The sequence below is a fragment of the Rattus norvegicus genome, chromosome 6 (genome assembly GCF_036323735.1).
Source record: "Rattus norvegicus strain BN/NHsdMcwi chromosome 6, GRCr8, whole genome shotgun sequence".
NCBI lineage: Eukaryota > Metazoa > Chordata > Mammalia > Rodentia > Muridae > Rattus > Rattus norvegicus.
The window spans coordinates 79678983-79730242 of record NC_086024.1 but is presented as its reverse complement, the minus strand read 5'-3'; the positions used below and the strand labels follow the sequence as shown (position 1 = coordinate 79730242).

At 42.5% G+C, this 51260-nt stretch overlaps 1 long non-coding RNA gene across 23 annotated transcripts; it reads left to right on the top strand.

Moving 5' to 3' along the window:
* The first annotated feature begins 818 nt into the window (after positions 1-818).
* Positions 819-40890, top strand: LOC100911923 (uncharacterized). 23 transcript variants are annotated; one of them, XR_010052244.1, is made up of 12 exons: positions 819-1582; positions 17493-17619; positions 21924-21997; positions 22440-22635; positions 28474-28604; positions 29418-29604; positions 30775-30860; positions 35970-36053; positions 37544-37695; positions 37925-38121; positions 39282-39376; positions 40324-40890. It is a non-coding gene; the product is annotated as an uncharacterized LOC100911923 (long non-coding RNA). The 23 variants fall into 23 exon arrangements; XR_005505948.2 differs by lacking the exon at positions 28474-28604 and having other exon boundaries at positions 30771-30860; XR_010052245.1 differs by lacking the exon at positions 30775-30860.
* The last annotated feature ends 10370 nt before the right edge of the window (positions 40891-51260 follow it).

Genomic DNA, 51260 nt, shown 5'->3' with positions numbered 1-51260 from the left:
GCAGGCTGAGGTTGTTCACGGGATGCAGGTGCTGTTCAACTTCTAAGTGCGGGCTGAGTTTAATTCAACCCCCTTGGCCAGCACAGGCCCAGACAGGGCCTGGCTCTTTCTAGTCACCAAGTTGCCCTGACTCCCTGCCTTCTAGCAGAATAACAATTCGGGGGCAATGTAGCGCTTGCCTTATCTTCTTTGGGCTAGTTGGAGTTTCAGAGCAAATACATTCTTCTCTAGCCGGCTTAGCTTAAAGTCTGTTTACTTGTCCCCAGGATAGGTGAATATTCAGAGGGCTCTGGGAATGAGACCCAACAAACTGGACTTTGGTCCTCTCTTGCCACCAATCACTCTGATTCCTCCAGCTCCTACCTAGGGGAATGTGTCAGCTATAGAAGCAATCTTGGCATGCAGACTGGGGCATATCTCTTTAGGAAACTAGGTGCTGGGCTCAAAGTGAGCTGGGTTTAAGGTTTTAGTCCCCACAGTTTGGGGACACAAGCCATTCACACAGCCTGCAACTGGGTCAGCACCTAGGAGGCTTTCAAAAACTGGGGCTCAGATTTGTTCTGACCTCCAAGTAAAAGAAATAAACATTCTAGAGATGCCCTGACACTGAGATGGTGGAAGAGGGGAAGTTTCCTCAGTGAGCTGTAGAACAAATGCCCTAGAAACTGCCCCCTGACAAGTATCCCACTCAACTCCAGGCCGCGATGGTTCAGGCAGTGGGGGGATTTTGCAGACAGCATCCTCCTCTTTGCTCCTCTCCCCCACCCCACCCCAACCCCGCCGTGTAAACACGAGGACTTTCTCGAGAGCCCTGGAGAGCCGCTCTAGTGGCTTCGGGGCCTGAAACCCCAGGCTTGGCTTGTTTGATGTTTAGCATCCCAAAGCGGCTCCCCACCCCCGCCCCAGCCTGGGAACCCCGAGCTCCGGGGCCGAAGAGAAGGGGAAGCAGTTCTCTCAGCTGGAGGGCGGTGGATTGGCTGGGCTTAGAGAAGTGGCGAAAACTACAGGACTCCCCGCCCTGAGCAGGGGAGAAAGGGATCCCGGAATGATGCGGTCATCCATGAGGATATAGCTGGAGTCCTAAAGGCCAAGAGGCAGACGGGGAAAGAAATGTCACAATTTGGGGGAATACACTGGAGATAGGGGCCAGGTCGGTGGAAATAGCTTGGGGCCACCGCGAAAACAAGGTAAGCGGTGTCTGGGTCCAGTTAGTGAGCATCGAGAACGGCGTCCACGACTGCAGGGCTATCAGGGCCTCGAGGAGACAGCGCTCCGTGCCACTGCTTAGTGCTTGGCCTTTCATAGGGACGAACCTGCTTAGGAGTCTTCCAAGAGATTTTTAAATCCTCCGAGTCTGGACCTGGAAGCTCCATTGGCGACGTTTGGATCTGGCTTCGTAGTCTTTGATTTCGAAAGCCCAGGAAGATTCGCAGACTTTCAAGGCCGCACACACCGCATTGCCGGGAGTCTGGGCGGCGGTGAGGACTGAGAAGCTGTCTCAAGACCTGAGTCTCTTCTCAGGCGATCCCAGATAAGAGGAGAGAGAGAGAGCTTTTCTGACTTCCAACTCATTAGGGACCAGGTAAGGTCAATGCTTTCTCTATTATGTCTTTTTCTTAAAAGCGGGTCAATTTAAGATAAGGGAGGGGGGAAATGCTGAATCTGTGTGAACCGTGCTGATACAGGCTGACCCCTTTTCTGAGTGAAAGTAAGCCAGGCAGACGTTCATTTTCTATAAACAAGGAGTTGGGGGACGCTGCCTTGAATCCTGATCCGACTTCTCCAATGTGCTAGCATAGCTTCTCCTCCTTCCCATCCCTCCCCAGTTATTAGTGTGAGGCAGGGTGAGCAGACGGTTTCATTTAGGGGGGAAGCCCATCATGATTCTCTTCTGTTTGGAAGCTTGTTTCAAACGAAAAGACTCAGCCTAAGGATATTCGGAAGGGATGGGAATGGTGCTTGCCTTGCTCACCCTGTACCCAGATGCCTGAAGTCACCTTCATCTGGTCCATGCTACCTTACTGGCTTTACTGTAGGGTTGTGTTCCTGGGGCTTCAGCTCTCCTTCAGTGACGCCCAGTTTGGGACCCTGCCTCAACAAAAAGTTTCCTGGTGTCTCTTCAAGTGAGTGGCTTTTGAAAGGTGTGGTCTTTCTCCAGTCACCTTCTCAGTGTCTCAAGGGATTGGTATGGAAGAAGTATGCATTTTATTGAGGGGCTGACTCAAGGATGGCATGAGCCCTCACCCCAACCACACACAGTTGCGTGTCTGAACTTTCTTTGATAATGATGTCTTAAAGGAGTGAAGGAAGAGCTAGGTCAGTGGGATAGCACAGTTCTTGCCACATCTTGAAACCACAGCTGATTCTTGGCGGCTACATTTCTTTTTCTAATGCCAACTTGGAGAATATCTAGGCGCACCCCTGGTCTCTGTCCCTCTCATTTGATAAGTTCCCATTTTATTTCTGCTTTTTAGACATTTATGCCCTCTACTGTTGTGACTTCTTGCACAATTTTGGGTAACATTTCCTATTAATGTTTTTTGGTTGGGGGTAGGAGTTTTCAACATAAGTTTATTGCTGCTGTGCCATGCCTGGAAGATAAAAAAAACATAAACACAAACACTGTCAGTGTTAGGACTTAGTAAATGACCTCTTTCCTCTGATTGGATAGTCAGCATCTGTTTCTACCTACTCTGTAGGTAGGCATAGATGTGGGTATAAAAATGAAAATGAATTTTTATATATGTATGTATGGTTTTATGTACCTATTCAAAAGATTTTTCTAAATACAAAATTCAAGTACAGAACTGGATGTTACAGAACATATTAGTTAGATCAAAGAAAGTTGAATGTATCTGTTACCTCAAGACATCAAATGAAATTGAGTTTCTCTTAAAGATAAACAAAAAAAATTCTTATTTTTTTGCCTATTTTAAGTTGGGATGTTTATTTCTTGTCATGTGAAACTCTAGGAGATATGCTTGGAGACATTAACATCATTTATCATCAAGGTGCCTGGGACATATCTGTGCACAAGACATCTCGGTATTCTCTTACTGAACTGGTTATATCTACTCACAGATGAGGATACCACCACTTAGCTAAGAAAACTAAACAAGATGGAAAAGAGAACATTTCTGGGTTTTATTGCTATCAAATGGTCTCTTTGTGCTGGTCTCACCACAGTAGTAGAAATACGGTTGCCTGCCTGCCCTGCTGTTGGCAAAGAGTGAACAGGGCCAACTCTGCCTACCCTCACCTCCCATGTTCTAGGAAATCTTGTCTTTGGTAGTTAGCACTCAGTTATCAGGAGCAGAGGCCGTTGGTGGAGTGTCTCATTTCTAGGACTTTGGGTGATTGCTGCTAAAATTTTATTTCCGAACTGTGAGAAATGATCCTGCACATAATGAGAAGCAACCCTTGGGCGTCCTCCCCATGCCACTTACTGTGTCTGAAATGATTTTGTGAGAAATCATCCCCAAAAACCATCTTCTTTTCAATTTCTACTTCTCAAAGGTGTTGCTTGAGGTTTCCAAAGGGCTGGAGAAACAGGTTTATTTGGTCTGCATGCTACTGATTTACCTGATCTCACTGGTACATACACTGCACACTGGGATGGAAATCTGAGAATTGCCTTAACAATCCTCTGAGCTAGTCGCTTATTATGCCCTAACTCAAGATACCCCAGACAATATTTACTGAGCTGACTATCCTGCCTAACCCAGAAAGTTGTTAGAGCCCCCATAGAACCAGGTTTCTAAACAGGCTTGCAGAGGCAGGCTACTTCAGAGGATTAATTGTCTCTCCAGACCTGGCCACTCCTTGGTGCCTCAAGGTCTGCAGGCCTGGGGGCGGCGGGGGTGGGGATAGAGGGGGTGGGAGGCCAGAATACTGGAAGCTTATTTCATCTTGTGACTTTGCTGGAGAAAAAAAGAAGTAGCCCTAGTCAAAAGCACATATCCCTGCCTCTGGCCAGCCAGCCAGAAGTTGTAGCTAGTTAGTTAGCACTAGCAACATAGGCATCAGTACTTCTCCCTTAGTTGCTGCTCCCTGGCTGCAATGCTAGGCTAGGATAGGTGCAGTTGATTTTGAAAGTTCTGCCTTATACCATATCCACATTTGATAGATCAGGTAAAGCTTGGACAACCATAGAGTCCATCTGCTTCATACTGAGATCAAATAGAAAAAAAAAATCCATTGGAAATGCTTAACGACAACAGGAAGCTCACTCTTTCATAGCCTATCATGCAGCACTAGGTGGGGATAAAGAGAAAACATCTGCTATCTGTGGTATTATCCAGCCACCTTAATATTAACCTTCCTGTAGGAAATGTTTCTAACAAGGACAACGAACGCCACAGCGACACAAAATTAATTTTGTCTCTTAAATCTTGGCATGGCTCACCACTCAGATTCTATGGGTTGTGTGACTATTGACAGGTGGGGTTTTTTTTTCCCCCTTCCTGGAAAAGCCAGGAAAGAGGAGAGAGGACTGGAAAGAAGCTAGGCAGAGAGGTGAGAAGAGCAGTGCCTGGCAAAAGCATGTGCTTCTGTCCCTAGTTGTGACATCTGAGAGGTGCTACATACAGTGAGTGGGCCCAAGTGTTATGGTGAAGTGGATCAATGCTGGGTGGGGGGGTGTGTGCTTTAAGGGTTAATAATGGTGGGGCTGGTCTGGGGATGGCTGGGAGGAGCTGCGGGGTATGGTGTGTGAGCTTTGGACCATAACACAATGGTAACGTAATTCTGTGGCTGAAATGCGTTCAAATGGCAAGAAGTTGCAAAACAGATAGGTCTTCCAGAGAAGAGAGGGCACTGGTTACAGAGGCCTGCAGCCATCATCCCCTTTTTCAATCCATTTTAAACAAGAGGATCTAGGGAGTGATTCTGATTCAATACACATAATCAGTTTGCAAGTCTTATTTCCATTTGAAAACAGGGCCATTTGCAATCATAAGAGCCGGACACGGAGTGCATTAAGAGCAGATGATGGGTGACAGAAACTGTAGGCAAGGACTAAATATTTTCTTCTAGTCTCAGACCTGTGCATCTGTAGTCCCAGTGTGTCACCTGTGAGGCGTGTGTGTTTCTAGTCCCAGTGGAACATGAATGAAACATTCATGTTGGATATATAACTGACTTGCTTAAAATTCGGGATTCTATGATCAGGAAGGGAAAAATAAATGGCCAGAAAGATTCTATGTTAATCGTGTTCCTCCTTGCTGATTGTCTTTAAAAAGGTGTTGATAGAACTAAAGTTCATGCTCTTGAGCCATGCAGCCCTCTACTAACCACAGACTCGGGACATAGGTGCAAAGCCTGGAAGAAAACTCGGGGACAACTTGGTGACCTTGCAATCCCACAGCTCAAGACCTGGGAGCCCTCTGCGGCCTGGTGGCTCCAAATTGGTTGTCGGGTCTCATTGAAAAAAAGTATGGAATCTTGAAATCTTAGAGCTGTTTTCACGATCTTTCATTCAGAACCAAGACAACAGCCTCAGCTTCATACCGACAACCCCCCAGCCAATCCCCTCTCCTTACCCAACTCCTGCCCGAGGCTTCACCCGAAGCCGCTGCCGAGGCACCTAGCCCACAGACTCACTTCTCTGATTCCCAGCCCACACTGGCCCCACCCCAGCGGGTGACGGTCCATCCAGCTGTGAGTCTCAATTTTGTTGCTTGGGTGCAAGGCGACTCCAGTATACCCCTTCTGAGAGCCTATAGAAACCACATACGCACCCCTGGTGTGGGCAAGAGTAGAAGCTCTGATTCTGAACCCCAGAACGTATAAATATTAATTCTGAATATTGATACAAGAGTTTAACCTGAAAGAATTAAACAGCAGCAGCAACAACAACAACAAACAACAACAACAAAACTAAGAAAACCCAAACTCGGTGGTGCAGGGGTGGGCGGTGGGGAGGGGAGTAGAGGATGGGGTGGAGAGGAGGCTCAGCGGTTAACAGCACTAGCTGTTCTCCCAGAAGACCCAGGTTCAATTCCCAGCACCCACATGGCAGCTCATGCCTGTCACTTTAGTTTCAGGAAATCCAGTTCTCTCACACAGACATAGTTGCAGGCAAAACACCAGTGCATATAAAATAAAATTAATAAATCATTAAAACTTTAAAAAAGAAAAGAAAAGAAAAGAAAATCCAAACCAAAGGATACCACAGCTGTTCGATGGGGGAGAAAAGACAGTTCAGCGTCTTCTCAGATAACAGTACCTATCTTTCCAGCAGTCTGAAACTCTAGTAATGGAATGTACCTCATTTTAATTTCAAATGAAAATAAATTGTGAATCTCAGATTGGTGTTTCTTAAACAAGTGTAGTTTTAGAATTCTTTGTAAAGTGTTTCCTTTCTGGGAAGATCTCAGGAGAACCAATAGAAGGAGTAGCAATAGGGGAGGGTTTCTGTTTTGCTCAATTTTCTGCAAAAACTCTTCTAAAATCAGAAACGAAAAGACCCCAGTACTCTCCTTAACAGACACCAAAGACAAGGACCACAAGAATCGAAAGACACCACCACCTTCCTACCCCTGCCATCATCCCCAGAGCTCTCTGTTTTCTCCCCAGAACCTAGCCTACGGATACAATTGTTTAGGGGCACAGTCCACTTTGGGAGGAGGGGTGAGGAGAAATAAGGCCTGTTCAGCTGTTCAGCGGAAGGCTTCAGACTCCCCACTTCTGCAACGTGGGAGGGCAGAGATCCTACAACTGGGAAGAGGTGAGTATGAAGCTGAGGTCAGCAGAACCCAGACTAGTTTGTTTGTTTGTTTGTTTGTTTGTTTGTTTGTGGCCTGGGACAGAGTGGAGAGTGGGTTTGGCTGGGTAGTACATAGGAACGGTAACACAGAGCCACAGAGAGTCAGAGCAAGCTCCTGGGCCAGGAAGCTGCAGCTCTGCAATGGCTTCAGGAGCTCACAACAGCTACTCTGGAAATGGAGGCTGATTTGTGCTTATCCCTTTTTTTTTTTGAATAAAAAATACCAGCATCAGGATTTCTGGGCCAAGTCTTTAGATGCAGACCTTGAGGGCAGAAGTCCTGGCCTGCCTTCCCCAGGAGTCCCAAAGACCACCTGCAAGCCAACTTAATTCTGAGTCTGATGTGACTTTACTGTCACTTCTCCCCCATCCCCTTTACTCTCCATTTCTCCATTCCAGTGCCTGTTTTACTTGTGTTTTTATCCAATTCCAGACTCAGAGCTGCAGTCTTATTTTGTAGGCAATTCGGTGCCATTTTCTTAATGCCACCACTAAAAGGAAAAGCAGATAAAGTGGATGGGGTAAACTGTAAAGAATAAAAGCCAGGAAGGTCTACACAGAAGGGCATTTGGGGAGGAAGGAGACCAAAGAGTGGCCAATGTCTGCCTGTCGGGGCACGCAAGAAACAAGGGAAAGCCAAGAGAACCATCTAAAGAAATCCCATTAATACTAGTAATGGGAGAGGGAGGAAAACAGCCCCTGTGCCAGGATAGCGTCAAGTGGAGGTGGTGGCACGTCTGTCTGGAATAGTCTTGGAGCAATTCTAGAAGATACTACCAGGACTCAAGAATAGGAACCGTCTTGGACAAGAATAGGACAAATCAAAGAGCCCCCGGTTTTAGCCCCAAGCCCACCCTTTAGTCCATCTTGCTAATCCCACTTGACAACACTGTCCTCCAAGGAGGTACAATTTAGTGCGAGCCTGGAAGCAAAGGATGCAGTGATGGGGAGAGATGACAGTAGATTCCTTCTAAAAAAATTTTTTTAAATAAAAAATGAGAAAGAAAATGGCTTCTGGAAACTTCTGTGGAAAGCAAACAAACTTTCTTGGAAACATGTCCCATTACACCCCTCCCAAGTTGGGAGGCGTGCTTTTGAACAGACATGAACCCTTTTAGTTCCTTCAAGCATGGCTTGGGGGAACTGTCTCATGAAGGGCGGCCCAGCTGTGTAGGAACAGGGTGGAGAGATCGCCTGGGTCTGAGACTGGGTCTCAGCTCATAGCCCTCACTTTGGAGTCCTAAGTTTTCCAAGATGGAAGGCCTTGATCCTCTGAGGCGGTGTTTTGGCAGAGGCAGACCCCCACCCCAAAACAAAACAGTTAACCAAACAATAATGACAACAAAAATTGCGGGCTGGGGCCAGCTGGCTCCGCGGGGTGCACATAGTCTTTGAGCCCAGAGACTGTTCCGGGCTTACTGGGAGGGTTCTTCCAGCTATAAGAAAGTCCCCACCCCACTTCGGCCCCCTTAGGGGGCATCTTTGGAGCGCTGGGGCACCCGGACCCTTTCTATTTTAAGGGTCACACACGCTGTGAAGTATTTTAGCTGCATCGCAACCTTTTAAATACCCCAGCATGACACTGCCTGCCTGAATAAGGACCTCATTTGGGTGGTGACCGGCCGAAGTGCTCATTTGAGACGCTTGGGCGGCTGTGAAGCACCGGCTCGCTCTGCGCCGGCGGGGCCAGCAGGGTGAGGTTTCCGGGAGGGAATCGCTGCGGTGCGGGCCGATCTGGGAAGGAGGAAGGAGGGATGTAGTTCAGGCCGCCGGCGGTCGGCGCCCTTTGCTCAGCTCCAGTGGCCGGAGGTCTTGCGCCTCCGGAACGCGGGCCGGGGCAGCTCTGCCGTCGGGCTTTTCCGTGGAAGAACCAGGCTCTGCGGAAACTCCACCCGACCGAAGCGCTGCCTCCCCTGTTCCTAGTCTTTGATAATTTTGGAAGCAGAGATTTGCTTCCGAAATCTTTGGGGCGAATTTGTTTCATCTTTCCTAAATTCAGAAAGGGAGTCTTCAAAAGTCTTAATGTGTTTGTTTATTTATTTCTAGCGTTCGAATGAATGCGAAGCCACGGAGCGAATCCTGTCACTCACTTGGGGTTAGCGTCTCCCGATATTTCACACGGAAAACAAAACTTGGGTCTCTCTTATTTGTAGTTGTCCTTAACCTCTCCAGCAACTGCTGTAGATGCTGCTCTGCCCATTCTCTAATAGATTTTACCAGGGACGGGTGACAGAGAACTGATTTCTTTTCTATTAGGGTTTAGCACATCTTTGTTGAAGGCCTGTAGAACGACCAGGGATTAGATTTGCATCTCTTAGACGCCCTGTGTGGTCTTTGTGCGAAGCTTGTAACTGTTAAAAATGACTTGTTAGGAAGCGTGTGGGCTCTCAGCGCTCTCCTTTTGACAGAAGGATTGAGAAATTCAGATTGGCCCTGTAGGATTTAGCCTGCAGATTCCACCTGAACCTTAAGCAATTAGACCTTAATCTCACTGCAATCATATTTGAGTTAGGATTTGTTGCACTTTGTTTACTTCAATTAAAAGCAGTGGAATAATTTTTTTTTCAGCGTCTAAAGTGAAATCTTCAGGAATAATACCTTAGGACTTCTTAGAAACGGTTTTGGTGGCGATGGGGGATTTTCTTGTGAGCTTTCTTCCTGGCCCTCTTGCCCGTCCCCTCCCCCATTTAAATTATTCTTCTCCTGTTCCTCGCTGTAGCTGCGATCATCTTGATCATCTTTCCGGGGGTTGAATTCAGGACAGCATCCAGAGGATCCCAGCAGAGAGGGGCGCCCTAGCCCGGAGAGCACGCGGGGGTGGGGTGGGGGGTGGGGGTAGTCCCAACCAGGCGCCTATTCCCAGCTCCATGTGGAGTTTCTTCGTTGTTGCGCGCCCGAAGGCTGCTGCCTGCGTGGACTCTGGCAGTGGACACCCACCCGGCACCGCGCGGGTCCTTTTGCGATGGAACTGTCAGCGTAGCACAGGACGGTGGAGGACCGGTTCTCACAGAGCCTGGCGGGACTCTGCCTTCAGGCTCCCCGCGGGTCGGATGGGGTGGGGGCAATCCTTTCTGGTTGGGATTTGGGTTTAGTTTAGGGCCTAAGGCTGGGTTGCCCACAGAGTTAACCAGCACCGGGTCTTCCTTAGCCAGGTCCTTTTCTATATCAGTACCCGCCAGGCTGGGTTCTGCCCTCGGTCTCCCTAAAGCCAACTATTCTCATACGCGGAGCTAGCCTCTCTGTTCTGATAGCCACCCTCCAGAGGTTCAAAGCCAGGCCTGTCTTGGTGATGCCTGCAACCAGGCTGAGGGGGCTGGCCACTCAACCTTGCGGATCTTAGGCTGCTCCAAGGGGGTAGCCTGTAGTTATGGTCAAGTCAGCAAAAAACGGGATCTGTGGGGAGTTTATTAGCTTCATTGTTTAATCTAATAAAACCGCCACTTTGATTTGCTCAGAATATTTCTTTACTTGGGGGGGCTAGCAAGGACGCGGGGTTACAGTTTCTTCTTCCACTTTGATTCACAACTTAGCGGTCTTAGTTCATTTGATTCTCTTTTCTAAATTACTTTTCCCAGCTAATACTAAAGACAGCCAACACAGAAAGTAAAGGCGAGGACTTCTAACAAGGAGGACTTCAATACCGTTTATTTTTGATGTGAAAGAGGACCGCGCCACTTTTAAAGGCTACTCTTTAACTTTTAAATGGTTCTTTCGTTACTACTGGCTAAGGGAGGAGATCTTATTTTTTTTCCTTTGTTTTTGAGTCCATCAGAACTAAGAGAGAAAGCTAACTGCAACCGTGACTGAAATTCTTTAAGCGAGGAGGAGGTACTTGCTGATACTAAGTACTAGGTACAAAGTGCAAAGCACTGGTTTAGGAAGCAATGCTTTAAGACAATTGTTATTGCTAGTTACTATGAACGCCATTACCAATGTTTAGGCATCCAAAAAAAAAATGATTCAGGAAACTTTTTTCTGAGCTTGTATGTGGAAAACAGAATGTAGTTTAAAGGGAAGAGAGGAATGGCACAAGGTTGTAGTGATAGTCTGTCTGATATCTACCAAGAGAAATCTTGATGAACTCCTGAGTGAGGACTCCAGCTTTAAACCCGCTCTGTGTGTAGTTTAGTGCACACTTTCATCTGTGAATAGGATCTGTATCAAAACCCTAGTGTGACCATGACAATTGGGTAATCACACACAAGGCATCTTTGCTAATGGAGAGATTCTGTAAATGCGTTTCTAGTGAATACAGAGATAACAGTCACAGTGAAAGGGTCAGGTGCCACAAATCATAGATTACTCTGCCAAGGGTTGCCAGCCATCTGAGGTTTGGAAGGACATTAACTGCCTTTGCATTCTCAGAATACTCTCCTCCGTTGGTGATTTTGCTTACTTGACCCTACTTCTGTTATTAAAAAGCTGGCAGGCACAATCAAGGGCGAGCAGGTCGGCTACCTACCCTCTGGCAGCTCTCCAATAGTCCCATTTAGCTGCCAGGAGACAGACAGAGGAGTGAGTCATCACTCCTCTGTAATCCTGGAATCCTGAAGTAGCATCTAGAAGGTACCAGGAAAACTTTAGTGGTGGTTCACGGGTCCCCCATTCAGCTCTGAGTCTGTATCTTCCACCTCAAATTCGGAACAGAATCCTGGGGGAATTCATTCCTGGGAAGGTCAGGGAGAAAAATGACTTAGATGAAGAAATTCTTAAACAGTTCCTTGAGAAAAGTAAGTTATGTCTTTCTAGAGGGCCTCAGTTTTGGAAAGCCCTGTAGGAATAGGATTCTGGTTACTGACAGGAGCAGAATTCCCCCTTGTAATACCACAGAGAAAATCAAGGGCTGTCAATAAAATTTGGAGGAGAGCTACTTCATGTCAGTTGAACAAATTTCTGGCTTATAGCATTTGCTTTAATAAAGGTTTTTTTCCCCCTAAATCCATTAGAGATTAGGCACTAAACTTTCAGAGAAATGGGAATTTGGGATTGTACCATTTTTTTTTCCTACCTCAGGTTTAAACAAGCTAGTATTTGGCAGACCAGAGGTGTTGTGAAATCAATATATATATATATATATATATATATATATATATATATATATATATATATATATATCAGTGTTCAGTACAGGAGGCTACAACATGTAGGAGTGCACCCAGAGAAAGTTCTACAGGTGAAAAATGGCTGTGCAGGTCTGGAAAGTGGTTTGGGGACCTAAAATTAGGTATTATCACCAAAGGAAAAGCTATAACTTACTTGTAGGCACCAAGACAATTCCATGGGCTTCAGTGAACTTTTCTCCAAGGTACATGCAGGCATGAGAGAGCTTTTAACCCTTTTGAACAGAAAAGAAAGGCACAGTTCACTAAAGTGTGAGTATTCATGAGAGCTAGCAAAATATATCCCTAAAAGAACATTCCTAATACTCTAAGGGGGTCTCTAGATGTAAAATGTAAAAAAAAAATTAAAAATTAAAAACCTCCAAATTTAATTTTCCAAAATTATATTATCACACTAGTATATTCTTTTTTTTTTTTTTTTCCGGAGCTGGGGACCGAACCCAGGGCCTTGTGCTTGCTAGGCAAGTGCTCTACCACTGAGCTAAACCCCCAACCCTCACACTAGTATATTCTTAAAGAGCAGAGACAGACATTAGTCACCCACATTACCAAAGGGGGAAAATATTTTAAAACCAGATGACAGATATGTGCTTTGTAATTTAAATGATACTCAACGATTAACAACATTCCATGTTCGTTAAGCAAAAAGAAGAGAGAATGTCTGTAAAAGGAATAAAACAGACTCTTCTTGAACAAATATGCCTGACCCCCCCCCCCATTTTACTAGATGATAATACTAATCTTTACTGGCTCTTTTGCTGAGAGTCACTTTAATGTAACGAATTCGTTTTAGACCCTTAGCAAAGCAGAGGCTGAAGTCCTTTTGTGTCTTCGGGAGGAACTTTCAGGTGACCCCGCCTAAGTTGGAGATTGTGTCTTTTCTGCTTATTAAGGTATGAAGCGGACACTTGTTCAGGAACATCTTCCGGCTTCCCTAACGCCCTGACAGATAAGGTTTTCTTTCAAGATAACAGAGAGCAAAAGGCAAGAAGGAAACTCAGCCTGTGAGACTTAGGCGGTCACATTCTGTACCCACAAATTAAAAGTGATAAAACAACCAGACGTAATTTTTGTTTATGTGTTTGCTGTTGGTCCCTCAGATAGTGCCTGATACACAGTTGAGCAGTTTCTTATTCAATTCGTGAAATATCCTGATTATTTCCCTTGTAATTCTTTTCTTTTCCTCCTCCTCCCTCCTCTTCCTCTTCTCTCTTCCTCCTTCCTCCTCCTCCACCTCTTTCTCATCTTTCTTATTTTTATTTTTATTTTGAGACAGGATCTCAGTACATAGCCCTGGCTATCCTCAAACTCACTATGTATATCAGGTGGATCTCAAAGTCACAGAGATCCTCCTGCCTCTGCTTCACGCGTGTGGGGACTAAGGGCATGCATCTCCACGCTGGGCTGTGGTATTTTCTTCTTTCAATCTTAACGGAACAAATAAAGTTTTAGGTAGTTTTGATAAACAAACAAGCAAAGGTGACAAGAGAAAAGGCCCTTCTGTTGCCAGTTGGTGAGAGAGAAATCCGGTGTTTTCCCAGTTGAACTGTGAATGGCACAGTACTGATTTGCTTGAAACAAACAAAAAAATTCCAGATGTAGCACAGCAAGGGTTTTAAAAAGAAACAACTTGGAAAACCTTAATCTTTTATTACATTTTATATGTAAACTCACTTCAGAACATTCATCATGTAAGACTTTACCATCCTAAAGAATGCCCTTCTTCTGAAGCAATGAAGCTCATTAACACTCATCAGATTTGGAAACTTATTGGTATGGCCTTATCAACCAGAAAAAAAAAAAAACATTTAAATCAAGTGCTGGTTGCTATTCACAGTCCTGCATGGGGCTGTTTTTAGGAAGGTGGCCCAGTGACCACAGTGACACACTGAACTGTGCCTCCAATCCCCGTCCCCACACGAGTGTTCTTCACAGCTTAGTGTGTAGCTCGGGGCACAGGGGAGCCGGTAGAGTGAATGGGGAAGATCCTGAGTTTAGAAGGTGGCCTTAGGCCTGTGCCTTCTCTTAGCCCAATGAGCTATCGGACAGCCTCTTCATTTGATTTGGTGGCCTGGCTCAAGATTATTTACAACTTTGAAGGGTGAATATGAGGGTGTCATTTCAAGTGGAAAATATGTCTATGTACGAAGGACATCCCTAGACCACCCCCCCAAGCAGCCTCTCATAGCAGACGTTTGGATCTGAGCAGTGTTTCCTCACCAAGGACAATACTGGAAAGAGGCAAACTGTGGTAGTGATAGTCCCCCAGAAGAATGAAATCTTACCTCTACGTTCCACTCGGTTTAAGCAGACTCCTCTCTTAGAGCACTCCACGTACGGGTGCTGTTGATATCTAAATAAGCTTTTACAGACTGCACAGATTGCAGGTAGGTCCTAGGAAGACATGGAAGTGCTGGTACCGTTGTGTACTCTCGGCACTTGGGAGGTTGAGGAAGGAGGACTAGCAGTTAGTTCAAGGTAAGCTTCAGCAACATCGTGAGTTCAAGGCCAGGGCTACAAGACTCTTGTTTTTAAAACCAACCAACCAAAATTAAAACATAAACAGAGCCACTAAAAGAAATCTCTTTACTAATGTCTAGAAAAACCAGTGGCCTTTAAAAAAAAAATTCAAGAATTTAACTCATTCACATGAAGGAAGGCATTGGTATTTGCAAACCTGGTATCAAAGTCAATTCACTACCATGGGAGAATGACTCAAGAGTTCTACTTGGGAGAAGTGGTAGGTAAAGTCTCAGATACCCTGCTGTTGATACATCCAGACTAGAGGTTAAAATAGGTAGGGATTCTAAGACTGAGATGTCATCATAAGAAAACACAGAAGTCTAGGTATCCACTCATTTATTCAGTCAACAAACATTAATCGAATGCTTACACGGTCAAGGTGCCGAACACAGAAAGATAGATCTTTGATCTCAAAGACACTGTGTGGGCAATATAGGAGAACAACTGAGTGGGTGTGTATGTCTGTAATGGAAAACTGTAGTTTCAGAAAGAAGGCTTTGGGAGCCAACTGACTTGTCTACTCATTTAATGGTTTAGTCTTTGGAAGACTTTGGGGGAGTTGCTGTATTTATCTGAGCCAACATTGGATCCCCCTAATGTTTACCTCCTACTTAATCTTAGTGCCTCTTATTTACTTAATTTTGTTTTTTTAAGCAGTTTTAAAAAGGATAGAAGCTTTTCAGAGATTACCCCTTAAGGTGCCATTTAGGTACAATGCCATTTTTATTCCTCCACGCTTAACTCACTTCGTTCAGGTAGGATCCTGGTTGCTCTGGGACAGTGGACTCCCTGCTCCCACGGACGACACTGTATCCACCGATGAACAAACACAGAAGCAGCATTTAGTCACGTTCTACGTCTGCTCAGCTAAATGGACAATTTATGCTCTAATATTTTGGTCCAAAGTGATTCTGCTTGAGTCAGGTCTCAGAAAGGGTAGTATCACACAAAAATTATAGCCCTTACAATGGCAAAAAGAACGCTGCTTCTAATGATATCTCCTCATTTTAACGAGTGTATGTCTTTGGAAACTTCCTGCTGCGTAATGCCTTTCCCGCCTCCCGTTTAAAAGGCTGTTTACCTTAGTCATATATCCCCTAGCCCTCTTGGAGCTTCGTGGGGTTTGTACTTATAAAACATTGCAGCAGACCCTTTACCATACTTTGGAGACATGGCCAGGGCAAATAAAAATAAATCTTTAATGCAGGACATGTGTGAAGTTGATGAAAATTCATGACTTCTCTCTATCAGGGCTGTTTCAACTTAAGTCATCAGAGAAAGGTGAATGCAAAGAATCCCATTTAATATTTTAATTCTGGAATCTTTCCCTTTGCAAAGAATCCATGCAAGTCCTATGTTTTGGCTCTGCTCTGCTTAGTTAGTCTGATGAAAGAAGTAAAGGGAAAATAGCAGTTCACGATTGTTTTTTTAGAACTTCCCACTTATACCAATGCCCAGATATACAACCTTTAAAGAGGAGTTGAAATGTGGTTTGAGAATATAGTCACCAAATGCAAACTGCAAAATACACTCCAAAGACCACGTGAGTGAGTACCGTTAGCACTTATGACTTTTTTTTTAAGGTGTGGAAATGTCTTCAAATTTACCTTCTAAAATAGAAAATAAAATATTCGAGAAACTCTTAGGAAATAAAAAAGCCGAAGACTGCAGATATAGTGATCAGCTGTTATTAAGTAAAAATCTATTGAAAGCCAAATAAAAGGCATTGTGTGGTGAGTCCCCGGCTAAAACTGAGAAAACAAGGAACATCACAGTTAATTAGAACCAATCAACGGGATGCCTTGCAACACCGTTCACACCAGTGCACCATCTGATCTCCACAGACTACATTTCCCACAGTTTTGTAGCAAGAAGGATGGGGGAAAACATTTGATTTACTACACTCCAGGACACAGTTGAATTTCACTTTCTTTTACTTCTTTTAAAGTAACTGTTAGTGGAAACAAGATCTTGAGAGAAAAAAATCCCACAAATATCATCTTATGTGTGCTTTAGGGTGATCTGACTTAAATTTTGTTTTAATTTTGTATGTATTTGTGCAGGAGAAAAATACCCATTTTAAAAATAAAATTTAGATCATAAATTTGAGTTATTAAATACTCTTTGTATAAGTATTGGAGTTGAAAGAACTGGGCCTCTCTCGAGCCACTTGGATGCAGGGATATTATGAATGATTAATACATTGCACACAAGTATCATGTTACATCTATTCTTGTATTAACACAGGGCTGAACTAAGTCAACCATGCAACATCCACATTGCACGTATCTTACAAAGAACACACAGGACTGAACACTAACCCCGTTTTCACAACTCCTTCAGTGCCTGCTTCTACCCAGAGCACATTAAGTTTAAGTTGACTTACTATTCTCAGGGGAAAAAAAAATCACCAGGGTAAAATACTACTTTGAGCCTCTTTTCATGAAGTTCACAGTGTGTTTATTGTAAGCAATATTTGCTCTCTTTTTCCTTTTAAAATTTTTGCCATGTGGCCCACATCAAAAGAAAAGTTACCTGTGTTTCTGCTATTATTGTTAATCATTCAGCAGGAAAGGTAGGGTGTGGTCAGCCGCCAAGGTGCGTCTAAAAATGGCATACAAAAAATATCCACACTTTTTGACAACAGTTTGCTGTCAAGTTGTGCCTCCTTTAACAAGCTAGTTTGCGAATGGCTAGCAGACACCCTTTGGGGGAGGCAAAAGTAGCCATAAAACTGGTGCTGTCTGTATAAATGAGCTGTCCTAGGTAGGTGTGCACGGGTCTTTGCAAATGCTCTCAGACTGCAGTCATCTCCTGGTGGATGGAGACGTGCTTTGGAGAAGAGCTGGAGCTGTGTGGTGTGCGCTGTTTAGCGTTTGTTTATTTTGCTCTGGTCTGCACATTTCCTCCTGCAGCATACAACTCTCCTCCTCTATCTCACATCCCCATCTCAAAAAGTAAAATGAGGAAGACCTTTGCTAACTATTCCCTTTCCTGAGAACCTATATGCCTGTAGAAAGAAAGCAAGTTTAGAAAGTCCTCTTCTCTCTAGCACTAAATGGTCCCTTTCTCCTCTTTGCACAGATTTGCTCTCCAGCACAGCAAAAGGGTCTGCCTGTGACCCTCACCGAACTCACTCTTCACTGCTTTATAGAGACCATCAGACTCAGGACAAATATTCTAGTTTGGATGCGCAATTAATAATAAGAAGGTACGTTGGGATGTGACTTCCTCTTCCCACTAAGCACACAGTCACTGTTGCTGTGTCTGTCCGCCAGGGATGGCTGCAAATGCTGTTCCCACACAAACTGCTTTCTGTGACTGTGAGACCACACTTTAACTTGTAGGACTTGGGATAACCATGATCTAAAACGTGCATCATAAAAACTCCTGCTTATCTCTTTTTTTTAAAAAAAAATTCAGTATTTCTTAAAGCAAACAATTTAAGTAGAAAAGTCATTTGATGAAAGTAATTGGTTCAGCTGAGACCAGGCTCACATTCTTCTGCCAGAGAATGATTCAGTGGCGACTCTAACCTCAGCGGTATTCATTAGACACAATTCTCATCCAGCTTTAAGTCCTGGGGTGGGCGGAGGGGGGAGTGGATTCGTTTAAAAATAATTTTAAAGAAGTAAGCACATGCAAGGGTAGGGTGAAATAAAAATGTCTATCACATTGACTTTATGTAATTTGGTTCCTCAAAAAGTTTTCTCAAGGGGCAGGAGTGTCCTGTATTTCATATCAGGACAAGGATGCCATTTAAACTGGAGAAATAAAGGAAAAGAAGTTTGCTTAGCAGATGGTAGGTTAACTGAGCCATAAAAATGATCCGGATTACAATATTGGGAGAGAACCTAAAATTTCATGAACTTTAGAACTCACGTTATACAAGTCTTTATAAATGGCGCCTTTGGAAATATAGTAAAGCTATTACCAGCAACTTCTGGGATTCACAACTCCAGGAGCACAGTATTTTTATTTAAGTGTTTCTTTGGCTTTCTTAGCTGGGGGAATTAGGAAAAATTACATACTTTCAGGTTGCCTCCAGGCAGTGGTCTTATATAGATCGTATGTCTTTAAAAGAAAAGCTTATAAACAGATTAATTAGCATCTATATTGTTATAATTACTATTGTTTGATATGGTAAATAGTCAACTGGTATAAAACAGATATTAAAAAGTGCAGATTCTTAGCACTATCACAAAATATTCTTTAAATAGTTCAGCAATTAATTAGAAAGCCCCTTGTACACAATTCATTAATATTCAGTCCTCTCTGTTCAGATGAATTTAAATTTTAAAGATCAGCAAATGATTTTAGCTACACAGTATGTCAAGGTGAAGATGGTCTGTGGCAAGCTAGCTGAGTTCATGACATTTAACACTACTTTTAGTAGTTATGGTTTAGATGCAACGCTATTGTCGATTTGTAAAGTTGCAAACATTTTTATGGAAACATGCCAGCATTGAAAACAATATCATGGTGCTGATAAATACTCACTTTCTTTATTACTTTATCTTACACACTTTTTAATCTCCTTTAAGGCTTAATTATGTATATTTTAAAGGGACAAGAAAATAAATGTAGTTAGGACCCAAAGTGATTTTTTTTCCCTAGTGAAAGGAAATTCGAACCCCTTGGTAGGACCGTGGGCTCCTTACTTGGGTTCAGTATAACTATCTTGTATATAAAGTGAGCTGACAAAATTAACCAGTGAGCACAAAGCAAAATGAGAAATCAACAGAGAGAACAGCCAAGCAGGAACAAGGAAGAGTCTCAGGAAATGATATTTTCCCATCAGTGGATAGGCATGCATACATTAAAGGTATGAAAGGCAGCAGGGGGAGAAACAAAAGCCGAATGCTAAGGATCCTGCGAGTCTGAATTAACAAATGGGGGAAAAAATGAAATCATTCTGCTTAAACTTGCTCACTAATAAAAGGAGAACCGCTTTTGTTAAATATGCTTGGTGTGATTATCAAGCAAAAAAATTTTTTTCTCGCAGACATCTATGAATAAAACATGCAGTTGGAGCGTTAGGTAAACAAACAATAAATGGATGGGTTCAGTAGCAACATAACAACATTTTATTTAGAAAACATATATAATCATATTTGTATTGGCAATCCAAATTTAATGACTTCTTTTGGTAAAGGCAAAACGCCTTACAGGGAACAGCCTCTGCCTGAAGGTAGCTTATTCTTTGGCTTTCCCTTCACCCCCTTATTTTCCCAAAGAAATCTTAAAGGTCTCTGCTGAACCCCACGGATAGGACGTCTGGTTATTTTGGACGTTTGTCTTTTAAACCACCTTAATTGTAGTGTACACATGCTGTCAAACAAACAAACAAACAAACAATGAGAATCCCATACATTTTCTGGATCAGAAGAGAAAGTGTTTCTACTCGGTGTAGTTAGGGCTGATGGAGACAAAACTGCAGCTGAATAGCACCCTTTGGCTTATTAGCCATTTCATTAACACATCTGTAAACTATGAATGAGAAGGAACCATTTACAATAAGGAAGGCAAACAACAGAATGAATTCCCTCCGTTGGTGTTTTATAAGACTGTTGAACAGAAAGCGAAGGGAAGAACTCTCTTAGACGATATCACTTAATTAAGTAAAGCGTCGTAATCAGAGTCCCCTCCAATTGTAATGACTGTAGGGAGTCAAGTACATCTCTGTCTATATTAGAGTATCTAACTGCAATGATTTATTGATATTTATTTTAGAAGAACAACACAAAAGCAGTAAAACAGCAGAGGCAGGGGGAGAGGGAGTGTGCCCTTGCTTTCTGAGGTGCGGGGAGAACACTTTGAAAACATCCCTAATTTTCTCGAGAGAGAGGTTTTGCTTTTTAAAATCAGAGCACACCTCTCAAGAAAGGTGTTACTCCCCCCCCCCATCTGATTTTCCCATGTGTTCGATGCAACGTTTCTTTGTCCGTCGGGTGAATCATTGATTCACTTTCTTCACTGCAAGAATTGCTGCAAATGAGTGGATGGGCACCTGCTGTTTTCTGCAGTGACATTACTGGATTGCCTTCCTCAGTGATGCTAGGCTTAAAAAACAGCTTCTCTGTATGGGAGAGAGCTTCGGGGAGGGAGAGTAAATACACTGTATAGGCAGGCAGACATTGGCTGCCCTCCAAGCTGCACACAGCATAAACCTGTTTATCTGCCACATTTCACAAATCTCAAAAACACGTGAATAATCAGGCAAGCAACTGGATAAATGATACACACTAGGGAACCTAACCGGTATTCTGATGAGAGGCCACTGGGATTCTAAGACAGTGGTGCAAATAGACTCGTATTGCAGAAATAGTATGTACTAAAGTTGATCAGTGGGTTCAAAGGAAAAAAAAAACATTCTGTACTAAAATAAATGTGAAGGGCTACCTCAACCCTGTAGGCTCGGCTCAGTATGTTTACGTGCGAGTCTTCTGGAGAAGGCAGTTAAATAAAATAAAATACGTACTCTCACTCACAGGCCATTCCAGTGATCGGTGCCAATACGCCTCTGGGCTTTACCTTAGCTGTTGAGATAATTTATTTCTAAGAACTGAAATCTAAATATTAGAGGGCAGTGTTTTCCAACTCAAATTTATACCAACACATACAGTTGAAAAATCGGATCGCTGAGCAGGCTTACAATCTGTCCACTTCAAAGGAGCAACTTTTCTAACACAGTCATATTTTTTTTTAAACTGCAGAAGATGAATATTTGGGTATTACATGAACTGGGGGAACTAGGCCCCTTTCTTGTACTTCTTTGTTTTGCTTTTAGTTTCTATTCTTTCTTTTTGATTTGCTGATCCCATTGCCTTACCCCAGTGATCACTGGGCATGGGCATTCGGCTGTAAAGTAGAAGCTCTCTAAGGTTGCAGGGGCTAATCTCCAAAGCACACTCCAAAAACCCTTAAGGTTATTTATAAATCGTAGGCTTGGTTCACATCCATGAGCTAGACCCGGCTGTAATTACAGTGAGATAAATAGGTTTAATATGCCTATATATGTTTTTATTTGTCTTGTCTTTTGTTTATTTTGTTTGCTTTTCGAGACAAAGTTTCTCTGTCTGGTGATTGTTATCCTGGAACTCTGTCTTTAGACCAGGTTGGCCTCAAACTTAGAGATCCACCTGCTTCTGCCTCCATAGTGTTTGGATTAAAGGGGCGTGCCACTCTGCCTGGCTGTCATTTATCTTTTAATGCAGACACTGCCTTACTATAAAACATGTATTTTTCTCTACATTTTAAACACAAAAGGTCAACCGGGCAATTCTATAAACATTGTTTTTCATACTGCAGAAAGTAAATTTACTAAAACTCTCCAACCCTGAAGATTTTGTTAAAATATAGCCAAAGGCATCCTCATTTTAGCTTCAGGTAGGTGACCTGTAAATTGATGTCCCAAATGATATTCTGTGACCTTTGAGCTTTTTGATTAAAGTCTTGAGACTTTAATCTCAAGAGAAAGTATGTCTCATTCTCTCTTTTTCTTTTTTCTTCAAGATACAGGACAGAGGCGGACTGAATGGCTCCAATTCTCAGAATGTGAAAGCGTAAATCAGAACCTACTATTTTGTGTAAGTTTCCCCTGAGCCAAGCAGGGCTGGGCCATGAGAACATCCTCACGGTCAGTACTGTGAGCTATGGCTGTTTACCCAGCCCTAATGAACCTTGTGAAGCAGAGATTTTGCAAGTGATGATTATTTTGAGGTTTTGGAAGTGATGATTATTTTGAGTAAAAAATGATCACCAAACACCACATAACTTATACACTGAGGAACTCAAGAAATAATATCTACTGTAAGTGAACATTGCAACTATAGAAACAATTTAAGAAGCAGCTGAAATAAGAAATGTCCTATCTGTTCTCTTCTTCCCTCAGTCTCGTTCCTCAGGGATGACTGTTAGAACCATTAGAAATGGCCTCTCATATATTTAACAGACATTTTAATTCACATGCAAGCATGTTTTTCTTTTTTAGATAAAACTTAACAATTTTATTAAAATGCTTAATTACAGAAAACCAACTTGGAAAACAAAATTGTCAGAAGCAAAACAACAACAACAACAACAATAAAAACCAAACCAACAACAAAACCAAGCAAGTCAGGCTGTTTTACCAATAAAGGGGGCACTGAATGGAATCAGAGATCTGATAAGTGCCGGGAAGTTGGACTAAGAGGGACAGGAGACTTCGAAACTTCTCTGAATACTGGTAAGTAGGCAGAAATCCTAGAAACCTCACAGATAATCACACAGCAAACAGTGGGTAGGTGCTGGTTCCTTTTGTGAGTCTGGGAGAACACTCAGAGTCGCAGTGCCAGTGGAGTACAGGGCTTAGGGGTATCCGCTACAGCTCTGCGTCTGTAGGGGCGTGAGAGGCATCCTCTGCTTCCCCCTCTGACTCTCTGGAAGAGGAAAAGTCCAAGCTATTCAGGGCAGGTATCAAGGCACCCCAAAGGGTAATAGGACTTGGAGCAGAGGTAGAACTTAGTGCAGAAATGGAGGAGAGGAGCAGGCACTTTGATCAGGTGACCTGATGGGGGAAGAATGGGGACTTGGAACACATGAAAACTTGCTGTGGGTGCATGCTTTCTTTTTAAAAAATTATTTTATTTATTTATTTTTATTGGATATTTTATGTATTTACATTCCAAATGTTATCCCCTTTCCCCCATCTTCCATCCCCCCTCCTCCTGCTTCTATGAAGGTGCACCCACTCCCACCCACCCACTCCCACCTCAACAGCCTGGCATTCCCCTATACTGGACCATTGAGCCTTCACAAGACCAAGGGCTTTCCCTCCTATTGATGCTGGACAATGCCATGTTCTGCTACATAAGCGGCTGGAGCCATGGGTCCCTCCATGTGTACTCATTGGTTGGTGGTTTATTCCTGGGAGCTCGGGGCGAGGGGTCTGTTTGGTTGATATTGTTGTTCTTCCTATGGTGTTGCAAACTCCTTCAGCTCCTTCAGTCCTTTCTCTAATTCCTCCATTGGAGTACCCGTGCTTAGTCCAATGGTTGGCTGCAAGCATCCTTATCTGTATCAATAAGGCTCTAGCAAAGCCTCTCAGGAGACATCTATATCAGGCTCCAGTCAGCAAGCACTTCTTGGCATCTCATGCTTTCTTTTAAATAACAAAACTGAACAGAACATTTGCTGTTGTTTTAAGTTGGACTTTTATTCCCTTAGCAATGGTGTTGGCCATTGCTCCACTTTCTACACAATGAGGTTTACCTTGTTCTAGAAGCTGCAAAGGATGTTATATAAGGCAGCATTATAAATAAAAATCCATTGGCATACTGATGGAAAGTTATTTTATTTCATTTTTGCCTTTAAACATTATGCTTCAGTAAACATGCGCCCTATGTGTACGTTTATAAGTGAGCCAGCAGAGTTAGTTTCTTGAAGTGGAATCACTAGAAAAAAACACATTTGCAATCCTTAAATGTTATCACTTCCTTCATTGGCGCAACCAAAGAAGTCGTACCATTTCACCTTTCTCCGATTACGTTTGAGGGATTTTAGCAAGGGCTCAGATGAGAGCTGTGCACAGGATTCCTCTCCTGCCCTTCCATTTGTTCAAACCCGGCTAAACATAGTTCATTCGCTTCTGTAATGACTGATGAAGACCTTGTGGAAGGAAGGAGAACATTCACTATAGTCTACTTGCTGGGGGCGGAGCCTCTAGAGCTTTGGGGGCTGCTGCTGCTCTGGTTCGTGGAGCATAGTTGCTAGGTCTGTGTCTCCCCTAGCGTTTCACTAGTAATGTCCCTAGGTATGGGAGCTGCAGAGTACCCGGAACAACCTGGGCGAGAAGCTAAATTCAAGCCATGTTGCCTGCCCCTCCTCTCTCTCTCTCTCTGTCATCCATATCTGTACAGGTTCTACTTTAAGGGTGCCCTCACCTTTCCCCCTTTTCAGTCTCCTCGGCTTCATCAGGCGGGAGCTCTCTAGGCGCCCCTGCACCTTGCCATTCAGCCTCTGTGTGTGATTAACCCAGAGGTTGGCCTGACATTGACTTGGTCCCCCGATAGGAGAGTCACCTTATCCTTGAAGCTGTCAGTCTTTATTCAGTCTTTTTATCTTTATCAGTGCTGTTTTCATCTTGAAATATAAACACAGGAATGCCTCCATCTGCATCTGAACCTAGCCACAAGTTGAAGGGTTAAGCCAGTGCTATCAAACGCTAAGGTAGGACCTTGTATTCAGCATGGCGTGCTAGGTATTCTGGTGAGAATGGTAGAGCAAAGAGAAGTGAAACACACTCTCTGTCTTCTAGAAACATAAGATCCCAAGGAGACAGATGGCGGTGACCAAATAACCAAATGTAGGCCACTCTTCCGTAAGTGTTAAAACATATCCAAATCAAAATTCTAGGACATCTCAACTCTGAGAACTTATTTCTACCAATGGACCTGTGCATTAGAAAAAGGCAAATTGCCCAGTGCAGCATTGCATGTACTAGTGAGAGTCAAGGGGCCTTTTGATTATTGACAAGAACAGTCTGTCAATTAGGAAATGCTCTCCATGGAAAATAACATGGACTGACCCGAGATAAATCTCACATGATAGAAGCAAACAATGCGACATGCATAACGTATGTTTTCCTCTGTAGAAAATCCTGTGAAATAATGTGTATCGTTGCTTACAATACATCCAGGCTTGTGCTGGTAATGATTTAGTCAATGATGGCTCACAGACATGGCGGCAGACCCACAGGTTACCATGAGTTGGAAAGTTCCTACCACACAGTGACATCTTAGCCACCATAGCATAGTAACTCACATGCTTGTAGTTCCGTTGATGCAGACAGATCTCCTGCCCACTGCCCACTACCTAGAAGTATGTATGTGTGTAACACTGAAGATCAATAATGATCGTGGACATGCTATGACAGACTTTTTTCCCTCTAGTGTCCTCTTTAGTAGAAGAGAGTGTGTTAGGTCCCATTTTACTCTAGAAGTGGGTTTCATGTTCATCTCATTTTCTGCCGGCATCAAGGGGACTTGTCAAGTTAGTCTGAACAAGTACACTTTATATGGTTCCCTCGGTGGCAAAATTGCTTGGTGATACATTTCTCAGAAGTAATCTCTGTCACTAAGTGACATGTGACTATATATGAAAATACTGGAAGACGTCCCCTCCCAAAACAGAAAACAGCGTAATGCCTATGAGGGTATTAGAGTCAGAGGTTAAATGAAACTTTTAATCTATATGTCTTAGTTTTATTATAATTTTATTATTTTTCTTCTTATATGTATACATTTTATTACCATATATTAATTATACATAATAGTGGGTTTCATTATGACATTTTCACATGTCTTGCTATGTTCATCCTCTTTTGTCACCTCTCCCATTTCCACTGAGCCCCTTCCTCTATTCCAACTAGTCCTCTATCTATCTATCTATCTATCTATCTATCTATCTATCTATCTATCTATCTCTCACCCCTGCTTGTTTACAAAGGCATGGGTAACAGGAACATGAGCAACTTACTAGTGGCCATGCCTCTGAAGACAATGTCTCCTTTTCCCTGAGAAACTAGTAACTACTTATAAATCCTTGGGAGGGGGGGTTCTGTGAGCCCCTACCTCCTAGAAACTGTTAGCTGCTTATAAATCCTGAGGGAAGGGTGGGCCACTTTAGCTTTTCAACCATTCGAATGTCATCTATACTAATACATCATATTAAGCACTTTTACATTTTAGAATCAAATCTGGGAAAGAATGCTATACAAAGATCCCAAAGATGCAATTTCTCACAAGCAGGGCACAGCTTAAGACAGGAGAACGTGTTAGGAGTAGCAGTCAGCCTTCAGCCTGTTGGCAAGGCCATTCTAAGTGGCTGCCTCAGTTTCTTACATGAACCTGGTCATCAAGGCATCAAGGCATGGTTCACCCAGGCTTTGCTTGAGCCAACCTGCTGAAGCTTCTCCTTCAAGCTTTAAATAAAAGCCTTACAGGGAATCGCAAAGAGGAGGAATTCACTGCCTTACCACCAGGCTGCTGCTGTTCTTTAATAAGAATGCGCCCCACTAATTTCCCAGAACATTGCATTAAGGTGGTTTGAAGAGAGGCACTGGGATGGAATTAGATATGGAGAATTCTTTGCACTCTTCCATGAACTGAGATCAGGATGTTTTACGAGACGGTGGTAGAGATTTTTTTAAAATGAGAAAAATGCTGATGATTTATTTCATGATTGTAAATGACATTGTCAAAGGAATATGACAATGTGAAATCACTGCATAAGTCACACAAGGACATAAATGAAGAAAACTTCAGATCCCTGTCTGTCTCTACATCATGTCTCCTAATGACTACTGTCCTGTTTTTCCAGCTCCTTTTAGTCATCCCCCGAAAGACCTTATCTAACAGTCTTGGTGGCCTAGGACACTAGTGTCCAATGGTGGAGGTGTAGAGGTCAGTGACCATAAAGATGGTGACTCCTGACTCTAGGGTCTTTCCTTGTTCCACGCCCTGCCCTGTTTCGCCATTATCCCTCACTAACATTTGTGTCCCAGAGGACCGAGAATTTCATATGTGATCAAAATGTCCATGTCGCTTATCTGGCCCACATCTAGTGTTGGTTTCCTTTCAGGGAAACTAGTGGTTCGTTATTTCATGAGCTTTCCCGTGTAAATATGAGCCTGTTAAGTGAGTTATTGCCAGCAATCAGGACCATTTGTTACATAACATCAGTAAGAGGGACTCAGGTGAGAAACAACTCTGATTGTGGGTGTTTAGTCCCAACGTGCATCAGTTGTAACTCCTTAAGTGTATTTCTTCTAGCAGCTAATTTGAAATACTCTATCAGTGAAAATCTTGACACAACAGTTGTACAAACATACATAGGAAAACACGAGGAAATTAAATCAGACTTATAATGTAAACCTTAGAACGTTGCCTTAATTTGTACTCACTTTGTAATTTTAACTAAATATTGTGGTAAGTAGTTCTTACTTAAACCCTAAGTATATGGGCATTTATTACACACAATATGAAAATACTTCAAGAGGCTTGTGATTAACGCTGTGGTATTCAAGCATAGTTTACAGTGACTTTCAATCAAAGACAAAGGGCTCAAGCAGGTGATGTTGAAAAGATGCGTGCGTGTACCCAAGGACTTAACTCAGGCCTGCTCCTACCAGCTCAGTTCTAGTTTTTTTCCCCTGACGAGCATTGCTGTAGCTTCACAAGGGCTGTGCTTAGGAGAGAGTGGCCAGACAAAGCACAAGATGGCCTAGTTAGGTTTAATTCCTGACCAAGGATGAATATTTTTCACACAAAATTATGTTCCAGTTATCTAATGCAGCATGCCATGCCAAAAGAGTGGCTGTTAGAAATCCAACTACCACTGAGTGCCTCACACTGTTAAGTTTTCTAGACATAGCAGCTCTACCATAGAGGTTCTGAAAAGTCCCTACATCCCCCCTTCTGCAGCTTACTTAGCTTGCACTCTCTCAAGGCAGACATTCAGTTGAGCATGCATGTGCTCACTCTTTAAAGGATGATGGCTGCAACCTTGGGAAGCCCCCAATCCACATGTCGGTCAAGCGTGATGATCTGGGTTCTGTTAGATACTGGTTGCCATGCTTCAGGTGTGGCTTGTTCATGTGTTGGAAGCCTACCTACTCCTCAGTGTGGCCCGGGAGAGGTGCTGGGATCTTTAAAATATAGAACCTCAGAGGTGGTGATGACACAAACCTTTAATCCCAGCACTTGGGAGGCAGAGGCAGGCAAGTCTCTGAGTTTGAGGCCAGCCTGGACTACACAGTAGATTCCAGGACAGCCAGAGATAACACACAGAGACCCTGTTTCAAAAAATTAAAACCAAATCCAAACCAAACCAAAGCAAAACAAAACAGTAGGTGCTCATGAGAAGCTGTTGGGCTGCTGAAGGTGCTGCCCTTGGATGGATTATGACAATTCCTATGGACTCTGGGTTAGTTCTAGTGAATTATCATAAAAGCACGGTCAACCTCCGAGCACCTAAAGTGCTCCATAACTTTCTGTCTTGGGGTGCCACCTCTTTTCTCACTTAGCTTTGCTGCTGACTTCCAAGGAGATCTCACCAGAGCTGAGCTGAAGCCAGGACCATAGTGTTATTGACATTACCCCCAGAGACATGAAGAAACATCTGCTGCCCCTAGATATGAAACCAACACAGACCAAAGTAAGGATATCATCAAAGTCCAATTGGTGTTTCGTTGGGGTTGTTTATGGGAATATGGGTGAGGGGTGACTACAGGAGCAGAAGTAACTCAAAGACAGCTGCATCGCCAATCCTACCCCAGAGTGGGTGACAGATCATGGTGATTGGAGTCTTGCGCAACCTCAGTCAGTTCTACACTTGCAGAGTGTTCTTCCTGGGTGGCTCAGTTGGTCTGAGTCTCTTTCAGCCAGCTTGGCTGGACTTTGTTATTTCCAGACAGCTCTGCCTGGCTTCTCTCCTAGTCCTCTCTGCCATAGGGAGGAACCCTGTGAATCTGATCAGTTTTAGGGACCTGAGCCTTCTACTTGTTTCCTTCCTGAACTTAAAGAGCTTTCCTGCAAGATAGCATGTTCCAGCTTCCCTAAAAACATCCTATGTCTTCAAGCGCTTCCGTCCAAGACAGAAGTTGTCTACAGAGGAACTCATTATACTCTGGAGTCTCTAGAACTAGGAGCTCAATGAGTCTCTCTCTCTCTCTCTCTCTCTCTCTCTCTCTCTCTCTCTCTGAATTTGAATGCTAATATTAAATTTTTAAAATACCATTAATTGAAATTAATAATTAATTTTCAAAGCACACTCTTAATGTGTGGTGGCACTTGACAAAGAGCACACAGATGTGAGATGAGGCTCCTCTCAGATTAAGTCTACACTCATGGATTGGTCTCTTGGAGCTATGGTGAAGGTAGCCACTCAAAGGTCTACTATTTAATATTAAGTATTTTAAATATTAAATTTAAATATTAAATTAAAAAATTTAATATTTTCTAAATCAAGCCAACTGTCAGTACTGCAAGTGGTCCACCCACCAAAGAGATGGAACTCAACGTGGTAGAATAGAAGCTGAGACATGTGGACTTGACAGACTTGAGACTCGGCTATTCATCCCAGCTCTGAGAGCCCATGCAGCTCATTGAGCCTTCGCGACTCCTGGTTTTACTTTCAGCAAAATGGAGATATTAAGGTAACTGGAGATATTAAGGAGTAATGGAGATATTAAGGGCAAGAAAGGAGGTATAGAAATAATTTGTAAACTTCAACTACTATCCAATGTTAGTAGTGGTTGTTGATGATGATAATGAGGGAGATGATGGTCAAGAAGAAAATTATATGGAGTCAGTAATATATATGCATATATGTATATATGATCTATTTATATATATTATATTAATATTGTATATTACAATGCTAGAAGTTGAATTTCTAGCCTCACACACATAGGAAAATGCTCTGCTATTGAACAAATCTCGAATCTACCAGAGACAGTGGAGAGTTCCAGCTTTTTATATATCAGTTTGTGTGTGTGTGTGTGTGTGTGTGTGTGTGTGTGTGTGTGTGCATGCATGTTCATATGTGTGTGGGAACACACATACCATAACACATGAGTAGAGTGCAGATGACAACTTATAGGAGTTGGTCCTCTCCTTCTGTCATATAGGACAAGAGCTCTTTCTCCTTCTATCGTGTAAATCTAAGGCATCACCTTAGACCATCAGATTTGATGGCAAGCTTTTTTTTTTCTTTATTAACTTGGGTATTTCTTATTTGCATTTCGATTGTAATTCCCTTTCCCGGTTTCTGGGTCAACATCCCCCTAGCCCCTCCCCCTCCCCTTCTGTATGGGTGTTCCTCTCCCCATCCTCCCCCCATTACCACCCTCCCCCAACAATCACGTTCACTGGGGGTTCAGCCTTGGCAGGACCAAGGGCTTCCCCTTCCACTGGTGCCCTTACTAGGCTATTCATTGCTACCTATGAGGTCAGAGTCCAGGGTCAGTCCATGTATAGTCTTTGGGTACTGGCTTAGTCCCTGGAAGCTCTGGTTGGTTGGCATTGTTCATATGGGGTCTCAAGTCCCTTTAAGCTCTTTCAGTCCTTTCTCTGATTCCTTCAACGGGGGTCCCGTTCTCAGTTCAGTGGTTTAATGATAGCATTCGGATGGCAAACTTTCTTATTCACTGGAATATCTTGCTGGTCCCTGTATTAGAGCTATAAATGTTTACCACTTACTCAATTGATAAGAACTAGACATGTAAGATTATTGTTATTATATGGATTGAGAAAATAAAAGCATTGAAAACAAACTCAGCTGCATATATATTTCATTCATTCATTCATTTGCTCATCCAAGACAGGTTCCCTTGTGGTCCAGGAGACCTCAAACTCTCTCTGTAGATGAGGATAACCTTGAATTCCTGATCCTCCTGCTCTCATCTTTCAAGTAAGATTATAGGTATATATTCCGTTATGGATAGTCAATTTAATGTATTTTAGAGTTTTTTAAATAGACTTTTATTTATTTTTTAAAATATAACAAAATAAAACATAATGAAATAAAACAAAAACTATCCCATCAAAGTTGAACAAGATAAATCAATAGACAAGACAGAGCCCAAGAGAGGGTGTAAGAAGGAGAGACACACTTTTTCTCCTACTCAGGAATTCCATAAAATTAAACTGGAAGCCACAATAAATACACTGAGGACCTTGTGAGAACCACTGCAGGACCTGTTCATGCTGCTTCAGTTCCTGTGGGTTCATACAAGAGCTTTGATCATGTTGATTTAGTGGCCTTGCTTTCTTGGTGTCCTCCATCCTCTGTGGCTCTGACACTCTTTTTATCTCCTCTTCCTAAAAGGTGTAACTAATGTGGCACTAGGGCGGTATTTTTCAACAGCCTAACTAAATGGATGTCTTCACTTCATTTTCCTGCTAACTCGGACTGGATTTACACATGTCTGCCTCCCATCCCAACTTTATGATATAATGTTAGCATTCGTCTTGTAGGCTTCTTAGCAAGATTAAACAATGCCACTCCTCCCAGACAAGTTCTCTAGTTTGCTGAGAGTGCTAAGAGAGAAATTGAAGCTTAAGTTTGACTCACCATTTATTAGTTGTATTAGTTACCTGGATTCTTCAACTTTCTTTGTTGGGTTAATTCTGAATGAATCTTACAGATATGAAGCACCCAACTGGTCATTCACTGTAACAGCTGCAGCAGACCCAGTGATGAACAGCTCAAACGTGAGCCCTGTCTGCAGTGTGACCCGGAAGGTCACGGAAAGGAAAACAAGTGATTGTCGTGCAGAGCTCCAAGGGTATTAATGTTCACTCATCCAACTGGAGCTGGACCAGTAGTTTACCCTAACGAATACAGTCAGGACAACGCCATTTATATGTTTACTTTCCATTAGAACTTACAACAGATTTGCGGTTTCCAGGAGGCAGGGAGAAAGAATAAGAAGTTATTACTTAGAGACCACAGGGCATTCTTCTGGAGTAATGAAACAATTTGGGAACTAGAGAGAGGAGGTGGCTACACAATATTATGGATGTACTAAATACCGCTGGAAAAAGGCAACTTTCAATGGTTAATTGAATGTTCTATGAATTTTTTTCTTTTCTTTTTTTCTTTTTTTTCGGAGCTGGGGACCGAACCCAGGGCCTTGCGCTTGCTAGGCAAGTGCTCTACCACTGAGCTAAATCCCTAACCCCCGAGTGTTCTATGAATTTTTATTCGGTTAAAAATTAAGTATAAACGGTACAGGGCTAAGGAGTTTTATCTAGGTTTATGTCCAAAAAATTGAAATCTGGGGTTGTCTTTCAGGCATGAACTCCACCAACAATTTACATTCTCAGAATAATTTATGTTTTTTAAATTGGAACGAAAGGGAGCTGCAGAGTTGCTCAGTTGTTAAGATAACTTTTTGTTCTTGCAGAGGACCTGGGTTCAGTTCCCAGTACCTACAAGGTGGGTCATAACCATCTATAGCTCCAGTTCCAGGTCATCTGATATCCTCTTCTGACCTCGTTGGGTACCAGGCACACATGTAGTGCACATACATATGAAAGACAACACTCATGCATGAAATAATAGAGCAGATATAAAAAATTGGAACAAGATTATCACCTACCAAGTCTATTCAGAATAGAATCTTCTTGGAATTTTTAGAAAATGACTTATTTGTATTTAATGCACCTTGGTGTTTTGCCTGCATGTATGTCTGTGTGAGGGTACTGGATCCCCTGGAACTTTAGTTAGACAGTGTGAGGTGAAATGGGGGTACTGGTAATTGAACCTGGGTCCTCTGGAAGAGAAGCCGTGTGCTCTTAACCACTGAGCCATCTCTCCAGCCCCCTCTTCTCAGATTTTTAATGTATGTTTTTTATTTTGATTGCCATCTTTGTAGTAGTTTTCTTTTTCTTTCCCTTTTTGTTTTGTTTTCAAGAGAAGGCCTCACTATGTAGCTCTGGATGTTGTGGATTCACTGTGTAGACCAGGCTGGCCTCGAACTCACAGAGATCCACATTCTTTTGCTCCCAGGTGGTGGGATTAAAGGTACTTATCACTGTGCCTGGCTCAGAGTCTTTTTTTTTTCCAGGGCATATTTATGTACCTGAACATTATTGAAACGCAGACTGTGCAACTGTGGTGGTTTAAAGATATTATGGGATGTCTGCTAGACAGGGAATTGTAAAACTGAGTCTCACAAGTTAAAGTGTTTCAACGTCATTCAGGGGAGGCCAAAAGCGTGAAGGATGCAACCAGCGCTGCTCACAGGGACCCTCGATGTGTAAGAGAGCTGCATGGAAAGGGCTGAGGACGCGACAGGCACACTGTGGGTAGCCGCAGTTTGGGCTTTGAAGAGGCTAACAGAGCAGAGGATGCAGCAGCCGGAAGGAGTAAGGCCTGAAGAGTACCTAATGTTCCTAAGACCATCAGTCATAAGAGAAGGAATAAGGCAGGCGCTGGATCGAGAAACCTGACAATGGCCACGAGGGGTCGAGTGAAGGCTCTGATAACACTAAGCCCTTTGCACAAGGCTGCATGGTAACTGTCGGTGACTCACACTCTCTATGCACTGCCTGCCCTGTTTAGTCTCATTTTATCTGCCATTGACGTGCATGTGTTGGTGTGTGCTTCTCTGGTTTCACCTCTGTAGTTTATACTTAGCTATGGCATTCCAGGTGGATGCTTGCGTTTAGAAACTTGTAGAGATGGAACTCGTGACTTTTTCCCTTCCTAACTGTACCCATAAGTGTGTCAAACAGGGTGTCTCGTGTCACACAGACAGACAGACACCCCCACACAGAGAGAGACAGACACACACAGAGAGACAGACAGACACACATACACAGATAGAGGCAAACAGACACACAGAGAGACAGCCAGCCAGCCAGACACACAGAGACACAGATACCCACATACAGAGAGACAGACACGCACACACACAGAGACAGACAGACACACACACACAGATAGAGGCAAACAGACACACAGAGAGACAGACAGACACACAGAGAGACAGATACCCACATACAGAGAGACAGACACACACACAGAGACAGACACACACAGAGAGACAGACATACACACACACAGACACAGAGAGAGAGAGACAGACAGACACACAGAAAGACAGACAGACACATACACATTTAATATGGGGTTCAGGATCGTGCTATACAGCCCAGGCTGTCCTCTGAGAAAGCACAATCTTGCTCTCTCCACCTCCGAAGCGGTGGAGTTACACATGTGTGCTACCGTCTCTGAGTCCGTGCCACCATATTCGTCAGCCACATTTTGCAGTGACAGGCTCCTAATTAGATTCAAGCCACTTTAGGTGCTCATTTAGATCATACTCCAAGCACTCTTTTTTTTTTTTTGAGATGGGACATTTCCGTTCACTCTAGAAAAGGCTCTCCTCCTCTCCAGATAGCCTTGTTATAGCTGCTACCTTTAACTCTTAGAAGTAGTTACTAACGAGGGTTGACGCTTTCTTATTTTCTCGACTTATGCTGCACCCTAGTTTCTCAGTGCTTACCTCTAAGCCACATCTATGCCATTATTTTGGACTGCCCTTACTTCTTTCTGCACTTCTTTTCTCGACTTTTTCCTGCACCTCGGGAAAATATTCCTAAAAATACTGCGTGTTCTTTTGACGCTGCTGTGTCAATACAATATAAGCTAAGCAGTGTTTTTATGTTAAAGGTTTAAATTATTTCATAAAGATTTGTTTATTTTATGTGCATATGTGCTATGTGCATGCAGATGCCTTGGGAGGCCAGAGGAGTGTCGAATCCCCTGGTACTGGAGTTGCAGACGGTTGTGAGCCGCCTGATGCTGGTGCTAGGAACTGAACCCGGGTCCTTTGCAAGAACAACACATGCTTTTAACTATGGTGCCACCTGCCAGCCCTCATTAACTCTTTGTTTTGTTTGAGACAGGGTTTCTATACGTGGTCCTACCTGTCCTGGAACTTGCTGTCTTGGAACTTATATGCTATGTAAAACTCACAGAGATCCTCTGCCTCTGCCTCCCAAGTGCTAGGGTTAAAGATGTGTGCCACTACACCAGGCCATAATTACTATTTTTTTGATAACATCTAGATCAGTGATTCTCAACTTCCTAATGCTATGACTCTTTAATAAAAGTTCCCCATGTTGTAATGACCCTGAACCATAGAATTATTTGACTGTATTTATATGTGATATAAATATTTGATATGCAGGATATCTGATATGCGACTCCCCATAAAGGGTTTGCAGCCCACAGGTTTAGAACTCCTGGTCTAGATACTCCATTTTATCAGGACTCTAAGTTTTACCTGACTATTTTTCCATATTCAGGCACACAGGCACTTGTGTGTTTACACATCTTTGCCACATTGGTGGTTGGTTGCTGTACTCAGTTTGTAATAGTAGAACTGTTGTAAACATTTTTAAGAGGAATGAGGAAGCTACATTCACATTAAGAATTAGAAGTAATATTTGCTTTTTTCACCAACAGATTAACTTGATATTTGCTATTGATATTATGACAAAAAGAATGGGTTAATGGATTTCATTTACTTTTTATACTTTCTTAGTACTATTGTCTCCTTCACCTTAAAAATATTATGACTACAACATTGCGAGTCTGAGGTCCACATTATAATCTATGCACTCCATGCTGTGATCCTGGTGAGAGATGTTAGGAATAGTCTACTTTGAACACGGAGTTTAAATGTAGATTAAAGAAAAATTTGGAAATCGTTTCTAATAAGACATAATTCCATAGCAATAGTACTAATCATCTTGACCGGGTAGTATCTGAGTCAGGAACGATGACAGAGGATTCCCCATAAGCCATGGGAAATCATTGGCTATGTTCCTGGTGACGTCAGAGTCATGGCGGTTTGATGTGTCAGGAAGAGCCAATCCAAGTGGATTGAAAGCTCAAGCGAGGGGATAGGATGGAGGAGAAGCGAGCAAGGCAGATGCTGTAAATTATGGATGAGTAAAGAGAAAGTTAATCTTTTTGTCATTTTTTTCTGCTTTTTACTCTCAGAATAGATGCCTCCAAGGTGATTTACACGTTCTTCTTGTCTTGAGGTTTGGGATTCCCGTTTTGGGTCTGCAGAATTGAGACAGTGTGAGTTTTTCCTGTATTCTTGGGTAGGATTTTCTTTCTATTTTGTGTTTAATGCCTCTTGCTATCTCAGTTTCTTATCTTGGAAGAGGAACTGCAGGCAAAGGATTAATACAGCATGTGTAGAAACAAAACGTTCAATAAGATTATTCCAAATTGAGAGTGTACAGGGAAAGAGATGGTGATCGCTGCAAAAGTTCTGTAAAGTTTAAGGTACACTCAGGATCTGGTAGTTAGGGTTTCATTTTCTTTTTTTTTTTTCATGGATATCCTAAAAATATTAACCTGCCATATTGTTTATTGTATTTATATGCTAATTGATCAAGTTGATCAAATTCCTGTGTTAGTCTGAGGAAGAGTTAGTCCAAGGAAGGTATGCTGATAGAAACATAACATGTTCATGAAATGTAGAAAAAGGTTATTAAATGTACTCTGTGGATGAGCCACAAAGAGCCTAGGGTAACTACACTTAAATGACAGAGACCAAAGTCTATTTTTATACAAGTTAGAAGGAGAACAGATAAGTTTGATAAAGCTAAAAAATGCATGCTGAAAGGGACCGGATATAGATCTCTCCTGAGAGACACATCCAGAGCATGTCCAATATAGAGGTCAATACTAGCAGCAAACCACCAAACTGAGAATGGGGAATTAGCGGAAGTATTAAAAGAGCTGAAGGAGCTTGCAACCCCATAAAAACAACAATGCCAACCAACCAGAGCTTCCAGGGACTAAACCACTACCGAAAGACTATACATGGACTGACCCAGGACTCCAACTGCATATGTAGCAGAGAATAGCCTTGTTGGGGCATCAGTGGAAGGGGAAGCCCTTGGTCCTGCCAAGGTTGTACCCCCAGTGCAGGGGAATATAAGGGGGCAAAAAGGGAGATGTATAGGGGGAAATACCCTTATGGGGAGGGGAAGGGAGGGAATGGGGGCTTATGGACAGGAAACCGGGAAGGGGAATAACGTTTGAAATGTAAGTAAAGAAATATATCTAATAAAAAATTAAAAAAAAAAGAACAGACCAGTGAGGACCAAGTGAGGCCCACAGTCTTTAGTGAGGTCAAGTACAAGGAACAAATGTGTCTGTTCAGAGTTAGGGATATCTGTGTTGCAATGTATTTCTCCCTTCAGGAGCGTTGTAACAAGTGCTACAGCCTCTGCTCTCTACCTTCTGTCTCCTTGTCCTCTTGATTTGCCTTCACTATGTCACCTTCCTGTCCCCTAGCCCTGTCTCAGGTCCCAGACTAGCCCTCCCTTTAATCATAGAGGGTGGTGGCTCACGATGGCTTCTTGAAGAGCTTGCCGAGCCTCTCATAGCCAGGCAGCCTGGGGTTGTGTGGTGAGACCACAGGCTCTGCCCATGACTCAGATTTCTCAGGTGCCTGTCCACCATTGTTGGTATGATTCATTCACAGGGTCTCATCCTCCTGCTATTACCTGGTGCCACAGCTGCCTCAAGTGTCCACTCTCTCTGACCCTATCTAGGCTCCAGCAAGAATTCCATCTCTGTCTGTTTTATTCCCACTGAAGAGAAAAATGACTTTAATGGCAACAACAAATGCTTCACTTGTTAGCCTTTCTGTTCCCGACCCTGACACAAATAAACTAATATTCCATCTACCCGGCACCGGCCTGAGGTAGGGGAAAGAACGGAATCCGTGTCATTGTCCCTGTGTGGGGTGAGGGCGGAGGGGAGCAGGAGCTGCCTGGCGTGTTGCTCCCACCCCCACAAAGAAACAGATGCTACTACAGCACCTTTAAAAATAGAGACGTGGACTTCAGTCTTGGGCAGAAAGTCTACCATACTGCCTGGTTTCCTGTTCTTTATGAATCAAACCGGACTATCTCTGCTTTCCTGTTTTCCAGCTCTGGGATCAGTACACGTCAACCTGAACCCGGAAGAGTTCCAAGTATCTTTCCCCTTCTCTGTCAGGTTCGTGTTACCCTGAACCTGTGAGCTCAGAAGGAATTTTCTGGTTTTCGGGAGACGGCAGCCATTCATCATAGCTCTCCACCACTGACTGACTGAGAGTCAATTATCATCAAACATCCATCTGCCCATGGTGAGCTACAAGCTATGCCAGGTGTTTGGTGAATAACACTAATGTAATTTATTTTACTGTCTGATTTCTCACAGTAATCAGGTAGCAAAAATTATGGGTTATTTCTTAATTTTTCATAAGGCCCATGACCCCTTTCACGTATACTAGATTTTATTTAGTCTTTAAATAGTGTGTGTGTGTGTGTGTGTGTGTGTGTGTGTGTGTGTGTGTGTGTAGCATCATCCAATGATGTACACGTGGAGATCAGAGGACAACTTTGTCAACTTCGTTCTTTTTCCGTCTACATGTGGGTTCCGGAGATCAGACTTGGAACTCAGGTTCTCAGGCTTGTGCGATGAGTTTCTTTAACCTCAGAACCACCTCCTCAGACCGTATATTAGATGTAACCTATTTTCAGTTTTTATGCTGCAACAACTTGTGTTCCTGGGCACGAATCACCTATCCATATCCTTTGCCCGTTTACTCCCTGGGGTATTGGTTCTTATGCATGTTTCAATACATTTTCACAGGCTTGGAGAAGAAAACTCTACTTTTGATCTGTGTTTTGTTTCTGTTTTAGCTTGTTTTACTGTTTTGATGGTAAAAATGTATGTAATATATTTGATCATTTTACCTTGCTCTAATTTATCTTTTTGGCTCAGTTTTAAGAAAAGAAACTACTTGGAAGAGGGACTAAAAGACTCAATTTTCCTTTTAGGATACCTTTTGCGAATACACTCTGACATTTCCTGGATCCCGGAGCCCAAGTCTCCCAAGTCTTTACACTGTGTATTCATGAGGGTGAAACACTTGTGATAGGTCACCTTGGCTTTTTATTGCCCCCCTTAGCCCCATTTATTCTGCACTGTATTTCTACTATTCAAAGGGTTTATGGCTGGTATATCATACCCAGCTTCACTCAGTTATTAACTTATTTTCTTCTACGTTCGTTCGTTCATTCATTCATTCATTCATTCATTCATTCATTCATTCAATGTATGAGGCATGCAGACTCCAGGCTAGCCACCAGCGGTCCCTGCTCCCTGGTGCTCACACCCTTGAGTGTGAACAGGTTTACTTATAGCTATAGGCTCTAAAAGGCTTCCTTACAGCTATAGACTTTGGTGGTAAGGTGTCCTTCCTGTGATTGTGTCACATAATATAAGGATGCCCCTTTCTAGTCTTTCTAGAAGACTCACTTGTTGCCGTCTCGACGAATAGCAACCCTGTAGAAGTGCACACAGTGTGGCAGCTCAGCAGACTCAGCCATTAACTGGTAAGAAGCCCAGATCTTTGTTCCTGGAACCACAGGAAACAAGTTCTGTCAAGAGCTTAAGTGAGTTTGGAAGAGATTGCTTTCCCAGTCGAGCCTACAGACCGGAACAGTTGGAGAGACACTTTGCCTGTGGCTTACTGATGCCTGAAGCAGAAGGCTTGTCTGAGTCATATCCTGACCTTACGCTAACTGTGAGATAGTCCTGGTTGTTTTAAACCACTAGACTGTGCTCATTTGCTTTTCAGAACTAGAAAATAGACATTTGATGCCATCCACACGCTACATCCCATGCAGACACTCTGTGAGGGCTTGGAGTGGCCCTGAGAACCTAAGGCTAATATTGCCTGCACTTTACAGATAAAGAAGTCAATTTGCTTCAGTGTGATCCATGTTTCAACTTAAGTGTGGTTTAAGATATATCTCCTCAGATACAAATACATTTAAGAAACATTCTCCTTGGCGTACACTGGCCGTAAGATGAGTGGTTTTCTAAAGCCCACATTATTTGTAAAGAAACTTGCTCTGGTTTTTATTATTTTTAAGAGACATATGATATATGCGTATATTTATCCCACTGAAATAATATTGGATACGTAATAGGAAATTTTCTTTCTTGTGCTCACAGCAATAACTATAAACCATTTAGAGGGGGAGAGCATTCATACAGGTCCACTCCACACAGGCCTGGTGCTTTCTCTGGAATCAGAGCCTCCAGGTAAGATCTAGGATGCACAGGAGTTTGGAGTCAGCATTCGGTATTGGATCCCTGGCCTAATTTTCCCATTAGAATCAAGTGTAGGGAAAAATTTTAGGAATTGAAGAGATTTAGGAAAAAAAATAATTATTTTTTGAGTCCTATTTGGTTTAGTATTTGAGGAGCTGCAGTGGAATTGTGTCCCCGGTACTGTGTCATCTAATGAGAGTCCTCTCAATTCTGCATTTATCAGATGCTAATTATTCCTACTCCATGATTGAGGATTTGGAGTCGGAGACTCACCTGCAATATTTGGAATACCAGTGGAGATCCATATCAACATGGAATTTATACAGCAGCTGGTGCCAGTCACAGCTAATGATGAAACTTCAGCTTAATAAAAAGACCCCCAACTGAGTACAACCATCTCGAAGAAAGTGTACTTATCAAACAGCTTTCAATCAGTTCAAGAGAGACACCTTAATTGTGAAGAGCAAGAACCGCACAGCAGTTGTCACCATGCCAACTTCAGATCAATGGCACTTCCACTGCTCTTGGTACATATAGCCTTGCCTATGTCCTTAACTGCACCAACATCCTTCCTGTTGGGATGAGATCTTGTCAGCTGCTAGCGTGTGATGATGCCTTCGTTCATTACATTACTATACCCCTTAGCAAAATTTAAACGTGTAATGATAAAGGTCACTACCTTTTCCTTTAATTAAGACCTCTATTTCTTGTTACCAGAAACAAGTGCCTATGACATTTTGTATTTTCAGAAATTATCCTGTTGAAATAAAGCTACACAAACAAAATAAAAGTATGGTGATCCCACTCTTAAGAGGGGATGACTGAGGGGTTGGGGATTTAGCTCAGTGGTAGAGCGCTTGCCTAGGAAGCGCAAGGCCCTGGGTTCGGTCCCCAGCTCTGAAAAAAAGAACCAAAAAAAAAAAAAAAAAAGAGGGGACGACTGAATGAATGATCATCTGATTTCTGTGGGATTATGTGCAAGAAGAGTGTAGGCAATAATCCATTAAATGGAAACAAAAAGAAGGAGGGTTTATTCTGGCAGGAAAAGTTGCTAAGGGAGACTATGATGGAAATCTTTTTCTTTGCTCCTCCCCAACCTTCCTCCTTCTTCCCCTGTCTCCTCTGCTCCCCTGTCTACCACTTTCTCCTCCTCTTTCCCTCCCTCCTCTCTTGCTATCTGTATTGTTTATATAGACAGAAACTTAGGAACAGAAATACGGAGCTTCTGTGTAGCATTTCTTTTTGAAAAGCACTTTCCACTGTTGAAATACGGTTTGGAAATCACTGGACCCAACAAGCAACAATTGCAAATTCTTTCATGCTTTGATTTTGTTTTGATTTCAAGATCCAAGAAAACCTCGAACGGGAGACTGAAAACCTCCCCTCTACCACAGACGTCTAGCTTTCATGAGCTGCAGTTCTGTTGAGAGCTGAGCTGTCAAGGAAATGACATTCTATAGCTTTCACACATGCACGACTATGACTAAGGGGTTCACTTTTCCTTTCTAAAAGGGATTCACTTAATTTTTTATTTTATAAATATGAGTGTTCTGCCTGTGTGTATGCCTGTATTCCACATGTATTCAGTATCCTGGAGGCCAAAAGAAGGTACTGAATTCCCTATGGCTGTTAGCTACCACATGAGTGCTGGGAAGTGAACCCTAGTCCTCTGGGACAGTAGCCAGCGCTCTCAACTTCTCCAGCTCACACGAACTCACCTTTGGCTACTGAATCTACTACACGTTTGGGCAGAGGGACAGAGTTAGGGCCAATTTTTAAAAATCATAGTCTCTTGAGTTTAGAGTCTCATACTGTGAAGTATGAGGGATATTTGATCTCATTTCCCTCATTTTATACACTCATCCATTAAGACCATACATTTTTTATTAGATTTGGGTATGTGCCTGATGCTATGTGCTGGATTTGCAGTGTGTTATTTCTAGCCATCTACAAATTATGCTTTAGTATAAGAGACAGAAACTAGTCAAGCAATCACAGCATTGCAAATCACAGCATTGTTCTTGTAAGTGCTGGTAGGCAGAATAAGAGAGCTCTCTGAAGTCCGATGTTGAGACTATATGGGTACACTGGCCCAGAGAGAATAGAGATTACTAATGTCATTGGCTATGCTCTGCAGGGCAGATACTGTGTCCATCAAGTGTTCTGTTAGTATCCACAGCTAGACTGAGGAAGCTGAAGGACCTATGAGCTCCTCCCCTTCTTTGAACTGTGGTTGACTGGTGGCTGAAAACGGTTTGCAGGGACAAGGCAGATCATGGGGAAAGGAAAGCAATACTCCAGTAGCCTCAGTAGGGCTAATCAGCCATGCCAAAGGAGAGTTTAGCTGCGTCTTCACAGCTGTTCAGCTGTGAAATGGTCAGTTTTCTTCTCACGGAAGACCCAGTTCCAAACATGCATTAATTTCTGTTACAATTGACTACCAGACTTACCTCTCACTATAGAAGCAACCCTAGATCGAACTATCACTATTGAAATGATTTGTTTACACAGCTCTAATCAAGCCATCCTCCCTTTCAGGGACTCAACCAAAGGGCATAGCTTTCAGCATAGGGAAGAACAGTGTCACCGAGGTCACCTTCTCTATGAAGACCCTGAAGAGTCGGGTGTGGGGGGATCTGACTGATTAGAGGTTCATGTATTTTACTTCGGATATCCAACAAGTACATGGCCAAGTTATCCTCTCTCACCAACAGTGAGAAGCTTTGACTATATTGATGTCATCCTCTGGGAAGCACCCGCCATTAGCTAAGCTTAAGTCCTTGGCGGCCCTTACAATCCAAACAAAGCTGAAGTCATAGTCAACATCAGTTTGGAGTAATTTCCTTTCTTTCCTTTTTTAATCAACAGGTTTGCATTTTCATTATATCTATCAATTATTTATATGCCCACACAACGTATAATTTTTCATTGATGTTGTGCTTTTTTGCCTATTTTTCTTCCCCCTTTTCATGTTGCTCCCCCCTTATCTCCTATCCCGCATCTTCTCCCATTAGCATCTGTGCATCAAATTAGCACATGGCTATGAGAACACTCAAACCGTCTACATGTAATTCTGGATGTGTATTAAGGATATACACGTATAGTCCTATGCAGAAGTTTTTGTAGAGTATTGGTTTTTAACAAACATGATTATTTAAATATATTCTTTCCCCATTTTTTGTTTTGTTTTTATTATTAAATACTTCAGAAGCACCTCCTCAAGGTAACTGTTAAAATGCTACTTTGTTTTGTAATTTTTCCATGGTGTGCATGCACCATGGCTTAATTTTCAGTTTCCTGGCATATTAAACAATGCCATAGTTGACCTTGGATAAGTGTCCTTCTGTACTAGGGCTTTTTTTTGCACAAGTGGACTCCAAAAGTGTGTGTTCTAGGTCAAAATCATGTGAATATTTAATTTTAATAAGTGTCCCCAGAGTTTTTTTTCCAAAAAGGACTATAAAATTATTGTTTCCATCAGTAAAAATAAGGGTACCATTTGCTTCTACACAAAAAAGGTAATTATTACTCTTTTTTGCTTGTTTGACTGAGGGCATTAAGACTCACTGGTACCATATTTTCTGTTTTCTGACTGACTTGTGAGTTTAAATGTCTTCTCACAAAGTTGTAGGGCTTCTGGTTTTGCCCCTGTATGAATCAAATGTCTGTCTGCCTATCTATCTGTCTGTCTCTGTCTGTCTCTATCTGTCTGTCTATCTGTCTGTCTATCTGTCTGTCTATCTATCTATCTATCTATCCATCTATCTCTATCCATCTCTATCTATCTATCTATCTATATCTATCTATCTACCTATCTATCTTTCTATCTATCTATCTATCTATCTATCTCTAACCATATCTATCTATCTATCTATCTATCTCTATCTATCCATCTCTATCTATCTCTATCTATCTATCTATCTATCTATCTATCTATCTATCTATCTATCTATAACCATATCTATCTATCTATCTATCTATCTAATCTATCTCTATACATCTCTATCTATCTATCTAATCTATCTCTATCCATATCTATCTATCTATCTATCTATCTATCTATCTATCTATCTATCTTGCCAAGTGTTTCTTTAGGTTGAGTAATTTAGTGTAGCAGAAGCTTGGGGGTGGAGATTGAGGAGCACAAATGACTTGTGGCCAGCCACATTCTTCCTGTCTTGAGAATGGCAGAAGCACCCAGTGGGAAGCTACTTCTGTGGGTTCGGGTTTGTGCTGCAGTTCAGCAGAGCTATTCCAGTAACCCATGTTTGTGTCACCAGGAGCAATGAAGTGTGGCTGTCTTAAGCCACAGAAGTTGTGGGGTGATTTGTCACAGCAGTATCATCTAGCTCATTCTTAGAGTGAGATCGTTGTGATGTGTAAGTCAGATAATACATGCATGTACCGGAATCAGAACTCTGTTAGCAGAGGTCACTAACATATTAACGAGTCACATTAGAGAAGTGACATGTCTTGAGATAGAGAATGCTTTTTTGTTATGTAGTTTAATTTCAGGTGGTTGAGAAGGTAACACCCCTAGAAGAAAACTCTGCCCTGCTTGTTCATTGCTGCACTGTACTGTATTGTAAACAAACAAACAAACAACAAAACAAAATGCCACGATCACTTCACATTGAGGAGAGCCCATTAAGACAAGGACAGAGACTTCATTAGGAGGGAGGAGACAGTGTAGTCAAGGCTGGCTTCAAACTCACGATTCTTCAACCTCTGCCTTCTGAGTGCTGGGATTAAAGGTGTGAGCTACAATGCTGAGCAAAAACATTTTTGAAAATTAAATTTCAGAGTGTATTTATGCATCTGTGAGTGCCACAGTATATATGCAGAGGTCAGATGGCAATATGTTTGGCCGCTGATTCTCTTCCTTTACCAGTTGAGTTCCAAGGCTCAAACTTGGGTAATAAAACATGGTGGCAGCTGTCTTTACACGCTGATCAATCTTACCAGCCCCAGGACTTAGGACCAAATCTGGGCCATGTGTGTATTTCATTTTTGATCACAGCATTTAAAAAATCAGGAAGGGAGGTTGGAGAGAGGGCTCAGCAGTTAAGAGCACTGGCTGCACTTCCAGAGGACCTGGGTTCAATTTCTAGCACCCATATGGCAGTTCACAGTTGTCTGTGACTCGAGTGCCAGGATATCTGACACCCTCACACCAATGCATACAAGGGAATCTTTTCTGCACACACTTGCTTCAGGCTTCTCTCGAAACATTAAAATTTATAATGGTAAATTTCTCCACGAGTGTAATCTCTGGAGCTGTGACTGCCTGGGACAGATCACCGAGGTACTACTGTCAGACCTCCACTACTCGTCTTCTTTCCACAGGCTCAACTGGTCTAACTGCATTGTCTATTGGTCCACGGCTGCATAGGAATATATAGATATTCCCAGTGGGTGAAACTTGGTTATTCTTCAACAAGAGTATCATGAGCCCTAGATGCAATAAAGTGCTATGGTGGAGGAGGACTGGTGCCAGCCCAGGTGGTATCTTGGTGATAGAACCAGCTTCTGGAGAAAAAGATGATGCTCTTCCTGCAGAAAACAATAAAAATAGCTCTTTGATACCTCAGCAGCAATTCTCATCATCCAATCAGTTACAGACCACACAGGCTAATTAATCCTCTCAGTTTCCTCATAGGATGAGGATTCCAGAAATACCTCTAGTCAGAAAAAAAGAATTCAAGAAAACATTTGCAAAATCTCTCGTCTCCTCAGAAGAATCTTAATTCAACAAGCTTTGAATTCTCATTAAAATCGGCAACAGAACTTCCTCCATCTTGCTCATTCAGGACGGGGACCATCACAGAAAAGTGGTTAGACAGACACGCCTAGAGTCTAGATCTCCCAGTGTGTAATTTCTATGCAATTGCTGGAGCCTTACTTAAAACCATTTACATCTCTGGCAACTCCTCTTAATTTCACTCATCATTTTGACTTCGATTTTAGATACAACACCTTCATGTTGCTGGCACCTTCAGGGTCTACGAGAAGCGGCCTGTCTAACTGACCCAGCTTTCAAAGGCAGAATGTTCCAATACAAACATGCCTCCTGCTACATGCTTAACCAACAACACAAAACAAAACAAAACAGCAGCCCTTTAAGTTTATCCTAACTTTACTTTTGATTTGTATGGTACAATACTGCTATTTTGGTTTGATGATGATATTTTGTTTCTTTCTTTCTTTCTTTTTTTTTTTTTTTTGGTTCTTTTTTTCGGAGCTGGGGACCGAACCCAGGGCCTTGCGCTTCCTAGGTAAGTGCTCTACCACTGAGCTAAATCCCCAGCCCCTTGTTTCTTTTTTTGATATAGGCTCTTCCTATACATCCCAGGCTGGCCTGGAACTTATGACCCAGCTGCCTCAGTGGTAGGATTCAGAAACACAGCCCTGCTTGATTACTTACCTCTATTTTATTAAAGTTTATTTTCTCTATTAATTAATTAACTTATTCACTTTCCAGCCTGATCATAGCCTCCTCCCTTCTCTTCTACCCTTACACCCCTCCCTATTCCCCTTTTCCTTCTCCTGAGAGATGGGAAGCCCTCCCCATGGATACTCACCCTAGTACTCAAGTCACAGCAAGACTAAGTACATCTAAGTGCATCCTCTTCCACTGAGGCTAGAGAAGGTAGAGCAACTACGGGAAATGTAGGACCCAAAGGCTCACAAGAGAGGCTGCCTCCCACTCCGATTGTTAGGGGACCCTCATGAGAACCAAGTTGCACATCTACTACCAATGTGTAGTGGCCTAGATCCAGCCTGGGCATACTCTTTGCTTGGTGGTTCAGTCTCTGTGAGCCCAGGCTAGGTTACTGTGTAGGTCTTCTTGTGGTCTCCTTGACCACTTGCCTCCCTCATTCCTCCTCCTACCCCGCCCCCGCAACTGTTCCACAAGACTCTCCAAGCTCCATCTTGTTTGGCTGTGGGTCTCTGCATCTGTTACCATCAGCTGCTGGGTGCAACCCCTCAGAAGACAGTTATGCCAAGCTCCTGTCCATAAGCAGAGCAGAGTATCATTAATAGTGTCAGGGGTTGGCTCTCTCCCATGGAATGCATCTCAAGTTGAGGCAGTCATTGATTGGCCGTTCTTAGTTTAATCCGAGGCCTGGGAAGCAAGGGTGAGTTGGAAGTTAGCTTCAAAGTAGCAACAGGGTCTTGGGATGGACCTGGTATTGAGGGTAGGCTGGAGTGCCCTCTGAGCTGTCTCTTTCTGATTGGTGGCATCTTAGAGGTCAAGGAAGGTGGGCTGAAAAAAAAAAGGGTCAAAGTCAGAAATGAAACTTTCCACCTGTGTTGTTTTTTCCCCCAGATTTTTTTATGCCTTTAGAAAATTGCATTATCAGTGATAAATTAAGATGACTTTTTCTTCAAATATAGCAAAGGTTGTCGTCAGAGATCTATAAATAGAATAAGCAGAAGAGATAAATGATCCACTCTTCTGTTTTCATTCTAGTTGTTGAGGAAGCCGTTTTTCTGTTATTCTGGGCTAGCTTTCCTAAAAAAATAAAATAAGAAAATAAAGAAAAACCCACTGAACCCTTTACAAATGAAAGAAATGTGTGTAGCATGCAAATTCAGAGTGTGCTGTCCTCATTCACCCAGTGGGATTCGAAATAAGCCCCAACTTGTGAACATATTAAAGCAGATTGAGACGGATATTAGCGGGATTTGGAAGGAGAAGCACTCCAGTCAGTCAAACACGCTAGGCAGGAGAACTTTGATAATGTTGTTTTACTGATAATTACCTGCCGGCTGTCACCTCAAAGTGGGATTTCATGCAGGTTCCAGTATTTAAATATTACGTTCAGAGCCGAGCCTGCGAAGACACTTATATCAATCTGGCCCTGTCCATTTTATTTCACAATTATCTGTGTCTTTCTTCGTGAGAAGCAATGCAGTTAACTCCCTTTTAATTGTGTTTGAACTGTGTGGGCTAAGGAACTTAGAACTATGCTCCTTCTCCCTGGTCCATGGTCTTCTCTCATCAGCAGACTCCAGAATTACTGGAAAGCAGAAAGTCGTGACTAGCATGAATAACCATCAGAAACTGGTCACTGGGCAAAGCACACATCTTCCACCTACACTAAGGACAGGTAGTTTAAGGAAGGAACAACTTACGTGTTCTACTTAGACTGCTAGTGCCCTCTGGTATTCCAGCCCTACGGAGAGCTTCCTTTTCTCTGCCACAGTCCCCCACTCACCCACTTTCCCCCTCATACTGAACTCCTAATTAAATTTAACAGTTTCGAGAGTTTAAACTGTATACCTTTTTAATCGTGTCCTACTTTGTATTGGCTAATGCACAAGTCTGAAAATGGATATTACAGCTTTTTATGATATAATATCACCCTAATTGGTGCTTCATAGGCCGTGGCTGAATTCTTTTCAATTAAGCCCTAACATACAGTAACTGTTTCTCTCTGCAAATGCTGGAAAGCCATTCACAAGAGAGGACTGGTACTGCACAATTCCGAAGTACCTTAATGTGTCAAAAATGTTTTGTGAAGAAAGCTACAGTGTAAATGCAATCACCTACATTGGTGTGCCCATTGTTAACGGGGAGTGAAAGTATTGCTAATTGTCCCGCGTTTTAGCTGGGTTTTTAAAGCATTATGTAGTAAGTACACCGGAGGGTCAATTTGTGAAGTGAAATACTTAGCATGCAAAGCGGAGTACAAGACGCTGTGCGATACTTGACCTCTCAGTGTAATAAATGCAGCGGCGAAACGCTGTGCATTCAGCATGCGCTGAATAGAGCCTTCGCAGTGGAACAAAACCAGAAAATGTTCTCTTCATTCCTTTTTTTTTCCACTAAGCGAAAATTATTCTTTATAATGGCCATTGCAGCAATTAGCTGGCATTTGGTAGAATAAATGTGCAGAAATAGCAATTTCTTATTTTAAATGAGATTTTGTATGGAGCCGGCAAATTACTTGAGGTATATGAATAATTGTGCCTTAGCTTTATGCTACAGAATAGGGTGTGGGTGGGGGATAAAGATTTCCTATTTGCAGTTAAATGTTTAGACATTTTATTATTTTAATTTCACTCACAGTCTGCCTGGATTGACCCTGCGTTCCCACTGATCAGTTCATGTGCTCCCAGAAGCAAGTGCGCAGATGGTGGGAGACTCCCAATTAGTGCGCCGTGTTTTTTATGAATGTGACACGGAAGTGCAATCAGGTGTGCTGTGGAAACGCTGGCAGTATTTAGCGTTTGGTATCCTAAATCAATACAATGTAATAATCTATGTGGAATGAATGCTTATCAATGTTCTCCGTGGTCAAATGCACTGAAAACTTCATTAAATTTTTATCTGAAGTTTTTCACCTTATTGAAATGCACCCTTCGAGGCATTCAGGATTCATCTAATTAGCCTTAAGTAGGGCATTTTTTCCTCTCTCTCAAAGTGATTCAGTTAATTATGTCCATATATTCATAATTATAAGGTGGATGAGTTGGGTAAAACTGAAATTATAAAATCTGTGGAGAGATTCCATGAGGTTTAGAATGTGGAATACAGAAAAGGGATGAAAAAAATGTCAGGGCAAAGAAATACTTCTAAAAACACCCTGGCTCGCCCCCAGCTGCTTTCTTGCAGGTTTATGAATTTATTTATGTATCCATTTATTTGCAAAACAGCAACTCCCAAAAACTGCATTGAAGCAAGTACATAGAGAATATGAGAACAAGCAGGACGGATACTGGGAACACTCGGCAGATGCCTTTAAGTGTTAATCTTTAATTTAAGAATATTTCAGGAACCGCAAGGCCCTGGGTTCGGTCCCCAGCTCCGAAAAAAAGAACCAAAAAAAAAAAAAAAAGAATATTTCAAGATGTCGCATGGTCATTTCAAGATTATTCAGTTTTAAAAACGTTTTTTTCATTCTTTGACTACCAGCACCCAGTTCTCCTTCCAGATGACACAGACCATTTTAGCCACTTCCTGTGAGTTTCTCTGTATACACATGTCGAAGTCCTTTCTTGGGCCAGAGAGATGGCTCAGTGGTTAGGGGTTCAGTTTCCAGCAACGATGTCAGGCAGCTCACAACTGCCTGTGACTGCAACCCCTAAGGCTTCTGATGCCTCTTGTCTCCATGGGGATTTGCACTCATACACACATATCCCCTATTCCCCAACTAAAATAAAATCACATCTTCTCTTAATTATTTTATATGTGTGAGTACACTTTTGCTGTCTTCAGACACACCAGAAGAGGGCATCAGATCTCATTACAGATGGTTGTCAACCACCATGTGGTTGCTGAGAATTGAACTCAGGACCTCTGGAAGAGCAGTCAGTGGTCTTAACCTCTGAGCCATCTTTGCAGCCTATAAAATCACATCTTAAAATCCTTTATTCTGTTTCTTCACCCATATGCTAGCACATCCTAAAACAATTTTAGTATTATTTTATATATATGGGTGTTTAAGTGTGTGTATATATGTGTGCATGACTCATGCCTATGGAGGTCAGAAGAGGGAGCTGGGTCCCCTGGAACTGAAGTTGCAGATAGATGTTTTGAGCCTTCATGTATGTGCTGGGAATTGAACCCTGTCTTCCAGAAGTGCTTTTAACTTCTGAAACTATCTCTCCATATCTCTTACATATCATCATTACACATATTCTGTACACTCTCTTAAGATTCAAAAAATTAAAAAAAATCTCTAGGTAGATTTTTTTTCCCAGCTCAAGAATATTTTCTTTTATTTTTTGGCCTTTAAACTTCTATGTTATATCTTCTCACAGGTAAAGAAGAGCTCACCAGAAATTTCACTTTACTTAAGGCCTGCATATGCACAAGTATTTTATTCAGACTGATTTTCTGTCTCCTATTGAGTCATGCCAAGAATTTTTCTGCCAAATGCTGTAATGAAGGTACCTGTTAGCAAATAATGCATCTCATCTGCTAAGCCCGACCTGTGCTACTGTGAAATTGGAATTACCCCCAATTAGTTATTTTAATCTGGTCCTCAGTAGTGATGTTCTCGCACAGCGAGCAAATGTCAGCCCTTCACTGCTCCACAGACAAGGCTCCACGAGAGGTCCCAAGCTGCTTGCAGTGCTAGTCCACTGCTCTCTTTGCCTGCTCAACATATTCAGCAAATTGCACAGCCGCTGACCAGAAAGAGTCCAGCA